Source organism: Henckelia pumila, chromosome 3 (assembly GCF_033568475.1).
Source record: "Henckelia pumila isolate YLH828 chromosome 3, ASM3356847v2, whole genome shotgun sequence".
NCBI lineage: Eukaryota > Viridiplantae > Streptophyta > Magnoliopsida > Lamiales > Gesneriaceae > Henckelia > Henckelia pumila.
This window is the reverse complement of record NC_133122.1, coordinates 187,954,550-188,026,638: the sequence shown is the minus strand read 5'-3', so window position 1 is coordinate 188,026,638 and position 72,089 is coordinate 187,954,550. Positions and strand designations below refer to the sequence as shown.

At 37.6% G+C, this 72,089-nt stretch overlaps 2 protein-coding genes and 2 long non-coding RNA genes across 7 annotated transcripts; 1 reads left to right on the top strand and 3 right to left on the bottom strand.

The window, feature by feature from the left end:
• Positions 1-6,807: 6,807 nt before the first annotated feature.
• Positions 6,808-8,946, bottom strand: LOC140893081 (uncharacterized). 3 transcript variants are annotated; one of them, XR_012153005.1, is made up of 5 exons: positions 8,568-8,946; positions 8,310-8,474; positions 8,120-8,211; positions 7,462-7,599; positions 6,808-6,982 (listed from the first exon to the last, which is right to left on the bottom strand). It is a non-coding gene; the product is annotated as an uncharacterized lncRNA (long non-coding RNA). The 3 variants fall into 3 exon arrangements; XR_012153004.1 differs by having other exon boundaries at positions 6,896-7,599; XR_012153006.1 differs by having other exon boundaries at positions 6,896-7,599; positions 8,310-8,465.
• Positions 8,947-41,389: 32,443 nt separating this feature from the next.
• Positions 41,390-48,162, top strand: LOC140892111 (uncharacterized). Its single transcript, XM_073300859.1, has 5 exons — positions 41,390-42,484; positions 43,976-44,440; positions 44,531-45,568; positions 46,304-46,463; positions 47,094-48,162. Exons 1-5 carry the CDS (start codon positions 41,423-41,425, stop codon positions 48,038-48,040), a joined length of 3,672 nt encoding a protein of 1,223 aa, XP_073156960.1. The 5' UTR covers positions 41,390-41,422; the 3' UTR covers positions 48,041-48,162.
• Positions 45,023-46,778, bottom strand: LOC140892113 (uncharacterized). Of its 2 annotated transcripts, none has more exons than XR_012152741.1 (3): positions 46,704-46,778; positions 46,229-46,336; positions 45,023-45,155 (listed from the first exon to the last, which is right to left on the bottom strand). It is a non-coding gene; the product is annotated as an uncharacterized lncRNA (long non-coding RNA). The 2 variants fall into 2 exon arrangements; XR_012152740.1 differs by having other exon boundaries at positions 46,229-46,341; positions 46,704-46,774.
• A 117-nt stretch (positions 48,163-48,279) lies between the features above and the next one.
• On the bottom strand, positions 48,280-52,884 carry LOC140892112 (calcium-transporting ATPase 2, plasma membrane-type-like). Its single transcript, XM_073300861.1, has 7 exons — positions 52,454-52,884; positions 52,020-52,074; positions 49,984-51,932; positions 49,681-49,839; positions 49,405-49,576; positions 49,008-49,309; positions 48,280-48,916 (listed from the first exon to the last, which is right to left on the bottom strand). Exons 1-7 carry the CDS (start codon positions 52,625-52,627, stop codon positions 48,671-48,673), a joined length of 3,057 nt encoding a protein of 1,018 aa, XP_073156962.1. The 5' UTR covers positions 52,628-52,884; the 3' UTR covers positions 48,280-48,670.
• Positions 52,885-72,089: the final 19,205 nt, after the last annotated feature.

Genomic DNA, 72,089 nt, shown 5'->3' with positions numbered 1-72,089 from the left:
TTTTTGTAAAGAAGAAGGATGGGTCGATGCGGCTGTGCATTGACTATCGACAGCTGAATCGAGTCACTGTGAAGAACAAGTATCCGTTGCCTCGTATTGATGACTTGTTTGATCAGCTGCAGGGCACGTTAGTTTACTCCAAGATTGACTTGAGATCTGGGTATCATCAGTTGAGAGTCTGTGATCAGGACGTAGCCAAGACTGCATTCCGTACTCGCTATGGGCATTACGAGTTCCTAGTGATGCCATTTGGTTTGACTAATGCGCCGGCTATATTCATGGATCTGATGAACCATGTCTTCAGGGAGTATTTGGACAAGTTTGTCATGGTCTTCATTGACGACATCATGGTGTATTCGCGTAATACGAAAGATCATGTTTCTCACTTGCAGTTGGTACTGCAGACTCTTCGAGATGAGCAGTTATATGCCAAGCTGAGCAAGTGTGAGTTCTGGATGGATCGAGTGATCTTTCTTGGCCATATCATATCCAGGGAAGGGATTTCTGTGATCCAAGCAAGATTGAGGTGGTACTTAATTGGTCGCGTCCAACGACGGTTGCTGAGATCCGTAGTTTTCTGGGTCTAGCAGGTTATTATCGTCGCTTCATTCTGAACTTCTCTCAGCTAGCTCGACCTTTGATGCAGCTTACCCGCAAGAGTGTGGATTTCGAGTGGTCCTCCGAGTGTGAGGAGAATTTCTGTGAGCTTCGACGACGGTTGACTTCTGCGCCAGTGTTGGCATTACCGTCAGGATCTGGAGGGTATGTGGTATACACTGATGCTTCTCTTCAGGGGTTAGGTTGTGTCCTGACTCAGAATGGGCATGTGATCGCATACGCTTCTAGACAGCTGAAGCTTCACGAGGACAACTATCCAGTCCATGATTTGGAATTGGCAGCCATTGTGTTCGCTTTGAAGATCTGGCATCATTATCTGTATGGCGAGAAATTTAAGATCTTCACCGACCATAAGAGTCTCAAGTATTTGTTCACTCAGGCGGAGTTGAACATGAGGCAGAGACGTTGGATGGACTTGCTTAAGGACTATGATTATGAGATTAAGTACCATCCGGGAGCTACTAATCTCACCGCTGATGCATTGAGTCACAAGGTGCGACTATCCGCACTTCAGACTTGTTCGATGTCTAGTGCGATCAGTGACTGTTGTACTTCGGGATATACCTTCAAACATAAGAAAGGTATGCAGAGTATCCAGATGTTTGCGATACTATCTGAGCCAGCTTTGTATTCACGGATTCGAGATGATCAGATGTCTGATTCAAAGACCCAGCGTTTGGCTCGTCTAGCTAACGAGGGTAGCTCATCTGGATTTCACTATCAATCAGATGGCTTTCTGTGTTTGTCTGGTAGACTTGTGATTCCGCAGGATCAAGAGTTGCGAGAGGAGATTTTGTCTCAGGCACATCGCACTAAGTTGAGTATTCATCCTGGGAGCAACAAGATATACAAGGATCTACGTACTCGTTTCTGGTGGAAGGGAATGAAACGCAGTGTTTATCAGTTTGTTTCGAGATGTTTGGTGTGTCAACAGGTCAAGGCAGAGAACCGACGACCTGGAGGAATGCTTCACAGTCTGCCTATTCCTGAATGGAAATGGGATTTTATCACAATGGACTTTGTGACCCATTTGCCGGTATCCCCGAGGAACTGTGATGCTATCTGGGTTGTGGTAGACCGACTCACCAAGTCAGCGCATTTCATTGCCTATAGCCGAGAGTACTCTATGGATCGCATGGCACAGATATACATTTAGGATATCGTTCAACTTCATGGAGTGCCTGTGAGCATTGTCAGCGATCGAGACCCCAGGTTCACTTCTAGATTTTGGGGGAGTGTTCAGCGTGCGATGGGTACTACTCTCAGTTTGAGTACCGCCTATCATCCGGAGACTGATGGTCAGTCGGAACGCACTATCCGTACTTTGGAGGATATGCTTAGAGCGTGCTTCATGAATTTTGGTTCAGCCTGGCAGGATCATTTGCCATTGATCGAGTTCGCGTACAACAACAACTGTCATACTAGTATTGGGATGGCACCTTTTGAGGCGTTGTACGAGCGACGTTGTACGGGCGACGTTGTCGTACTCCACTCTTCTGGGAAGAAGTGGGGGAGAGACAGGCTAAGGGACCGGAGTTTATCCAGCAGGAGATAGACAATGTTGATCAGATCAAGAAACGGATTAAGACTGCACAGGATCGTCAGGCCAGCTATGCTAATATCAAGCGTAGGCCTTTGCAGTTCGATGTCGGGGAGAAAGTGTTTCTGAGAGTGTCACCTTTCCGTAAGATTCTCAGATTTGGTCTTAAGGGCAAGTTGTCTCCCATGTTTATCGGTCCGTTTGAGATCTTGGAGAGCATCGGCGATTTGGCTTATCGACTAGCTTTGCCACCGCATCTATCCAGTATTCACGACGTGTTCCATGTATCTCTGTTGCGACAGTATGTGGCGGATAAATCTCATATTCTGCAGCGGTCTGAGGTTCAGGTGAACAAGGATTTGACCTATGTTGAGAAACCTATTCGTATCCTAGATTATAAGGATAAGATTTTGCGGAACAAAGTCATTCCTTTGGTTTTAGTTCAGTGGCAGCGCCGAGACACTGAGGAAGCTACTTGGGAGCTTGAGGACAGGATGCGTGAAGACCATCCTGAGTTGTTTTGATTTCTTTCTTAAGATGTATTCAGCTGCAAAATTTTGTAAACGTTTGATTTGAATAAAGAATGTTTCTGATTTCTGTTTTACATTCAGTACTTAAGATCTGTTTTCGAGGACGAAACATCTTAAGTGGGGGAGAATGTAGTAGCCCGTACCCAAAATCAGTGATTTAGCGTTAATCAAATCATTAATCCTTTTAAGTAAGAGTAAACGTGATTAAGAGAACTCTTAATGGATTATCGGAGTCCGGAATTGGATTCAGAACACTTGAAAATGGTTTGAAGGTTGTCGAGTTCGGAGGCTCTGAAGTTAAGGATCGGACGGTCCGAAGTCAGGGTTCGGACGTTCCGAAGAGTGGTTCGGACGCTCCGATCTTTCTGCCGACAGTCGTCATGGATGACGTTATCATGCTGATGTAAGCAATGACGTAATATTGGGATCGGACGATCAGAAGTCGAGATCGGACGCTCCGATCGTGTTCGGACGCTCCGAAGTACAGTTCGGACGAACCGAACTCCGTTTATAAATAGAAGGGCCGAGATTCAAATTTAGACGCACCAATCACCTCTTCTCTCTCAATTCCTTAGCCTTCCAGCTCAGATCTAGGGAATTCTAGGCATCCCGTGGGGAATCCGAAAGTGGCATAGCGATCCAGGCGTCGTAGCGGAGCTGTGGCCTAGTTTTGAGGAACTCGATAGCAAAGGGCTAACGACGGATGAAGGTATAGCTTTTGCTTCCTAAAAATATTTAGGAGTATGCTTTAGCTTAGTTAAGGCTTTTAGAGCGCTATAATGATAATAGTATCATTTGGCAGTGTAGAGCAGACTATAGGCGTGGACCTAGAATTGGTAGAGCTTGCACTAATTTGAGGTACGAAAGTACTGTTCGAGATATCCTGACTGAGTATGCATGTATTATGTGACTGCATGGTTTATATGTCATTGATTTATGCTGCATTCATTTGCATACTGAGCTATCTCCTTCGAGATGTCTGTTAGTAGGGTTTTTCCCTATCCTGTTAGTGGTTGGACTTCCATCGATTTGGGTCCGGAATATCCACTTGTATTATGGTATGGGAGCCACCTCCTGAAGCAACGGCACATCGTGCTATATACCAGGGCCCGGTCTGTCTCTGTTATCTGATCCTTGACCTCGAGTTTATAGGGAGTTCACTTTGCATGCATGTATACTCATACTCTCGTGCTGAGCGTTTTATGCTCACGTCTCGTACTCTGTGTTTCTGGACACCCTATTCCATGGGGCAGGTTTGCGATTGGACGAGGTTGGTGGATCCAAGAGGGGCTAGGCAGTGGTTGGCCAGCTGGAGCTTCGTCTAGGTTTTATTTCTGTTGTTTTGGGTTGATACAGCTATTCGATTTGGTTGTATAATATTTGGATAAATTACAGATTCCTTTCCTTGGGATTGTAGTTATTTATGGTTTCCTCAAGTTTATTCTGATATCTATTTTATTAAGTTAATTGCATGCCTAAGTTCTGTTTAGTAGGTGATCCGGGTAAGGGTCACTACACCAAGTATTTGATGTAAATATATAACAATAAATCATCCAAATTATACCTACAAATAAAGATCAATTAGTAAAACAAAATAAAATAGAAAAAAAAATATACAAAATATAAACAATCTTACTTGACCAACAATGAAACATTTTCACCTTGACATAAAAGGATTTAGCTTGCCATGAACATAAGACTCAAGAGTAAGGATAAAAGAAATTTCATACTTAAACTTGGAGAAATATGCACACTCAAAATCTTATTCTTACACAAACAATATTTATTTTACAAGTGAGAAATTTATCTACACTTTTGCACACCTCAAAGCTTATACAACACATCTATTTATAGGCCAAATGAGAGCAAGAGTCCAAGGCTCATTAAATGTAGAATAGTAAAGTTGGTGGGTGCTTGTCTCCTTGAATGTCAATACCATGACCCAACTTTAATTGGCATGTTTTATGCCTTAAACCAACGATTCAGCCTTTCCATACAACATAACACACATAGGAAATTTTGTGTAGATGTGTTTGGACATATAATTCACCTATTTTGGGTAACAAGTGAAATAGTTATGATATTTGAACTACAAGCTGGTCATAGTAAAAGTAAATCTGTCTCATTTTTGATTTTTGATAATTTGATCATCTTAATTAGGTTTTTAAAATTTCTTGTCTTCTAAAAAGTTGAAGATTCCTCTTTTGTGATTCTACAGGATTTGAGATTACTCCAATATGACCTCTGTAGCTTGAGTAATTTTATTTTTATCAAACCTGCGCAAACCGTAAAATACAATATTTTTAGTAAAACATTTAAATATAAACACAACACTTAAAATAATACAACTTCATAATTTTAATGAAACTTTAAATTTTAAAACACAACTTTTAACATATAAATAATTACGAATTTTAAGTTTCATCATCCATCGATCGGAGAATGGTATAATGAAATCTCATACAACCTAACACTCAGAACATTTGACAATCAGTGCCAAAATCTAGAAAATAAATCTAATGTCTCTATCTCGACAATAGATTTCAATAATTCCTAATCTCTTAACATTACTCATGTCTTAAAATCTATCTAATCATATCTGTATCGCATCTAATACAGCGTATTCTTGAATCTGTCGAAATCTACCACAATCTAAATCAGAAAATCATGACGATTTGAATAGTTTCGAACTAAAATCTTCAAAAAGTTGATATTATTTTAGCTCTTAAGTAACTAAATTGTTATATAAACCACTTGGTTCTTTCTTTTCTGTTTCTTTTACTGGAAATTTAGTATTGGTATTTTTTAATTCTGTCGTATCTGCTTTCATTTTCTTTCACCAATACTACTTTCCAAATAATTCATACATTTTTCGAACAACTTAATGGATATGAAATCTGTTTGTAGTATGCCTTTTCAGAATCTGATATTTCATTTCTAGAATATCTGACATAAGCAAACGATTATTCACCTCAAAACCTATTTACTCTGATCTGTTGTCTTATCTGATATCTTAATCTAGCGTTCTCAATCAAATTTCTAACTACTTGATCTAATATCGATGTTGCTTTAATCTTTCCAAACCAATCTCACATAGCTTGGATTGCAACATTTCTGATTGTTTGAGTATCTATCTAGAAACTCAAGCACATAAAGTATAGATCTGTAATCACACGATCAAGCAGTCATCTAATTCCTTCTTTCTATTTCCCCCAATGAATGGCAAACCATACAATCAACCCATAGATCTTGCTGGTACTCTATATCAAAATTTCTATCAGTTACGAGCCAAAAACTTCAAAATACACTGAATATATACATTAAATGATCAACAATTCTCGAATCTCGACTCAAAGGAACTTTCTCAAATCAAGGTCATCCAAAATTACATATTCTGAATGACAAAATATTCTAAGTGATACCAACTCACTTGCATCATAAAACTCAAAAATAATTAATCAAATCAGACTCTAGCAAAGAAATAAGAGTCAATCAAGATCGATCAAGGTCAAATAACAAAAACCTCATAATCGATATCAAGAGATTCAAGAATCATGATTTCTATGATGTAATAGCTTCATTAAATTGAAGAGAATGCCCTTTTATATAATGACCACACCCTCTGCATCTGCCATCATCTAGGCTCAGCTCTGGGTGGGTCTCACTCATGGTCTTCTCCCCACCTGGAAAGAGGAGTTTTTGCCCTTCCCAAGATTCGAACTTGGACCACCAGGCATATATCCAAGTTCAACTCAATCCTGGTACTACCCAAAGCTGAGCCTAGATGATGGCAGATGCAGAGGGCGTGGTCATTACACCTCCTCACCTGAAACAACATTATTTAGAAACATTACGATGGAAAATTAATAATTGAAACACATACCTGTAACTTGGATGGTGGTTGACTTATGAGTTCTTCGATCAGCTGACTTATAGGATATTTTGACTGTTCGATTTGTTTGGATTTCATAGGTTGTACTGGTTCAGTTCGAGTACAAGCTTTCTTATTATGACTGTAGCGACCCGCTCCTGTGATCGTCTACTAATCAAGAGCTTACACATGCATTTAATTTAATTAAATCATAATCAGAAATAAACAGCGGAATCCATAATCTAGTTACAATCCCAAGGAAAGAAATCTGTAACCTAATTAAAATTTACAACCAAATCGAAATAATCTTCGGTTCTAAATTTATTATGGTACATTCCAAAGACAAATAGAAATAAACAACTCCACTGCAATCACATGCAGTCTATGCCCTGTCGTAACCGCCAGTATCATCAGTCCTCAAACCTGCCCCATGGAATAGGGTGTCCCCAAAAATAATACGAGATGTGAGCATAAAACGCTCAGCACGAGAGTATGAGTATACAAATATTATATATGTGCATGAATGCAAATGATATAGGTACCAAGACACAAGGTCAAGAATCAATATAACTGCTCAAAGACCGGGCCCAAGGTATATAGCACGCTGCACCGTCGCACCAGGAGGTGTCTCATATACCCGACAGTGGATTTACAAGCTACTCGACACTAGGCTATGTGTCCATCCATAAGCGTCATTTGACACTAGCCTCGCGTGTCTAACCAACCACTACACGTACGTAGGGTGAGCGCCCTACTATAGGATATCTCAACAGATACAGGATCGATATGCTCATGAATGCGACATACCATAATGTCATGCATATACAGATAAAACATATAAGATATGCAACCACATAATACATGCATACTCAATCTGGATATCTCGAACAGTACTTTCGTACCTTAAACCAAAATCGTTATCGATTTCACCAACCGCGCTAGTTTCTCCGCATAAACTCCCAGATCACCCTAGACTTCAAATATGTGAAATAAACTTGGGAACACACTTTTCATCTTAAATAAACCCTCTGGTCAGCCCCCTTAATGGTGAAGATTCACATGCAAAAATACAATAAATCACACTTAGCCATGCATGATACCAAGGACTAAATCTTGAGCAAAACCAAGCCATGTTCTAACTTTTGCTTTAAATCATCTTAGTCCGCTTAATCATGCAAAAACCAGTAAGGTGTCCATCATCAAGACCTCATTATTTGTGTGTTTAAACACACCAATCCATGAGATTTGATGTCAATAAGTCCTAGGATTCACAATTGTCCAATACAAGTTGGAAACACATCATGGCTCACGACTTAAGCCCATGGCCGAACCCATGGCTCCTCTAGGGGAGGGTGGCCGAACCCTTAGTGGGTTAAATCAAGTGTGTTTCACTTGTTTTTAATCATATTACATGATGGTGTGAGCTTGATCCCAATATTGATAGTTTTAAGTTAAGCAAACACCTTCAAATCATGAGTTTACCAAGTGAACTTTGATAAATCTTTAACCTCCTTTCTTTATGTATGCTCATACATGCTTAGAGGTAAAATATGCCCTTACCAAGGCAACACACTGCTCTTGAATATATGGTGACAGCCGTGCACTCCTAGAGTCCAAAGGAGACCATATCCAAGCTCAACTCAACTTGTATTCTAGCTTGCATCAAAACCAACTTTAGTGAGTTAGCTTGTCTAGATATCCAAGCATATTTAAGTCAAGATCATAAGCATAACTTAGCTTAGTTTCTTACCTTGACAAAGCTCCAACTTTCTGGTTTTGAAGGTGATGATGAAGTTGATGTTAAAAGAAATGATTAAGATCTATTCTAGCTTGCTCTTAGCTAGTCTTGTTGCATCAACTTACCCAAAATACTTCAAGTTATGCTTCAAGCTACTCTTGTTCAAGCCTTTGATCCCTTAAACAAGGCTACAAAATCAGCATGACCAAGTCTCTGGTCGTCCATGATAAGCTCAAGAAACCACAAGAAAAGGAAGAAGATACAACTTACCCAAGCTAGCCAAGCTCTCCTTGCTCTAGAGCTCTCTTTAGTGGCTTGTTTGAGTTGCTTCCTTCAAGAACCAGACTTAGCCCTTTCATAACCTTAAAGTACTCTAAAAGAGGATTGGATTGAAGTGATCAAAATAATTGTATGAGCTTGGGAAGCATAAGGCCGAAAGCTTCTCCTAAACTTGCTCCAAGTGATACCTTGTGGTATATTTGATGCTTTTCTTGATTCTTTGATCCCCAAACCTTATAGCCGACCCTTCCTCCTTACAAACACATTTATGACAGATAGAAATGAATTGAAAAAGGTTGGTTTGGTCGTGGTAATCAGTAGGAGCTGATGGGTCTTCTCAAGAACTCAAGAAGGTGAGAGAAAATGAATTTGGAAAATGATTAAATGCAAACATGGAGATGGCTGATCCCTTATCTCCCTTCTCTCCACTTAATGTGTTGAAAATACTAAAAATAATATGGCACATGCTCCTAGGACAATCAGATTCGGTAGATACTAGACAAGACAAACCCACATGCTAGTCTTTAATTCATTGCATGTGTTTATCTTCCATTCCTTGAATCTCTCGTGTAGGCTTATAGAATTTCACTTGCATTTTATCTTACATGTATTCTCATGCATTAATGTTAATAATTTGTAATTAGTGTATCTGTGTTTTTAAATATTCCTTAATCATTATAAATAAATGATTAAGATCTAGGGTCATTACAATGACTCTTAATATCACTTATGCTACAAGTTACTGTTCGTTATTGCCTCCTCATTTCATGAACATTTCTTATTATCTTTACTTTCCTTTTCCTTTTTTTCTTCATTGTTTTAACATCTTCATCTCTTTCTGGTAGCGCTTAGTCGTGTCGCGCCCAAATTACTCGACTTAATCAGATAAACAAATAATACAGTAGTGTGAGTAGAGATCGTTCCCACGAGGAAAGTGAAATTTAAGTGAGTTCTTAAAAATACTGAAAATAAATAAAAGGGGTTTTTTGGATTTCAAAAACTACTATGCAAGAATTAAAATAAGAAAGATCAAATAAATAACGAGACTTGGTATCGGTCGACTATACCCTTGAAATTATTCATTCGATCATCGATTCCCTAAAAATAATTAATTCACATTGAATATTCATCATTGGAAATTTAATTTCTGTTTTACCTTAATTTTAGTTAACTAGACACCAGCATTCTAAGTTAACCTTTACCCCATAAATTAACCCAATACCAGCGATTAGATTTAAATTCACGGTAGCATTAAAATGAGTGAAACTGATGAATCTAGACAACACATGCACCAGCGGATGTATTTAGCCTAGCCAATTGTTGTTCCTACGATTTAACAAATTCAACAGCAAAAAATATTAAACGCAGTTGCTTCACAAATTAGATGACTCAAACAATTACGGATTTGAATTCTAATTTAGCAGTAGATTGTACGAAAGAATTATCAGGTGATCAATCTAATAATCAAACACACAAGCATGAAATAAACCAGAACAACTCTTGATACTCGATAAAAATCAAACGTTGAAAATCAAAATCTCACAAAGTGAATAAAATCAAGGGTTTTCCTTAACCAAGTACAAAAACTAGAAAGATTAAAATCTAAGAATAGAGAAGATAGAACCTAGCTGCCAGATGTTTTCTTGCGTATTCAGCCGTCCAGAAAATTGACAATCCTCTCAAAAAACGAGATCAAAAACCCTTAAATATGACTAGAGTCCTAAAGAAATAAGTTTCCTAACTTAAAAGGATTTCTCGGAAAAGTCAGTGCGCTCGATCCTGTGAGTTGGTAGGATCGAGCGCCAAGAAAATGGTGAACCTACTGCCTGCGTCTCTCATGGGCGCGCTCGATTGTACAAGTTGGTTGGATCGAGCGCGCAAAAATATCCAACTTAGTGTTTGCAAATTCTTTCTCGCGCTCGATCCTTTGAGTTGGTAGGATCGAGCACGACTTTTTTCCAGCGAGCAGCGATTTTGAAATATTCATATCCGGAGATCTAGCCATCGGATTGAGCTGAAATTTGGACAGATGCTTCAAAACATCTTGAATTTATTCTGAACGGTAAAGATCGGATTTGGAATTTTTTAAATTAAATATGATTTTCTGATCATTGCTGCTTCGTAATTCTTCTCTTATCTTGGCTCTTTCTTCCATCTTTAGTTTCATTTCTTATCTTTTCCTATATCAAATCACATACAATGATTAAGAACTATAACATGAATATAATCAATCAAAATGCACCTAATCATCATAATTTAATCCAAGTAAACATAGAAAAATATCGACATATCAAACTCCCTCATACTTAAACCTTGCTCGCCCTCGAGCAACACAAAACATAAACACAAATGAATAATGAAATCACAGCCTCAAAGAAGTTTTCACATACAAAACAAAATTATGAATACTCTTGATTTTCCATAATATACCATCAGTCAAGCGTGAACGTGTGTGTGTGTCATGTTATTCCAGCTACATGCAACTTCAAAAGAGTTAGTTTTAAGACTGTTCGCCGACCTATGACAAATCAGTGTGAGTATCCCCATCAAGAGCCCATTCCTCCCAACAATCTTCAAACAAAAACACAACTCTCTTGAGATAAAATTACGCACCTCCGGATTTTGCACCCGGTATTGCTTTAGCCCCAATAATTACCCGCTAACTTAGCTATAACTAAGACAGGATTAGAATTCCAATCCCCTCGTCTATATCCCGGATGGAGCTTCAACCCCATTTAATCCGCATACTTAGCCTTGAATTTAATCTTTTAGGATTAGGATTTCAATCCTTTCTAGGTCCGGATGGAGTTGTAAAAAAAAAAAATTTCTAGGTGCGCCCAAGATTGTTTATGTCAAGTCAAAAAGATCATCATGGTTCAAAAAAACACTATCAGACTCCACAAACACCTATTGTCGTGCACTGTTCAAACATGTGTCTTTAAAATTATTCACTATTCAACCTACGGTTTCTCATATCCAATCAAGAGCAAATTTTCATCAAAAATAATTTTACAAAACTTCATCATCATAGGCTAGTGAATTTCAAAAATACGGCTAAATGCTCTAACTGACTGGCTAAGTCCTCTCTCCCATACTTAGAATCTTACATTGTCCCCAATGTAAGTAAAAATGCAAAATAAAAACATAAACTAAAGAAAAACAAATACAAGATATGGAAGAAAATACTCTCATTGGGTTGCCTCCCAAGCAGCGCTTGATTTTCAGTCTTCAGCTTGACCCTCAGAAGCACTCCTCAAAGAGCGGTTGACGCCCAAAATAAGTGTCATATGACACCACAAATGGGCCTTTGTTCCATGTGCCCTCAATCTTGGCTAGATGTATACAGTTCAATCTCGTCACCTCAACAACACTCCAAAGTAGCTGGTAAACATGGGAAGAGAACATCTATGTTGGCTCTCGCCAATATCTTTTGAAACTGGTATTGATGGAAGGTCAGGTTCTTGGGAATGTGTGTATGATAATACTATCGATGAGCTCATATCGATAGACTCTTGAACTCCGTCATCCTCAAAATCAAGTGGTAACTTATTTCCATCATTCGAAAGTTCTTCCAGAACATCTTCCGACTGAGGTCCAATAAGAAGAGAAGACTCAAGCAACTCTAAATCTTCAACATGAATTGATTCGCACTCCCAATCCTGGTTCTCTGAGTCATCATCATCAAACCAAATTGGGTTGGTCACTGCTTGAGTATCTTGCTTCACTTCATGTTATCGGTATTCATGGACGATTGATCTCTTGATATTCTCTATGTGCTCCACAAGGTGACATCTAGAATTTTTTAGATCTTTTACAGTTTTCTCAGTCGATGCCACAAACTTGCTCATTATATCCTCCAGCGGATGTAAGATCAATTGCGAACAACTTCCCTCCTCCTTTTGAAGCTCAAATGTTTGGTCTGTAAAATCCGGGTATTGAGATTGCAAATACCGGTAATAGTCAAACTCTTCCATATCATCCAACAGGTGTCTCATGGTATCCTCATCTCGGTAAAATATTGAAATACCGGTTGTGAAAGCTCCATCAACTACCCATCTTCTTGTCACTGCATCCAAACCATAAAGAAAAATTGTAAGGAGAGAATAGTTAGAAAACTCATGATACCGAAAGATGTTTTCCAAATCTTTGAATCTCTTCCATGCTGGGTAGAATGACTCTCCATGTTGTTTGGTAAAACTTGTGAATACTTGTCGATTTAACATCTCGAAGTATTACACCGCAAGAATCCCCCTTCGCCTATGCAAAATTCTTTCTATCTCTGGGTCGTATGGACATTCTTCTTCTTCCGAAGATTCACCTGCACGCACGAACAAACCAGAGTAGCACTAGGAGGAATAATAAAAATAAAACAAAAACAAAAACAAAAACACAAATAAATTAAACGCATTTCCCCGGCAACGGCGCCAAAATTTGGCAGCGCTTAGTCGTGTCGCGCCCAAATTACTCGACTCAATCAGATAAACAAATAATGCAGTAGTGTGAGTAGGGATCGTTCCCACGAGGAAAGTGAAATTTGAGTTCTTAAAAATATTGAAAATAAATAAAAGGGGGTTTTTGGATTTCAAAAACTACTATGCAAGAATTAAAATAAGAAAGATCAAATAAATAACGAGACTTGGTATCGGTCGACTACACCCTTAAAATTATTCATTCGATCATCGATTCCCTAAAAATAATTAATTCACATTGAATATTCATCATTGGAAATTTAATTCCCGTTTTACCTTAATTTTAGTTAACTAGACACCAGTGTTCTAAGTTAATCCTTACCCCATAAATTAACCCAATACCAGCAATTAGATTTAAATCCACGGTAGCATTCAATAGAGTGAAACTGATGAATCTAGACAACACTTGCACCAGTGGATGTATTTAGCCTAGTCAATTGTTGTTCCTACGATTTAACAAATTCAACATCAGAAAATATTAACTTCACAAATTAGATGATTCAAACAATTACGGATTTGAATTCTAATTTATCGGTAGATTGTACGAAATAATTATCAGGTGATCAATCTAATAAACTAACACACAAGCATGAAATAAACCAGAACAACTCTTGATACTCGATAAAAATCAAACGTTGAAAATCAAAATCTCACAAAGTGAATAAAATCAAGGGTTTCGTCTTCCTTAACCAAGTACAAAAACTAGAAAGATTAAAATCTAATAACAGAGAAGATAGAACCTAGCCGCCAGATGTTTTCTTGCATGTTCAGCCGTCCAAAAGATTGATAATACTCTCAAAAAACGAGATCAAAAACCCTTAAATATGACTAGAGTCCTAAAGAAATAAGTTTCATAACTTAAAAGGATTTCTCGGAAAAGTCAGTGCGCTCGATCCTGTGAGTTGGTAGGATCGAGCGCCAAGAAAATGGTGAACCTACTGTCTGTGTCTCTCATGGGCGCGCTCGATCGCACGAGTTGGTAGGATCGAGCACGCAAAAATATTGTAACGACCCACTTCCTTCCACCGCATCCCTCCCCAGCCTATAGTATGGGCTCGGACCGCATGGTTCGACGGGCATCGCACTCATGACCTCCCCACTCCTGGCAGTGGGTTTTTGCCCTCCCCACGAATCGAACCTTGTACCTCCAGGCTTAAGTACAAAGTTTTATGATTCCTGGTACCATTGAGCTAGCTAAGTTGTAACATCCCAAAATTTATTACCGAATTAATTGGAAATTAAAATAATTATTGAGTTGAAAAAATAATTATTACTGCCAAATGAGTTATAGAGTGTATTTACAAAATACACGTGCCAATTAGTCAATGAGTTTGACTATTTCTGAATATCTGATAATATTGGCATTTTGAGATAATTATCGAGATATTGGAATTAAAATAAATATTTATGTCAGATAATTTAATTTGGAGAAAATAATCCGTTTGGGTCACTGGTCAAATCCTAAGATTGACTCAATTTATTTATTAGAGAATTTACTGGTCTAGTTGATAGGTAAAAGTTTGCTATTCCAGATAATTGTAAAATGTGTTAAATTACATATTGGAGTAAAATAACACAAGATCATTGAAATGGATCATTCCGGGTCATTTTAGGACCAATTTTTATAATATTAAGTGGTACACTCTCTCTCACGCACTAAACCCCTAAAACATACACTAAACCCTAACCCCCATTCACGCCTCTCCCGTCGTCGGCCGCCAGCCGCCGCCCTTCGCCGTTGATTGACCCTCCCATCTTGTAGCTCTCGTCGAGGCGGTCACAACGATACCAAGAATCATGAGTTTTGATGTCCGATTTGGCGAGAACGAAGTCGAGAATCGTGAGGCACTATTCATCATCTTCCTCACGCGAATCTTCGAATTTCAGGTCGATTCTTGTTGTTTTTGTGTTATTAAAAGGTTCTAGGATGTGTGTAGATCATTTCCCGATCTTATTACAGCTTTTTCGGTTGAAAAATCGGGTAGATCGAAGCTTTGAACGCCGTCGTCGCCGCCACTGTACATCGCCGATTTCGGCCGCCTCGTTGGTCCTCTCCGATCGTGGCTTAGTCCATTAGAATTGTCTTGTCAAGCTCTACAAGCCTGCCAAATTTCAGAATTTTCCGACGACCGCCGCCGCGCCATCTTCTCCGGCGAGCCACTGATCTCCGACGTGTTAACCATTTTTGACCAGTTCAACATGGTGGATCCGAATATCCAAGTTTCGAGCCAATATTCGAAATCGTTAAGCGGTGAGAGCGCAATAAAGTTCGGTAATTTTTTGTCAAAGTTTGACCAAATTTGACCAAGGTTTACTTTTGACCATTGTATGATTTTTCACAGATCGGAAGCCGTTTGAGGATAATTAGAGGCAGAAATTAGCAGTTTAGGGATTTGAGCTTCCAAAATTGGATAATTATGAGATTCCCAAGTCCTGATATGTGCTACCGCAACCGTATACGTTTCTCGTGCATTTTAAACGCAAAGGCATGTTATACCCTTCCTTGCTCACACCGTTTAGATCAGTATATTCACAGTTTTGATTATTAACTTGTTTTGTTGCATTTGTATGTGGATATAATAGCTCAAATTTTAACTCATGCATTATTCATGTTTTTATGTATTGTGGATGATTTTTCTGTCATAGCTAGGTCTTAGTTGTTGTTCAATGGTTGATGGTTGGATTAGGTCCCTTTAGGGGTTGGTTCAAGATGTCTTGAACTAGTGTCGGCTAGGTGAACAGTTGGATGGTTATAAGAGTGGTTTATCTAGCGGGCAGCTCAGGAAGGGCTCGGGCGAGTGGGTTGTCCAGGTCGGGTAAAGTGTATTAGGGTCATATGTTATGGTTTGGTTTCGGATTATTTTATTTTGGGCCGGATAATTTATTTAGAAGTCCAAGTTTTTGGTTTATTCATTGGGCCAAGTTTGTTATTGGGCCTAAGATGTTTATTGGATTTAATTATTTATTGGGTCTAAGATGTTTATTGTGCTTAATCTATTTATTGGGCTTGAGTTGTTTATTTGAGCTAAAATGTTATTTAGGCTTGAATGAATTGATTTAGTTATTGAGTTAGGCTTATTAGACTTAAGATAGTTATTGGGGACTTAATTTATTAATTGGGCTAAATTCGTTAATGGGCCTAAGTTGTTTAATTTATTTGGTTGAGCTAAATTCTAAGTCGGTCTAAGTACAATTGTGCCAATCTAAGTCTGATTGGGTCATTTTAAGTGTGATTGAGCTAGTCTAAGTATTTTTGGGCCAGTATAAAAGTTAATGAGCCAGTCTAAGTTTATGGGCTTTATTTAAGGGGTAGCAACTCGAACTAGCCAGTGGCAAACAAAATAGTCCGTAAATATATATTTAATAGATGTATATGTACATTTTGTTATAAGTATGATTTTTATTATGAAAATGAATTAAATATATATTTACGGGTAAAATTTTAAGGAAAATGATATTTTTTTTAAGTTCATGATTCATGCATGTATTTTATGATGAGATAACGGGCATGTAAAGAAAATATTTTTGGAAAGTTGATGTGATTTGTGACACTTATGTTTATGGGCCTACGGATCCCCTAAAGGTTTGGGTGAAGTGGCACTTATGTTTATGAGTCTTCGGAACCCCAGAGTTTTGGTGACGAGGCATAGGAGGCGTAGGGAAACCCCACAGGTTCGGTGACCCTCGCCGCCACGTACGCTGGTTATAGATTGATCAATCGAATTAGGTCACACTTCACTGATATGACCCACAGAAAATAATTTGTATGTTTATGACATGTAAATGCTTATGTTATGTATTATGTTACGTATTATGTTATGATTTAGATTACGAAGTAGTTTATGCATACGATTTTACGATCATGCATGCATTAGAATCCTCAGGTTATTTTTATACACGTTATGTGCTTGCATACGGTTTTATTTAGTAGTACTCGTTATTAAAGGTAGAGAATGATGGGCCTTTAGGCTTACTAGATCTAAATGGTGTGCAGGTGAGTTTTATGTTATTCAGGAGGTTGTGGTTCCGACTGGTGGTGAAGACCTCTATGCATCCGTGGCGAGCTAGCACACCCGTGACCTTCGCTAGCTCATGTTTCAGTTTATTTAGTTTATGATGAGATATTTTATGTATTGAGCTATTTTCCTCACATGTTTACTATTTCTCATTAGTTTGCTTACTTTTGAGATTATAGTCGTTTGCATGGTTTTTAACATGTTCGAGTTTTTAAAATTTTAAGATGCATTCGATTTTTATTATGCATTAAATTTATGAAAATTCTATTTTAAGTATAGATGCATATATGTATGGACATATATGTAAATAAATAAAAAATTACGAGTTAGGGTCGTTTCATTTGGTATCAGAGCAAGGTCCTTGGAGGGCTGGTTAGCCTGCTATGTGGAGCTCAGAAGTCGCACTACCAGTCTTTGAGTTTTAAATGCTTTTAATTATGTTTTACGAATGAGACCCATGAGTTAGTTTTCACTGAAATTCATGTTATAAGGATTTTAAATTAAAATACATAGCTACGCACTACGGTTGCGTGAGGGATTATTGGGAATTGCAGTATGTCTCCGAGTCGCGTAGTTTCCGATGCGGGTAATCAGGATCCACCTTCGCCTCTACCTTCACCTGCAGCTCTACCACTCGCAGCTTTTGAGAGGGTCAGCATGGACATGCTAGCTGATATCACGAGTTTACTTGAGCATCAGGCTGGATAGCTTAGGATTTCGCGTGGACTTGTGATCTACTTGTGGCTGAGGAGTGGATTCTAGCCTTGGAGACGATCTTTGCCTACATGGGGACCCAGGATGCCGATTGGGTCAGATGCACAATCTACATGTTGATGGATGATGCAGCTCTCTGGTGGGAAGGCGCAGTGACTGGTCTTGATCTGGCTAGGATGATTTGAAGGGATTCTGTAGTTACCCTGCATGGAATCACCTACAAACTGACAACTAATAGCATGCATTAAACGTAATAAAGCAAAATGCTTAACAGAGTAAAATGTGCGGAAACATAATCCATAATTTACATATCAGCTTAGTAATAAATCCAGGCTTAATACTGTAGTGATACAACCATATCGAAAAACTTAAAATAAACATTATACAGCTATATCAAATCCTGTTGTATACAAAACTCCTCAAGGCTCCTGCTCCCTAGTCCTGCCTTGAACTACCAGCTCCGTCCATCCTGCGACCTGCCCCATGAAATAGGGTGTCCAAGATAACAATTAGGACGTGAGCGCTAACTCCCAGTACATAAACATGAGTAAACATATGTATATAATGCATGCAACATGATGACTGGTAAATGGTCATCTGAAAAGTCATGCTCAGTACCGGCGCCACATGAGTGCTGCCACCGCATGGATCAACCTCTGGGTGCAACCACACTCATCTAGTACACCAAAGTAGTCAGACATACATGTCCCCGCCGTCGCAGTACTCTCAGTGACAGACTATCGAGTATAGAGCTGAGCGGCTCTATAATCAGGTATAACAAGGTATAGGCTCAATGTGTATATGCACATGACATATGAATATGGAAAACGGTAAATCATATATCATGCCATATAATAATGTCAAATAAATGCAACATATAAACATGTATACTCGCTGGCAATCTCAGTCAATGTGTACATACCTCTAGGCTAGTTCAAGTATAGTAGATCCTAGGTTCCAAGCCTATATTCAAAAATTCACCGTATCACTACACAAGTTCTATAAGCCTTAACTAAGCTAATAAGTACACCCAAAACTTAAATAGATTCCCGGACCATACCTTCGTCCGTAGATAGCCCTTTGGAGTTGCTAGTCCCGGATGACTATAACCACACCTTGGTTATTCCAGAACCTCTATTATAACCGATAGGGCCCTCAAGTGTATAACTCACATTATATAACTGATCGAAGAAGGAAACTCGGAATTCGTATTTGAAATTGAACTCCGGAGACCCCTATTTATAGCCAAAATTTCCGGACACGAACGTTGCGTCCGTTCGGGTTTGTTGCGTCCGTTCCTGCATGTTTGACACTTGTCAAAACTCGTAGCTTAGTCATCAAGCCACCTCATGCCTGCTTGTATCTCAAGGAACGTTGCGTCCGTTGAGGAACGTTGCGTCCGTTCTGCCCCTCCATCGTTGCGTCTGATGGCCAACGAAAGCTCCGTTCGTCAAATCATCTTTTTAGTTGATTAAGCCCCGAAATTGGTTAATTACTAACTCTTAATCATGTTTAACATATTATTATCTTAAAATGGGTTCTGGGTTACTACATTCTCCCCACCTTTAGACATTTCGTCCGCAAAATAAAATCTAAAGACAAATCAAGATAACAATATGAAACATCAAACCATGTTTTATTACAACAGCTGTAATTACATCTTTACATGGTAATAAAAAATACAAGGCAAACAATTCAGGATATTCTGCTCGCATATGGCTCTCGATTTCCCAAGTTGCCTCCTCTACGCCTCGGCGCTGCCACTGTACCATCACAAGTGGTATAGTCTTGTTCCGAAGAACTTTCTCCTTCCTATCTAGGATACGGAATGGTCGTTCAACATACGATAGATCTGGCTTTAGCTGAACATCAGTAGACTAAATCACATGTGATTCATCAGCTATATACTTTCGAAGTAACGACACATGAAAACATTATGTATACTGGAAAGAGATGGCGGTAATGCCAAACGATAAGCAACATCTCCAATCTTCTCCAGTATCTTGAAAGGCCCAAAAAAACGAGGTGATAACTTTCCTTTCACACTGAATCTCATCACCTTCCTGAAAGGTGATACTCGTAGAAACACATATTCACCTGGCTCAAACTGAAGTGGCCTGCGGTGAATATTAGCATAACTGGCTTGCCGATCTTGAGCAATTTTGATCCTTTGTTTGATCAAATCTACCTTGTCTATAATCTACTGCACCAACTCAGGACCTTCGACTTGTCGTTCCCCGACTTCATCCTAGAATAACGGCGTACAACACCGTCGACCGTACAATGCCTCGAAAGGTGTCATATCAATACTACGATGATAACTGTTATTGTAGGCAAATTCGATCAAAGGTAACTGATCCTGCCAAGATTAGCCAAAGTCCATGACAGAAGAACGTAGCATATCTTCCAATGTGCTAATCGTCCGCTCTGACTGCCCATCAGTCTCCGGATGATATGCAGTGCTTAAACTCAGAGTGGTACCCAACTCCTGCTGAAAACTACCCCAAAAACGTGAGGTAAATTGCAGGTCTCTATCACTAACTATGCTCACTGGAATCCCATGTAATCGCACTATCTCCTGGATGTATAAGCGTGCCATGCGATCATAAGAATACTCCCGGTTTTAAGGAATGAAATGTGCTGATTTCGTCAAATGGTCAACAACGACCTAGATAGCATCACATTGACGTGAAGTCATAGGCAAGTGGGTGACAAAATCCATAGTCACATGCTCCCACTTCCATTCGGGAATCTCAAGATTCTGCAGTAATCCACCTGGTCGTCGGTGTTCAGCCTTGACCTGTTGACATTTCGAAACAAATTGATATACATTCCGCTTCATCCCTTTCCACCAGAATCTGGTTCGCAAGTCCTTATACATTTTCATACTTCCAGGATGAATAGATAATTTACTTCTGTGAGCTTGAGAAGGAATATCGTTCCCGAGTTCCGCAACATCAGGTACAACCACTCGATTCGATAAGCACAATAAACCATCTACCTGATAATGGAATCCAGATGTATTAACTCCATTGGCTATACGTGCCAAACGCTGAGTCTTAACATCAGATATCTGAGCATCTCTGATCCGAGAAGACAATGCTGGCTCAGATAGAATAGTATACAATCGAATCCCATTTCTCCCTTTCCTGTGCTTGAGCGTAAAACTCAATGAATAGCACTCTTGAATCATATGAGATACTTCACTAGTCTGAAGTGCAGAAAATCTCACCTGCCGACTCAAGGCATCAGCAGTAAGATTAGCAGAACCTGGATGATATTTGATTTCACAATCATAATCCTTCCAAAGATCCATCCAGCGTCTCTGTCGCATATTCAACTCCGCCTGAGTGAATAAATACTTCAAACTCTTGTGATCCGTGAATATCTCAAATTTCTCGCCATAAAGATAATGCCTCCAGATCTTGAGTGCAAATACAATGGCGGCTAACTCGAGATCATGTACTGGATAATTATTCTCATGCGTCTTCAACTGTCGAGAAGCATAGGCAATAACATGTCCATGCTGTGTCAGAACACATCCCAACCCCTGACCAGAGGCATCAGTATAGACAACATAACCTCCTGATCCAGAAGGTAGAGCTAGCACAGGTGCAGTAGTAAGACATCTACGCAACTCGTGAAATGACTCCTCACAATCCGAGGACCATATGAAGGTAACATCTTTCCGAGTAAGCTGAGTCAAACGCCTGGCCAACTGTGCAAAATTCTCAATAAACCAACGGTAATAACCCGCTAGACCCAAGAAACTTCGAATCTCAGCAACCGTCGTCGGACGAGACCAGTTCAACACTGCCTCTATCTTACTAGGATCAACAGATATACCTTCACTAGAAATCACATGACCGAGAAACACTACCCGATCAAGCCAGAATTCACACTTGCTCAATTTCGCATACAGCTTCTTCTCTCGTAACGTCTGCAACACAATTCTCGGATGTTGTGCATGCTCATCCTTATCATGAGAATAGACAAGAATATCATCAATGAAGACGATGAAAAATCTATCCAGATATTCTCGAAATACCTGATTCATCAGATTCATAAAGACTGCCGGTGCATTCGTCAAACCGAATGGCATAACCAGAAATTCATAATGCCCGTATCTGGTCCTAAAAGCAGTCGTAGAAATATCTGAGTCTCGTACCCGCATCTGGTGGTATCCAGATCTCAGATCTATTTTAGAGTAAACAGAAGTACCCTGTAATTGATCGAAAAGATCATCAATTCGTGGCAAAGGATACTTATTCTTGATGGTGACACGATTCAGCTGCCTGTAATCAATACATAACCGCATCGATCCATCCTTCTTCTTGACAAATAACACAGGTGCTCCCCACGGAGAAACACTCGGACGAATATATCCCTTATCAAGCAGATCCTGCAACTGCTGTTTCAATTCCCTCATCTCTGACAGTGCCAGACGATAAGGTGCTCAGGATATAGGCGTAGTTCCTGGTACTAGATCAATACCAAATTCAACCTCTCGAACCGGAGGAAAACCAGGAATCTCATCAGGGAATACATCAGGAAACTCGCTGACAACCGATAGCTGATCAATACTCGTACTACTTATGGACATATCAACTGCATAGATGAGGTAGCCCTCCCCACCTGACTCCAAGACATGACATGCCTTCAGAGCCGATACAAGTGGCATTGGAGGTCGCGCACCCTCACCATAAAAGTACCAGCTATCACCCTCATCCGGATGAAACTGTATCAGACATTGATAACAATCCACAGTAGCATGATACAAAGTCAGCATATCTATTCCCAAAATACAATCAAAATCTGTCATCGCTAATATCATCAAATTAGCCGATAACACATGACCCTCAAACTCTAGAAGGCAACCCATCACTAGACGCTTAGTTACTACCTCCTGCTCCAGTGGAGTAGATACAACTAAATCCATATCTAATGATACATAAGGTAATCTATGTCTCTTAACAAAACGACTAGAAATAAAGGAATGCGATGCTCCAGTATCAATTAAGACAAGTGCAGGAATACCACATAACAAAAAGGTACCTGCCAACATGCGATCGCTTCCCTCAGTAGCCTGCTCCTGAGACAGAGCAAATACCTGTCCTTGAGTCTGTGGACGGTAACTAGAAGAACTCTGTGGTGCTGGCTGCTGACGTTGAAAAGTATAAGCCTGAGATCCAACATGTGATCTCGATCCACTAGCAGAACCCATACGCTGAGGACAATCTCTCCGCAGATGTCCCTGCTCACCACAAATATAACAAGCACCAGTAGCCTTCCGACATGAAGCTGCAGGATGCCCTAAATTATTTGAATTATACTCTGTGAATTATACTCAAATTTGAATTTTGAAACATACAAACATGGATAGGATTGAGGCATTGTTTGGATTATTTGGGCCTAAATTTTCTTGAATCTTTTGTCCTTAGATGCCCTTTGAGCTTTCACATATATATGAGCACATGAGGTGCATATTTCTGAATTTTGTGCAAAATCATCGTTTACTGTTGATGATTTCTCTTTTCTGCACTGATTAATATTTGTATGAGTTGATTGTGAATTGAGACATGTCTAGAACTTGTTCAAACACCCTTCGAGGTGAAATACGGGTAAACTGTGACTTAGGAGTGATGTAGGCAATTTTTATGAATTCGTTTGAGCTTTTCAAGCCACCCACTTTATTAATTATCCCTAGTACCTTGTTTGAGCCTGATTGAAAAACGAATGGCATGCGTGCAAACGTGTGGTAAACCCCCATTCGGCATTATTTCAAGGTCCTACAACTACTACCCACAGCCTAAACACTGTTTCCTACCTTTAAGGGAGTGAGTTGAATGTTAAAATTATTTTATGCTCCTACGTTGAATGGTTAATATGGAATGGTGTGATGATAGCTTGAAAGAAAAGAAAAAAATAGTAGTGAAAAGGGGATGGAAAAAAATGATGAAAAAAGTGGTGAAAAAGAAGGAAAATTTAATGGTGAAAAGCATTAGGAAAAAAAATGGAGATCAATGAAGTGAAAAGCGGTGTGAAAACTGAATTAAAAGGAGTGAACTCTAAAGATAGACATAATTTACTCCCTCTTTGAATTCTTTTCCTTTATTGTAGCTATAAGTCAAGCCTACATTATAAGCCAATTAAGACTTATTGATCGAGTCACAGTCGCCCAATATACCAGTGGAGAGGGGTTGCGAGAATTTTGCCTATGAACTGTCGATTGACACTATTGATGAGTACGAATTTTTTATCAAAACAAGCACACACTAGATTTCTTTGTGTTTAACCGATTGTGAGTGTGTTAATTTGATTTCTATTCATTGTAATCCTATGAAACCATGAAAAGTCCTCATGATCTATGAATGTGTGAATTGTATTTGGAGGCGAGTGTTTTGAACTTGAGTTGCGGGGTTTATAAGTTTGTGAGGTGAAATTAGTCTGGTTTTAAAATTTTCAAAACAATGTGAGTTGGATGGATGGATGTGAAAATTTTGAAAGATGAACTGAGGCCAGTGCTCCATAGTATTTCTTGATTCTTGTTTGCATATTTTGTTTTGTATAACTTGCTCGAGGGCGAGCAAGGTTCAAGTGTGGGGAATTTGATAGTATTATTTTGTTTGCATTTTTAGTGTCATTTTGTTAAGTGTTTTGCATGCATTTTGTGTCATTGTTCATGTTTTATTCTAGTTTTATTTTATGTCATGCATCGAGCTTCTTAACTTAGTTTTGATTTATTGTGTAGGAATTACCATGTTTTGATTAAAGAAATCAAAGTGCGTCCATGCGTCCAAAGAAAGCAGCAGAGAAGATTTTTCATCACAGAAGCATGCGCTCGATCCTGGAATTTTCCCAGATCGAGCGCGGTCATGAGATTTTCAAGACAGTAGGCTGCCTCAAATCGCCCGCTCGATCGCACATTCTTCCCGGATCGAGCGCGCGGGTCTGTTGCGGGAAGAAATTTGTAATTTTGGAAACTCTTTTAATTAAGGCTCTAGACTTTTATTAGACTTTTAATTCCGTTTAGGAGAGATTATCATATTATTCTACACGCTTAGAACGTGAAGAACTCTCTCTGGACGGCTAGGTTTTCATCTATCTTTTCTTAATTTTATTTTCTCTCATGAATTTTTGTAGAGAATTCATGAGTATTGTTGGCTAAACTTTTATACTTGGTAGAGGGAGACGAAACCTTGATATATTTTATTCATGAGATTCGATTTGTAGTGTTTAATTCTTGTTAAGTATCAATATTTGATCTGGTTTATTTCATGTTTGTATGCGAGATTTTAGGATTGGTCATCTTAGGATTTTGTTTTGCAAGCTATAGCTAAATTAGAATTCAAATCCGTAATTGTTTGAATGAACTAATTTGCGAAGCAACTACGTTTGATATTTTCTGCTGTTGAATTTATAAAATTTTAGGATCAATTATTGACTAGGCTAAATACAACCGCTGGTGTTTGTGTTGTCAAGGTTCGTCAGTTTTACTAGTTTGAATGCTACCGTGGATTTAAATCTAGATTGTTGTTATCTGGGTTAATTTATTGGTAAGGGTTAATCTAGAATGCTGTTTTCTAATTAACTAAAATTTCAGGTAAAACAGGAATTTGATTTTCAATGACGAATATTTAATAGGATTAATTATTCTTAGGGAATCGATGATTGAATGAATGAATATCAAGGGTGTAGTCAACTGATACCAAGTCTCGTCTCTTATTGATTTCTTTTGTTTAATTTTCAATCTTGCTTGATAGTTATAGAATTTATTATAAATTAGTTTGAAATTTTTAGTAGTTAATCTCAACTTCAAAACCCCCTTTTATTTTAAAGAACACTTTTAAATTTTCCTTTCCTCGTGGGAACGATCCCTACTCACACTATTGCATGTTTTTATTTATCTGATTGAGTCGGGTAATTTGGGCGTGACACGATTAAGCGCTAACAGCACGCTTATACATCCAGAAGATAGTGCGATTACATGGGATTCCTGTGAGCATAGTTAGTGATAGAGATCCGCGATTTACCTCACGTTTTTGGGGTAGTTTTCAGCAGGCGTTGGGTACCACTCTGAGTTTAAGCACTGTATATCATTCGGAGACTGACGGGCAGTCAGAGCGGACGATTCGTACATTGGAAGATATTCTACGTTCTTCTGTCATGGACTTTGGCTTATCTTGTGTGAGACCTCGGTTCTAAACAACTAATCTCGGATTAGACAACAATTAAGCAAACAAGATCCAAGACTAAAAGCAAGATTTTTTTTTTTTTTAAAAGGGGGTGCGCCCGGGCGGCTAAAAACTGCAGCCCGGGCGCCTCCAAAAACAGCAACCTGCTGTTGGGTTCGAAGGGGTGTGCGCCCGGGTGGCTAAAAACAGCAGCCCGAGCGCCCCCTGTTGCCGAACTTGGGAACAGCAGAAAAACAAGGAGGCTCGGCTCCAAAACTTCCAAAACAAAATCATGCATAACAACGCAACTCAAAACGTTAATACACATGCATACTCCAATACAAAGTAGTTCTAAAGTTATACAATCTCAAACTAATAGAACATGCATCAATCTAAGTTCCATAACCGATACAAAACGAGTTCGAATAAAACCTACGTTCGATTACATATTCGACTTCTAAAATAACAAGGCCTCACTCTATCAACTCTTCCGCCTAGTCACGCAATCTCTGACTCGGTCCTGCCCCACCTGTTGCCAAGCACACATAAAAAGACAAGAGAACAGCCGGATAATCCGGTGAGAATATGATTCCCAGTAAAAGAGACAAACATGCATATCATAAAAACATCTCAAACGAAATGCATCAACTTTCAGATATTCAATTAACAACCATGCAATTCCATAAGCATATATAAACTCAATTCAGATGCATAAATGCAATGCATGTCTTTAAATCTGGGATTATCAAGTCGGATAATCAAAAGAGTTGCTGTTTTTGCTTTTGGGATCCCGAGGACGAGATCACGTAAACAACCCACCGACTCTCCCGATCGAGGTGGTGCTACGTATCTCCATCCTCTAGACTTTGGTGCGACTATAAGGATTATGCTAGCACTAGGTGAAATGGCTACACCCAGGCCACTCGCTATATAATCCCCAAAACGTCTATCATAAAAGGGTCGTCCTGCCCACTGCTCAAATCAAGGATTCTTAGCTCAATATGAATGCAATGCAAAACATAACTCAAATAACTCAAATAATCAAATAACATGCAAGTATGTGATTTTTTCGGAACACTCGAATCAAGTCGGATTCGAGTCACACGTTCCATTCCAGTCTAAGTCATCTTATACCTCTATCCAACAACGTCGATGCTCCAAACCGGCTACAATCTCCAAGTTGCACCAAGCTGCAATCTCGCAACTCCACTGGCCTCAAATAAATGATAGAACGAAGCTCTCTCAGCCGTGATCGCTAATCTGTCTTCAGAAATAAATTCCAACGGACTGATCGAGCTCGGGGAGAAATATAAAAGCTTGAAAAGCTTTGGAGTCGCCTTCAATGGAGGGAGACGGCTTGGAGGGTAAGGATTAGTGAAGGAGAAAAGTCAAAGGAGCTATAAATATCTAAAAAATCCAATATTTGCATTTTAGTCCCTCAAAATTCCGAAATTTGCAAAAAGGACCCTGATCAAAATCAAGTCGGCTCTTGAACTCTGGAATCTCCAATTATCTCAAATAAAGTTGATTAAGATCAAATCGGGGCGTTACATCTTGGCAGGATCAGTTACCTTTGATCGAATTTGCCTACAATAACAGTTATCATCGTAGTATTGATATGGCACCTTTCGAGGCATTGTACGGTCGACGGTGTCGTACGCCGTTATTCTGGGATGAAGTCGGGGAACGACAATTCGAAGGTCCTGAGTTGGTGCAGCAAATTATAGACAAGGTAGATTTGATCAAACAAAGGATCAAAATTGCTCAAGATCGGCAAGCCAGTTATGCTAATATTCACCGCAGGCCACTTCAGTTTGAGCCTGGTGAATATGTGTTTCTACGAGTATAACCTTTTAGGAAGGTGATGAGATTCAGTGTGAAAGGCAAGTTATCACCTTGTTTTATTGGGCCTTTCCAGATACTGGAGAAGATTAGAGATGTTGCTTATCGTTTGGCGTTACCGCCATCTCTTTCCAGTATACATAATGTTTTTCATGTGTCGTTACTTCGACAGTATATAGCTGATGAATCACATCTGATTCAGTCTACTGATGTTCAGCTAAAGCCAGATATGTCGTATGTTGAACGACCATTCCGTATCCTAGACAGGAAGGAGAAAGTTCTTTGGAACAAGACTATACCACTTGTGATGGTACAGTGGCAGCGCCGAGGCATAGAGGAGGCAACTTGGGAAACCGAGAGCCATATGCGAGCAAAATATCCTGAGTTGTTTGCCTTGTACTTTTGATTACCATGTAAAGATGTAATTACAGTTGTTGTAATAAAACATGGTTTGATGTTTCATATTGTTATCTTGATTTGTCTTTAGATTTTATTTCGCGGACGAAATGTCTAAAGGTGGGGAGAATGTAGTAACCCAGAACCCATTTTAAGATAATAATATGTTAAACATGATTAAGAGTTAGTAATTAACCAATTTCGGGGCTTAATCAACTAAAAAGATGATTTGACGACATAGCTTCCGTTGGCCATCGGACGCAACGATGGAGGGGCAGAACGGACGCAACGTTCCTCAACGAACACAACGTTACTTGAGATACAGGCAGGCATGAGGTGGCTTGATGACTAAGCTACGAGTTTTGACAAGTGTCAAACATGCAGGAATAGATGCAACGAACCCGAACGGATGCAACGTTCGTGTCCGGAAATTTTGGCTATAAATAGGGGTCTCCGGAGTTCAATTTATAATACGAATTCCGAGTTTCCTTATTCGATCAGTTATATAGTGTGAGTTATACACTTGAGGGCCCTATCGGTTATAATAGAGGTTCTGGAATAACCAAGGTGTGGTTATAGTCATTCGGGACTAGAAACTCCAAAGGGCTATCTATGGACGAAGGTATGGTCCGGGAATCTATTTAAGTTTTGGGAGTGCTTATTAGCTTAGTTAAGGCTTATAGAACTTGTGTAGTGATACGGTGAACTTTTGAATATAGGCTTGGAACCTAGGATCTACTATACTTGAACTAGCCTAGAGGTACGTACACATTAACTGAGATTGCCAGCGAGTATACATGTTTATATGTTGCATTTATTTGGCATTATTATATGGCATGATATATGATTTATCGTTTTCCATATTCATATGTCATGTGCATATACACGTTGAGCCTATACCTTGTTATACCTGATTATAGAGCCGCTCAGCTCTATACTCGATAGTCTGTCATTGAGAGTACCGTGACGGCGGGGACATTTATGTCTGACTACTCTGGTGTACTAGACAAGTGTGGTTGCACCCAGAGGTTGATCCGTGCGGTGGCAACACTCATGTGGCGCCGGTACTGAGCATGACTTTTCAGATGACCATTTACCAGTCATCATGTTGCATGCATTATATACATATGTTTACTCATGTTTATGTACTGGGCGTTAGCGCTCATATTCTAGTTATTATCTTGGACACCCTATTCCACGGGGCAGGTCGCAGAATGGACGGAGCTGGTAGTTCAAGGCAGGACTAGGGAGCAGGAGCCTTGAGGAGTTTTGTATACAGCAGGATTTGATATAGCTGTATAATGTTTATTTTAAGTTTTTCGATATGGTTGTATCACTACAGTATTAAGCCTGGATTTATTACTAAGCTGATATGTAAATTATGGATTATGTTTCCGCACGTTTTACTCTGTTAAGCATTTTGCTTTATTACGTTTAATGCATGTTATTAGTTGTCAGTTAGTAGGTGATTCCATGCAGGGTCATTACAATTATCTTAGAGATTTGATTGATTGCTATTGAGGAATTCAGATTTCATTTTTCTTAGGAATCATTGAGCCAAATGATTCGGGTGAAGGGTACTATTGAGAGATGAATTAGTTTGTTGTAGATATGAAATTTGGGAATTTGGTGATAGTCCTAATTGAGTAATTAAGTATTGATTGACGTTTAGTTGATTTTGTGAGGGATTGGGAAGGTGCTTTTGGGATAGAGGAAAATCAGTTACGTGAGTCATTTTATCGATTTTTTCCCAAAATATTGGAATCCTTCTTGTAGTTCATGCATTCCTTGATTCGCATGGCATTGTTCATTGAAGATTCAGTCAATTTGGCTTCGAATGATATTTTGGTTATGAATTTCGGAAATTCATATTTCTTGAGAACTTGAATTCTAAATCTGGACATGGATATTGATTTGGGTGAGTATTGTTATTCTATTCCATTGAGATCTCGATTTTATTTTGTTGACATCGGATTACACCTTGGGATTTTATTTCATTTTAGTTGAGTGTGTGCGGATTTCCTCGTGTGTAAGTCACGCTGACAACCTTGATTTTGATTTGTATTGATGATGGACATGATGTCATACCTGTTGACAGGTGATCATCTGATTTGATATTGATTGATTGGCTCGTATCCCTTGTTCATGGAGCCTTGAATTGATTCGCTCACCCCTTGTATTAGACTGCAAATGAGTTGTTTCCTTTTTTACAGATTTGTCTTTCAGATTATTGTATTTTGATATTGTTCTGAACCATGTCTCTTCGATTTAATTGAGCTGAGTTATACTGAACGTCGTCTTGACATTTTTTTTGGCTCATAACTAATAGTGATTGATAGCACCATTAGAATTTAGTATTTGGCGGATACCAGTTAGAATCATGAGACTATTGATATCAAGGATTGTAGTATTTTGAGTTAGAATTTTTAAGCAGATTCGTAGTCGATTCGAATAGATATGTCTTGATCTGATTTGATCATCAGAAGAGTTTATATGCAGCATTGGGGAAAGTTATTGATCAATACTGATTTTCATCCCCAGAAAAATGTACAGTAGAGCGGGTTATTCAGATTATCGAGGATTTGTTGAGACTCTGTTTGATTAATTTCAGGACTCTTGGGAGTCAAGACTACCTTTAGTGGAGTTCACTTATAAAATCAGTTATCAGAAGTTTATAGGTATGGTTCTATATGAAAATCTTTAAGGGAGAAGGTGTGGATCTCCCATGCATTGATACGTTGTTGACAAGAAGATTCCCTTAGGGTTCGAGTTAGTTCAGCAGACTGTAGACGTCGTGGTTTTGATTCGAGATAGGTTGAGAACCGCACAAACTCGTTAGAAGAGTTATGCTGACCGACGACTACGAGACCTTGAGTTCGCTGTTGGAGACCATGTGTTTGTGAGGATTGCGCCCATGAAGGGCATGATTCGTTTCAGTAGGAGGAGGCAACCTGGGAGGCTAAGGCCGATATGCAGACGTGTTATCCAGAGCTTATCGGTACGTATTTCAATTTCGAGGACGAAATTCCATTTGAGGGGAGAGTTGTAACATCCCAAAATTTATTATCGAATTAATTGGCAATTAAAATAATTATTGAGTTGGAAAAATAATTATTACTGCCAAATGAGTTATAAAGTGTATTTACAAAATACACGTGTCAATTAGTCAATGAGTTTGACTATTTTTGAATATTTGATAATATTGGCATTTTGAGATAATTATCGAGATATTGGAATAAAAATAAATATTTATGCCAGATAATTTAATTTGGAGAAAATAATCTGTTTGGCTCACTGGTCAAAGCCTAAGATTGACTCAATTTATTTATTGGGGAATTTACTAGTCTAGTTGACAGGTCAAAGTTTGCTATTCCAGATAATTGTAAAATGTGTTAAATTACATATTGGAGTAAAATAACACAAGAGCATTGAAATGGATCAGCCCGGGTCATTTTAGGACCAATTTTTATAATATTAAGTGGTACACTCTCTCTCATGCACTAAACCCCTAAAACACACACTAAACCCTAACCCCCATTCACGCCTCTCCCGTCGCCGGCCGCCAGCCGCCGCCCTTTGCTGTTGATTGACCCTCCCATCTTGTAGCTCTCGTCGAGGCGGTCACAACCATACCAAGAATCATGAGTTTTGGTGTCCGATTTGGCGAGAACGAAGTCGAGAATCGCGAGGCACAATTCATCATCTTCCTCACGCGAATCGTCGGATTTCAGGTCGATTCTTGTTGTTTTTGTGTTGTTAAAAGGTTCTAGGATGTGTTTAGATCATTTCCCGATCTTATTACAGCTTTTTCGGTTGAAAAATCGGGTAGATCGAAGCTTTGAACGTCGTCGTCGCCGCCACTGTAAATCGCCGATTCCGGCCGCCTCGGTGGTCCTCTCCGGTCGTGGCTTAGTCCATTAGAATCATCTCGTCAAGCTCTACAAGCCTGCCAAATTTCAGAATTTTTGGAGCTGTTTTGAGATTTTCTGACGACCGCCGCCGCGCCACCGCCGTTGCCGCCATCTTCTCCGGCGAGCCACTGACCTCCGACATGTTAACCATTTTTGACCGGTTCAACGTGGTGGATCCGAATATCCAAGTTTCGAGCCAAGATTCGAAATCGTTAAGCGGTGAGAGCGCAATAAAGTTCGATAATTTTTGGTCAAAGTTTGACCAGAGTTGACCAGGGTTGACTTTTGACCATTGTATGATTTTTCGCAGATCGGAAGCCGGTTGAGGATAATTAGAGGCAGAAATCAGCAGTTTAGGGATTTGAGCTTCCAGAATTGGATAATTATGAGATTCCCGAGTCCTGATATGTGAAACCGCAACCGTATAAGTTTCTCGTGCGTTTTAAACGCAAAGGCATGTTATACCCTTCCTTGCTCACACCGTTTTGATCAGTATATTCAATGTTTTGATTATTAAATTGTGTTGTTGCATTTGTATGTTGATATAATAGCTCAAATTTTAACTCATGCATTATTCACGTTTTTATGTATTGTGGATGATTTTTCTGTCATGGCTAGGTCTTAGTTGTTGTTCAATGGTTGATGGTTGGATTAGGTCCCTTTAGGGGTTGGTTCAAGATGTCTTGAACTAGTGTCGGCTAGGTGAACAGTTGGATGGTTGTAAGAGTGGTTTATCTAGCGGGCAGCTCAGGAAGGGCTCGGGCGAGTGGGTTGTCCGGGTCGGGTAAAGTGTATTAGGGTCATATGTTATGGTTTGGTTCCGAATTATTTTATTTTGGGCCGGGTAATTTATTTAGGAGTCCAAGTTTTTGGTTTATTCATTGGGCCAAGTTTGTTATTGAGCCTAAGATGTTTATTGGACTTAATTATTTATTGGGTCTAAGATGTTTATTGTGCTTAATCTATTTATTGGGCTTGAGTTGTTTATTTGAGCTAAAATATTATTTAGGCTTGAATGAATTGATTTAGTTATTGAGTTAGGCTTATCAGACTTAAGATAGTTATTGGGAACTTAATTTATTAATTGGGCTAAATTCGTTAATGGGCCTAAGTTATTTAATTTATTTGGTTGAGCTAAATTCTAAGTCGGTCTAAGTACTATTGTGCCAATCTAAGTCTGATTGGGTCATTTTAAGTGTTATTGAGCTAGTCTAAGTATTTTTGGGCCAGTATAAATGTTAATGAGTCAGTCTAAGTTTATGGGCTTTAGTTAAGGGGCAGCAACTCGAACTAGCCAGTGGCAAACAAAATAGTCCGTAAATATATATTTAATAGATGTATATGTACATTTTGTTATAAGTATGATTTTTATTATGAAAATAAATTAAATATATATTTACGGGCAAAATTTTAAGGAAAATGATATTTTTTTAAGTTCATGATTCATGCATGTATTTTATGATGAGATAACAGGCATGTAAATAAAATATTTTTGGAAAGTTGATGTGATTTGTGACACTTATGTTTATGGGCCTACGGATCCCCCAAAGGTTTGGGTGAAGTGGCACTTATGTTTATGAGCCTTCGGAACCCCAGAGGTTTGGTGACGAGGCATAGGAGGCGTAGGGAAACCCCACAGGTTTGGTGACCCTCGCCGCCACGTACGCTGGTTATAGATTGATCAATCGAATTAGGTCACACTTCACTGATATGACCCACAAAAAATGATTTTTATGTTTATGACATGCCAATGCTTATGTTATGTATTATGTTATGTATTATGTTATGATTTAGATTACGACGCAGTTTATGCATACGATTTTACGATCATGCATGCATTAGAATCCTCAGGTTATTTTTATATACGTTATGTGCTTGCATGCGGTTTTATTTAGTAGTACTCGTTATTAAAGGTAGAGAATGATGGGCCTTTAGGCTTACTAGATCTAAATGGTGTGCAGGTGAGTTTTATGTTATTCAGGAGGTTGTGGTCCCGACTGGTGGTGAAGACCTCTGTGCATCTGTGGCGAGCTAGCACACCTGTGACCTTCGCTAGCTCATGTTTCAGTTGATTTAGTTTATGATGAGATATTTTATGTATTGAGCTATTTTCCGCACATGTTTAATATTTCTCATTAGTTTGCTTACTTTTGAGATTATAGTCGTTTGCATGGTTTTTAACCTGTTCGAGTTTTTAAAATTTTAAGATGCATTCGATTTTTATTATGCATTAAATTTATGAAAATTCTATTTTAAGTATAGATGCATATATGTATGGGCATATATGTAAATAAAAAAAAAATTACGAGTTAGGGTCGTTCCAAATATCCAACTTACTGTTTGCAAATTATTTCTCGCGCTCGATCCTGTGAGTTGGTAGGATCGAGCACGACTTTTTTTCAGCGAGCAGCGATTTTGAAATATTCATATCCGGAGATCTAGCCGTCGGATTGAGATGAAATTTGAACAGCTGCTTCAAAACATCTTGAACTTTATTGGTAGAGATTGGATTTGGACTTCTCTAGAATTAAATATTATTTTCTGATCATTGTTGCTTCGTAATTCTTCTCTTATCTCGGCTCTTTCTTCCATCTTTAGTTCCATTTCTTATCTTTTCCTATATCAAATCACATACAATGATTAGGAACTATAACATGAATATAATCAATCAAAATGCACCTAATCATCATAATTTAATCCAAGTAAACATAAAAAAATATCGACATATCAAACTCCCACATACTTAAACATTGCTCGTCCTCGAGCAACACAAAACATAAACACAAATGAATAATGAAATCACAGCCTCAAAGAAGTTTTCACATACAAAACAAAATTATGAATACTCTCGATTTTCCATAATACGCCATCAGTCAAGCATGAACGTGTGTGTGTCATGTTATTCCAGCTACATGCAACTTCAAAAGAGTCAGTTTTAAGACTGTTCGCCGACCTATGACAAATCAGTGTGAGTATCCCCATCAAGAGCCCTTTCCTCCCAACAATCTTCAAACAAAAACACAACTCTCTTGAGATAAAATTACGCTCCTCCGGATTTTGCACCCGGTATTGCTTTAGCCTCAATAACTACCCGCTAACTTAGCTATAACTAAGAAAGGATTAGAATTTCAATCCCCTCGTCTATAGCCTGGATGGAGCTTCAACCCCATTTAATCCGCATACTTAGCCTTGAATTTAATCTTTTAGGATTAGGATTTCAATCCTTTCTAGGCCCCAATGGAGTTGTAAAAAAAAATTATCTAGGTGCGCCCAAGATCGTTTAGGTCAAGTCAAAAAGATCATCAGAGTTCAACAAAACACTATCAGGCTCGACAAAAATCTATTGTCGTGCAATGGTCCAACAGACACAAACATAATCTAATACATCACTACAGTTCACTGGTCAAACATGTGTGTTTAAAATTATTCACTACTCAACCTACGGTTTCTCATATCCAATCAAGAGCAAATTTTCATCAAAAATAATTTTACAAAACTTCATCATCATAGGCTAGTGAATTTAAAAAATACGGCTAAATGATCTAACTGACTGCTAAGTCCTCTCTCCCATACTTAGAATCTTACATTGTCCCCAATGTAAGTAAAATTGCAAAATAAAAACAAAAACTAAATAAAAACAAATAAAAGATATGGAAGAAAATACTCCCCTTGGGTTACCTCCCAAACAACGCTTGATTTTCAGTCTTCAGCTTGACCCTCAGAAGCACTCCTCAAAGAGCGGTTGACGCCCAAAATAAGTGTCATATGACACCACAAATGGGTCTTTGTTCCATGTGCCCTCAAGCTTGGCTATATGTATACAGTTTAATCTCGTCACCTCAACAACACTCCAAAGTAGCTGGTAAACATGGAAAGAGAACATCTCTGTTGGCTCTCGCCAACATCTTTTGAAACTGGTATTGATGGAAGGCCAGATTCTTGGGGATGTGTGTATGATAATACTATCGATGAGCTCATATCGATAGACTCTTGAACTCCGTCATCCTCAAAATCAAGTGGTAACATATTTCCATCATACGAAATTTCTTCCAGAACATCTTCCGAATGAGGTCCAATAAGAAGAGAAGACTCAAGCAACTCTAAATCTTCAGCATGAATTGATTCGCACTCCCAATCCTGGTTCTCTGAGTCATCATAATCAAACCAAATTGGGTTGGTCACTGCTTGAGTATCTTGCTTCACTTCATGTTATCGGTATTCATGGACAATTGATCTATTGATATTATCTATGTGCTCCACAAGGTGACATCTACAATTTTTTAGATCTTCTACAGTTTCCTCAGTCGATGCCACAAACTTGCTCATTATATCCTCCAGCGGATGTAAGATCAATTGCGAACAACTTTCCTCCTCCTTTTGAAGCTCAAATGTTTGGTCTGTAAAATCCGGGTATTGAGATTGCAAATACCGGTAATAGTCAAACTCTGCCATATCATCCAACAGGTGTCTCATGGTATCCTCATCTTGGAAAAATATTGAAATACCGGTTGTGAAAGCTCCATCAACTACCCATCTTCTTGTCACTGCATCCAAACCATCAAGAAAAATGTAAGGAGAGAATAGTTAGAAAACTCATGATACCGGAAGATGGTTTCCAAATCTTTGAATCTCTTCCATGCTGCGTAGAATGACTCTCCGTGTTGTTGGGTAAAACTTGTGAATACTTGTCGATTTAACATCTCGAAGTATTACACCGCAAGAATCCCCCTTCGCCTATGCAAAATTCTTTCTATCTCTGGGTCGTATGGACATTTTTCTTCTTCCGAAGATTCACCTGCACGCACGAACAAACCAGAGTAGCACTAGGAGGAATAATAAAAATAAAAATAAACAAAAACAAAAACACAAATAAATTAAACGCCTTTCCCCGACAACGGTGCCAAAATTTGGTAGCGCTTAGTCGTGTCGCACCCAAATTACCCGACTCAATCAGATAAACAAATAATGCAGTAGTGTGAGTAGGGATCGTTCCCACGAGGAAAGTGAAATTTAAGTGAGTTCTTAAAAATACTGAAAATAAATAAAAGGGGGTTTTTGGATTTCAAAAACTACTATGCAAGAATTAAAATAAGAAAGATCAAATAAATAACGAGACTTGGTATCGGTCGACTACACCCTTGAAATTATTCATTCGATCATCGATTCCCTAAAAATAATTAATTCACATTGAATATTCATCATTGGAAATTTAATTTCTGTTTCACCTTACCAGCGTTCTAAGTTAACCCTTACCCCATAAATTAACCCAATACCAGCGATTAGATTTAAATCCACGGTAACATTCAAATGAGTGAAACTGATGAATCTAGACAATACATGCATCAGCGGATGTATTTAGCCTAGTCAATTATTGTTCCTACGATTTAACAAATTCAACAGCAGAAAATATTAAATGCAGTTGCTTCACAAATTAGATGATTCAAACAATTATGGATTGGAATTATAATTTAGCGGTAGATTGTACGAAATAATTATCAGGTGATCAATCTAATAATCAAACACACAAGCATGAAATAAATCAGAACAACTTTTGATACTCGATAAAAATCAAACGTTGAAAATCAAAATCTCACAAAGTGAATAAAATCAAGGGTTTCGTCTTCCTTAACCAAGTACAAAAACTAGAAAGATTAAAATCTAATAACAGAGAAGATAGAACCTAGCCGCCAGATGTTTTTTGCGTGTTCAGCCATCCAAAAGATTGATAATCCTCTCAAAAAACGAGATCAAAAACCCTTAAATATGACTAGAGTCCTAAAGAAATAAGTTTCCTAACTTAAAAGGATTTCTCGAAAAAGTCGGTGCGCTCAATCCTGTGAGTTGGTAGGATCGAGCGCCAAGAAAATGGTGAACCTACTGCCCGCGTCTCTCATGGGCGCGCTCGATCGCACGAGTTGGTAGGATCGAGTGCACAAAAATATCCAACTTACTGTTTGTAAATTCTTTCTCACGCTCAATCCTGTGAGTTGGTAGGATCGAGCACGACTTTTTTTCAGTGAGCAGCGATTTTGAAATATTCATATACGGAGATCTAGCCGTCGGATTGAGCTGAAATTTGGACTGCTGCTTCAAAACATCTTGAACTCTATTCGGTAGAGATTGGATTTGGACTTCTCTAAAATTAAATATTATTTTCTGATCATTGCTGCTTTATAATTCTTCTCTTATCTTGGCTCTTTCTTCCATCTTTAGTTCCATTTATTCTCTTTTTTTATATCAAATCACATATAATGATTAAAAACTATAACATGAATATAATCAATCAAAATGCACCTAATCATCATAATTTAATCCAAGTAAACATAAGAAAATATCGACATATCACTTTCCATTCTTCTTTCTCGTTTGGGCTTTCCAACAGGTCTCTCAAAGTTTGGTGAAAGTGCATGGATAACTCCTTTTTTGTTGTCATTTGCTTCTACCGTTTAGTGGCATCACTGTATGAGCATACACATTTTTGTATGTGGCTAAACTATAGCATTTATGCACATAATCGAAATAATCCCATCGTTGAGCTAAAATGACAGATAAAGCATGGTTACATGAAATTCCACTTAGATCCCATTTCCTACAACCACATGTCCATTCTTTTAGGTCTACACTGTACTTACTCCCATCAAAGCATGAAACTTGGTAATGAAAGTTATCTTCTTTAATTGGTATGCAATCCCCAGTCTTTGTCAAATTCTTCTCTGTTAGTTTTTTTATTCGAGGGCAAAACAATCTATTTTTCTTCAACCCTATCCCTAGTAACCTGCATTTTTGTCATAAAGTACTCAACAAGTCATTCAAGCATCGACAATATGACCTCCCTCGCATCCAAAATATTGTTGTTAAAAGATTCACAACAATTATTCAATAAAAAGTCACATATAGAGTTGGTTGTGAAGTGTGATCTACTCCAACGCATTGGTGGCTTGTCATTGAACCAATCAGCAGAGTTTGAATCAATATCTCTCATTTCTGCCATCTTTTTTGTTGAATTCATTCACTGTTGTAGCTGTAGCACTTTTCCATAATGCATTTTTAAATGATTCACCTCTAAAACTAGCCGTTTTAAAATTCTCATGCAAGTGCCTGAGACAAAACCTATGGTAAGTTCCTAGAAATACTTCATTGAATGCTTGGATCAACCTTTTTTGCTTGTCAGACATGAATGTCCATTCATAATCTCTTTCAAGATTCAAATTTAATTTCAACAAACTCAAAAACCAGCCCCATGTCTCACATGACTCACTATTCACAATGGCAATAACAATTGGGAAGTTACTATTATTTGGATATATTCCTACAGCTGATAGTAGTACCCCACCATACGGTCACTTCAAATGTCACCCATCAAACCTAATAAAACGCCTACATCCTGACAAAAATCCTACTTTCAATGCATACAAACACATATAAAGCCTGTCCAACTTATTTTCGCTAGTCTCATCATTACTTCCAATCACAAAGTGCTCCGAGGGTTCGATCTCTTCACCTCATTCGCAAAATCCCATATCAGTGCATACTGCTCATAAGCTTGTCCTTCAACTAGTTTAGTTAATTTTGCTTTTGCCCTGTAAATTTTAGACTTTGAAACGATGCATCTAATATATTCTATAATATCAGTTCTAAAGCCTTTCACATTTCTTTTTGGGTCTGATTTGATTTTGCTCATATACTTTTTAGACAACCAAGTTGATTTCAGATTTTTCACAAACAAATTCATCAAACATGTGTGTTCAGACACGTACTTCCTGATTTGAAAAGTGCATTCCCCACTAAGCTTCAATGCATGAAGCTTCCACTCACACTCCTCAGCTGCACACTTTGCATATATTCTGATCTTGTCATTTTTGGTAATGTTGATGCTTCTTCTATGTTTTATAACATGTGAGTGTATTGCCTATTTCAATTCCTTCTTGTTGCTAAACATCATTCCCAACTCAAAATGTGGATCATACTGTTGTAGACAATTAAAAGAAGGAAACCCCTTTGCATAATTTTCTATATCTGATCCATCTTCACTTTTCTTAAATTCATCATCACTGTCAATTAAATTCTCCTCGGATGAATCTTCGGCCATATATATTTTCAAGGCACCTTCTAAGCCATTATTTTTTCTGCATCACTCACTATCAAAATCCACATTAGCAGTGAACAAATTATCGTCACATTTGTCATCGACCTCAATGAAAAATTCATTGTACTCATCATCTGTGCTCTCATCACTTCCATCTTCATTTCCTAAACTATTGTTATCCTCTATTGCATAGTCACTTTCTTCACTCGAGTCTTCGTGCCTTCGAGCTACATTAGGTGCATATGGACAGAAAGTTAGTATACGACACCATTTGAAATTAATAAAACCTTAAACAATAACAAAAATAACTTTCACAGTAAACATGAAGAATATATATACACATAAATCAATAAATTTGTTTCATTGTCTTAGGACAAACGCAATATTTAAAATGGGCAAGCCCACAAAGATTTCAATTATTAAAGGAATATATACAATACACATGGACCACAAGAAAATGCATACTAAAAACAAAACAAGAAAACGAAACTCAAACAAAAATAAATGCATTTTTCAAAGCAACGGGCCAGGAACTCATATATACCATTTTCTGGTAGAGGAAGTTTCATTTCATCTGAGAGACGAATCTTCATTTCAAAGCAACGAATTTCGATTCACAAAGTTCGGCTACTGAAATTTTCTTTAGTTTATTCAAGCAAGAGGACTTCTGATTTGCATCGATTTCTTTGGGTTCAGAAATTTGCGATTTGGAGGGGAAAAAATGGCTAGGGTTTAATCTTGATGTTGTCGTGACTTTTTTTTTTCTTTTTGAGAAAATGATTGTTTTTTTTTCTTTTGATAAGTTTTTCATTTTTTTTTTTGGAATGTTTGTGGATTTAAGTGTTGTGGATCTAGTTTGTATTTTTTCTATTGCCATATTTTCATATATGGAGTTTTAGAAATCCACATGTGCCACCAAAAATCAAAATTCTCAATTCAATTTACAAATCAGCATTTTGGCCGTGAGTAGTTACTTTTCGATGGAAGAATTTAATTTGGGGGGAAAGGACTGAAATTAAAAAATATTGTAAGTTACTGGACCAAAAACATAAATTGATTCATAACAACTAACAAGACTGAAAATAAAAATAAAATTCAAGTTACAAGAGCAAAATCTTAATTTTCTTGGAAAACAAACTATTAAACCCCGCCAAAATGAGATTCAAATATTCTAAGACGAATCAAAATGAGTTGTTATTTTGTGCATAGAGGATTTAGATTCACATAGTTTTCCATCCATGGAGAAAAGGCTCCGGTCCTCGCTGCAAACCTCCGCCGAGGAGTTCCTATCCTCCGCCGCCAATTTGCCCTACAAATCCTCCAGAACCGCCATCAAAACCCTAATTAACGCCCTTGCTCCCTCATCTAGCTTAACGTCCTCTCTACCTGTATCCCTACGCAGTTCAATTTCACAGTCCATTTCCAAATTCAAAAACCTAGCTGACTCAACTTCCAATGCATTGCCCAAAACTCCTCCTGCTAAGCGCCTCCGGAGGTCCTCTAGAAATAAGCAAGTCGAGGAGGCATTTCAAACCAACGATTGCGAAAATGATAGACAGTCTATTGCTGAGAAGCTTCAGGTTTACGCACACATTTTGCGCCTCTGTGTTTTCCATCCTGAAAATGTGTTTTCCGCTTCTGATTTGTTGCCTGCTGCTCAAGAGTTGCATGATAACTTAATTTTTTTCGAGTCTGACTCGGCTTTACTTTCTGAAATTGCCAATTTATGTGAAGATTGGTGGAAGGGGGATTTATCAGGGAAGGAAACCTTGATATCTCAATCGCTGCCTGTTATTTTGTCACGATCATTGACTTTGAAAAAGAAAGCCGACGTCCACAGAGTGTACACACTTCGGGATGCTTTTGTGTTGTTTGATTTTGAAGATGCCAGCATTGATGACTTGAAGCATTTGTTAATTCGCTGTGTGATATCACCTTTTCATCTGAAAACAGAGGACGGCCGGAAATTTATAGCTTTTTTGTTCGGACTAAGTGTGCAGCTTTCCAAGGAGATGTTTGCAATGATTAAGTCTCAGATTCCTTATGGGCGCAAATCAATGGAGGAGGCGTATGGTGAAATTATTTTTAGAGCGTGGAAGGCAGTGGAGGGGTCATGCAAGGAAGAGATTGAGAGCGGGTTCTTGCAGGGTTTGATTGAAGATGCTATATGTGCCAGCTCGGGGGCACTAGCTGCATCTGTTAGGCGGATATTAAGAGTTTTTATTAGTAACCGAACAGTAGATGGGGTGGAAAAACTGATTTTTCATCTGACAGAGCCAGTGATTTTTCGTTCACTTCAGGTATTATTTCTAGCTGGGAGTCTTGATTGAGTTGAGAGGTATAAGATAATATTAAGTTTTAATATTAATTATGTTTCTAATCAAAAAAAAAAAAAAAAAAGAGGTATAAGATACTATTCATCCAGATCATGCATTTCTGTTTTTAGTTTGGTTGGTGTTTGTTCATAAATTTTTGTTACTTAGATAGTCCTCAACTATGAAATGCACGAATCTGACTTGTTGCATATGTTAGTAGAGCCTCTTGAGAAGAGAAGGGATTTATGTAGATCCTCCATCGGTGATAACTTTGTTATCCAACTATATAGAAACTAAAAGGTGATTTAGAAATAAAGAACACACAATGGGGAGGTTTCTTTGCAATTGATGCCCCTTTTTGCCATCCCAAAAGCATAGTTTGCAGCCACCTAACCTGCTTTAAATCAGAAGGTCAACCAGTAGCTCTGAACCTTTAATATTCTGTTATTCTCTGATGTCTGAGGCCAACTAATTAAGCATTTGGCAGGTGTTGTTTTTACTTGTTTAACCGTTTGAAATGGTTCTCGAACATCTTGGAATAGTGGCATGTCCCAGCACTTCAATATTAGATGCTGAACGCCCATTTGTCTTCCCAAATTTAGCTTGAACTTTGGCTTGTTTATCTTAAAGTGTTACCCTTCTGCATGCATGTGGTACCCCATTAACAAAGGAAACAGAATATAGAACAATAGTAATCTGGCAACACAGTGTCTTTAAGTACTGCTTAATTTTTTACTCATTTTTTACGAGTTGAACCAACCACCACGTATGTTTTATTATGTTATCAACTCCCTTTCAGAAGCTCCTTGCTCTTTGCCCCTTTAATTCCTTGCTATTGTGAAAGATAAAAATGGAGCTAGATATTGATGATGAATAAAATAATAGATTCAGTAGGAAAATTTTATCCACCACAATTCCTGTTCAATTTTCAGTATATATCCTACCTTCCATTTGATATAACTAATTTTAGAACTTCGGATACAAAAAGCCATAAATGAAAAGGAAAAATAATGAAATTAAATATAAAATCACTTACTTGTTTTGTTCTGTATGGTCACATTATTTGTATCTTTAAGGTGGAATAATAAACCTAAATTTTATATTTTTTTAGCTTGTTTCTCTTAAGTAGCAAGTATGTGGTTCCGGCACTATGCAAAGTGGAATTTTGATCACTCGCAAAAGGTGGAAATTATACACACCTACATTTTCTGAACTTAAAATTGAGAGTTGAAACATGCTTGTTTTGGTTTTCCTAATGGTTCAAGAATTTAATAATTACCGTGATACTCCATGAATTGGAAGAGAGTTTTCGACTGCCTTCATTTTTGCCAACTACTCAGTATTCAATTTAATTCACCACCTAGAGCTTATCTTCGCTTCTGCAATACTTTGGATAATCAAATTATAGATTATGTATAATGACTAATGTAGTATTTGCATTATATCTTCAAAAACTTATCATTCCTTATTATGCAGGTATCAAACTCTAATGTTCGTCAAAATGCATTGCACTTACTTGTGGACCTGTTTCCACTCGAGGATCCTAATGCAACTAAAGAGGTTAAAGATACACTACTTGAAAAGCAATTCTTTCTGTTGGAGAAACTGCTCATGGATGAATGCCCCGATGTCAGGGTTGTATCAGTAGAAGGCAGTTGCCGTATTCTTTGTCTGTTTTGGGAAATCATTCCTTCATCAAACATTACAAAGATAATCACAATAATTTTTGACCATATGACACATGATGCTTGCACAGAGGTCAGACTCTCCACTGTGAATGGTGTTATGTATATGCTTGGGAATCCTCAATCTCACGAGGTTCTTAAAGTGCTTTTACCTAGAATGGGACAATTGATTTTAGATTCTACATTAGCTGTACGTTGTGCTGTCATTGATCTCTTACTTCTCTTGAAAGACATACGGAATTTTCATTTCCACAAGGTAAATATCAGACCTAGAAATTCAACCCCGTAATATATACCCCTATCTATGATATTCTCTTTCCATGACCTACATTGTTTGCCCCTCCAGGTACTTTCATTAGATATATTGTTCTCGACACTTGCTAATGACCAACCGCTGATAGCAAGGAAAATCACCAAACTTCTTGTTCCATCGTACTTCCCATCTAAGGTCACCGAAGAAGAAGCATGCAAACGTTGTATCACTCTAATTAAAAGGTCACCTAAAGCAGGGGCAAGATTTTGCGAGTTTGTGGCATCATCAGGAACATCTCTCAGATCTCTAATGAAACTTTTTAAAGTTTTGATCGGTGTAACTCTGTCATCCGTAGAGCTGAAAGAAGAGCAGATTGTGGGTTTACTTCTTGCAGCATCCCACCTATGCTGCAACCTTGCACAGGATGGTTCTTTCCTGGCAGCTCTCAAGGAAGCGTTACCCAGTGAAAAGCTGAAGAGCCTGTTTACTGTTGCTTCTACTGCACGAGCTCAATCTTTTGTTTGCAACATGGTCTCAGTCACCTCTCCAGGTGCTGTAGGTGACCTTTTTGAGGAGTCCCTTGGTTTGATCACAAAATGCAGTGATTTATCAGGTAATGTTGAGAAGCAAGTTGAAGTGAGGTCTGCCCACAAGATGATCTGGTCTTGTGGTTGGTTCGATGACATGTTCGAGGCTCTAGTTGGATTTCTGCAAAAAGCTGCTTATGGATGTCATGTTACCTTGGGTATAGATTTAGGTAAAAAAGGTAATCATGCAGCAAAACAAAGAAAAAATAGATCTGCCCTTAAAACATCATTACAATCCAGTAGCAGAGGCAAAAAGTCATCCAACAATTCTAAAAAGATTTTTTTTGAGGATTATGCTATTGCTACTGGAGTGTCATGGCAAATAAAGGACTTAATGCAGTCTGAAAATTCAAGAGAAGCTATATTAGGATCTCGAAATTTAGAAGAAACATTCATTGCACTGAAAGTCATTTCTGAGGCTAGTATTCTGAATTCCCTGAAAATTGATCGTATGGACACATCTCCTGTTGCTGCTTATACGACTCTTACTCTGCTTATGTCTCTTCATAACATCAGAATAAGCAGGAACAGGGATCCTACACAGGCAAGTGATATTTACATATGCTGTGATTTTAACAGAATTCCATTGGACTTGGTCTTCTATTTGTTCATATAATCTCTCACTAGTTTTATGCAACAACTGCTAATCATGATACATTCCTGACATTCTCTTAGATGTTTGAAACTTGAAATCAAACACTAATGATTGCTGGGTGTATGATTGAAGGATAATAAGAGGAATTAAGTTTAAACAAAATGAAGGAATATTTGTGAGATATTATATGTGCACTAAACACAAAACATGTTTTTATAGCCATATTCATTTTTAAGTACAAAATGTCACAATTTTGTCATTAGGCATGGCATTGATCTATCTCCCTTTGTTAAATTTTTGCCTGAACCTTCTTCTATCATGATGATAGATATTATATGCACGAAACATGTTTTTATAGCCATATTCATTTTAAGTACTAAATGACACAATTTTGTCATTAGGCATGGCATTGTTCTATCTCCCTTTATTAAATTTTTGCCTGAACCTTCTTCTATCATGATGATCTTAATCTTAAGGTTCAAAAAGCAGACTTTAATGCAATTCACATAGTGGCCAAAAATCATAAACTGTGTGCTCATATGATCACCCCAAACATCAGCAAAGCCTTTTATGGCAATCATCATATAGCAATTAAACTGGAATTATGACCTGTGTTATAAAAATACGTGCAACATTTTGACGTTGAAATCCAATTTCTGGACCTGCCTCTTGTTCTATTTCCAGGCAACTGTCACAAACTTGACAATGGACCATTTGCTGCACTGTGCAAATAAGCTATTCAGAGCAAATGATCATGAAAAGCCAGAAACTCCACTTTCTGTATCAGTGAAACCCAGCAAGAGAACGCCTGGCTGTGAAACAAACACGACAGAATCCCAAACTGGTACGTTTGGTTTCCTGGTCTTTTCAATATTTTAAGGCAGATTGTGCAAGTTATGGAACAGTTTGTTGACTTCTTGCATCAATTTATGTAAACTTATATCCTCCTCGGTTAACATGACTTTTTAATCTTCAAAGCTATTAAATTTGCGAATGATTTGAATTTTACTGCCAAGAAAGTATGTCATCTCCATGCTTAACTGTTGCAACCACAATTTTATATATATAATAAGAAATGACTTACGCTGGAAATTGAAAGAAAACACCCAGAGATGAACTCTGTCCCTAGCCAAAGCTAGTCCCTAGCACACGCTAGTTAACACTCAACAAAGAAATGAACTGAATGATCCTACCTCTCCCACTCTACCGTCTTATAACCTCCAATATATCTAGATTCTTCTAGGACTTGTAATCCTTGGGCTTGAATTGTAATCCTTGGGCTTGATTGGTTAGGCCCAATAACATAAAACATCTAGCTGTATTTGGGCCCATAACATTAACACTCTAGGTCTACTTCTGATATATTGTAGTTATGATTTCATTTTCACCTGTATTTATATGATTCTAGCTTGTTTTCCTTTTTCTGATTTCAGAAGCATGCATTGAATCTGTCAACTTCAATTCTTCTGTACAGGTGCTGGTTTAAGTAAACACACGAGGATATTGAATGCGGAGAAAATGCTACTAGCGGTTTTGAAGTTTATAGTTGATGCAAATGCCATGAATCTTGTTCCTGACTGTCAAGGAAGATGCTTGAATTTTGCACTGGAAAATTTGAAATTCATCATCTCAAACTTGAGGCTATGTTTCATCCCTCAGACGCAGTTCTTAGAAGAAGACCTAAAGGAAAATTTTCATTGTATAAAAACCTCATTTACATATGCAGCGAAGTTACTTAATTTAGTGCTTAAAACTTGTGAATGTTCATCACCACAACCAGGAGCATATCATCTTGTCAATGAAATGTTTAACCTCATTGTTTCGATCGAAGAGCATTTCGGATATGGATACGCCGCTCGTTTTTCTGTCATTGTGAAGCCATGGATTCCTGATCTGATTTTGGCTTTTGGATCCTTCCACTTGCTGAACCAGACTCAAGAAGAGGGTGTTGTTTCTGTTTTATCCAGGAATGACACATTACCTCTTTCATCATGGAAAAACATTCTTGCAGTCGTCGAGGTTCAGGAACTTGTAATCTTAGAGGAGGAGACTGAGTTTATTCCAAATTCACGGTTTTCTGCATTCAAGAAACTTGTGGAAACGATGACTCAGATATTGAAAACAAATAATAATGTGCTAGATGCCACTGGAGCAATTTTATTAGCTGATTCACTACAGGCACTGCAGGGCAAGGATTACAACATCTTCTTGGGTCTTTTACATTTTGTCTGTGTGAAGTTAGTCAAGTCAGAAGACAGTGAACTGAAAGAACTCAAGTTAATGTTGGCATCCCTTGAACAGATACACTCTAAACTGGAGACTGAAATGGAGGAGCTAGGTGATGGTGATCATGACAGACAAACGTTGCTCAAAGCTATAGCATTGCTTGAGCCGGTTTTCATGTCTTCGGTGTTTGATTAACAAAGGAGATGCTCAGTGGATGACACATAAACTCGTGTACCCGCTTCCAATACACCATCATGTTGTGGAGGTTTGCAATTTAATGACCTAGTATTCTTTCATGTTGCCACTGCATGTGGTTTTATGCAAACTTAGTAATTGTTTTATTTTATATAAACGGATGCATAAATGTTGTGTAGCCTCTGATACATTTACTGATTATACTACAGTTTCACATGTCCTATTTTGCAAGACAAGCATAAGTGTTGTTTGCATACTGAATGAAAACATGTATTGTGACTGCAAAAATGAATTGTTTACATTTATACTCACATAAAATAAGAGAAATCAGTTGAGTAACGAAAAGACCTACACCATTTGGCAGTTAACAAGCCAAAAATGCAAAGAAATTAACTGTCTCACAGACTATTGTAGTAAGAATGACCAATTTCCTACTCCCCTTTACCTACACTAACTACTTCCGAGAAATGATTATCTACAGGCTTTACTTGATTCCTCTGGGAACTCTATAAAACCCGCAAAAAGGGTATTGAACCTCTCGACTTTCGTTACCATATAAGATTTTATACAGTCCCAGCCGTTAATCCCGAGCTATAGGGGGCCGTTCAAGAATTTTGCATCATTCATATATCAGCTCTCTAAAGGAATTCTCTTCAAGGCTACAGCAATTGGCATGCCCAAGAATCCAATGAATATGCTGAAAAACCATTGCATAAAGGTAAGTGGAGTTGTGTTTGCAAACGTGCCAAGGTACTCAATGATTATGATCTGGAATAGCACTGTAGATCCAAGAACTGATGCAAAAACATAGTTATCCAGAATTCCTTCGAGCACATCAATTTTCTCCATTTCTCTGGAGTTCACCTCATTGAAGAGCTGCAACAAACCAGAAGTGTTCAAGGAATATATAGTGTGATAAAGAATCTGTGGACATGTTTAAAGAAATTTGTTAGACATAAACAGATACCTGACAGAAAACGAATGAGTTGAAAATAATCGTGTTGAGGATCAAATCAGAATCAGGGCAACTATGAAGCATGAACATTGTCTTTCCACAAGCTTGAAGAAACCATATGACCAAAAACTGATATAAAGATTGTCCTAGGATGTTCCTCCACATAACAGCGTTAATGAAGTTTCCCTTCCTTCCAACAGGAGACCTTTTCATCAGTTCATCGCTAGGAGGCTCGGTTGCGAGTGCGAGTGCACCTAATGTGTCCATAATCATATTTACCCACAGAAGTTGAACAGCAGTCAGAGGAGCAGTACCTGAAAATGCCATTTCGAAGCATGAGAAAAAAATTATCTTTCCCCAAGTGCACAAAGGATGGAAATTTTTTATTTGCTTAAAAGAGCTTAGTTACCAGTCAAGCAGGCAGAGGAGAAGTTTACGACCAATGCAACAATATTAACAGTCAGCTGGAACTGCACAAACTTCTGTATGTTAACGTAAACTGAGCGTCCCCATTTAGCTACTGTCACAATTGTGGAGAAATTATCATCCAAAATTATGACATCTGCACTCTCTTTTGCTACCTGATTTCATCACATTATAATAATTAATCTCATATAATAATAATAATAATAAACTTCATTGGAGAAAAGACACAATTTTATCTATTTCATTTTTATAAAATCACCTCAGTTCCTGCAATTCCCATCGCAAGTCCAATATCTGCTTCATGTAGTGCAGGAGCATCATTTGTCCCATCACCAGTCACTGCCACAACCTCATTAAATGTTGTTCTCAAGTGCTTAACCAATGTGTGCTTGTCTAGTGGCGAAGACCGAGCCATAACCTGAGATGCATGCACATGACCATAAGCCAAAAGCTATGTGTGTATCTGTCTGTCATGTTTAATGGGACCTTATTTGGAATGCACATTTCCTATTTTCTTAGTTAGGAAAAACTAGTAATTTTCACAAGTAAATGCGTTAGTTACCTGAATCTTGGGAATCAATTCAAGCAATTCCTCCATACTTTTTTCGCGAAATACAGGACCTTCAATGGCTATACCATCATCAGTCAATATCCCACACTCTCTCGCAATAGCCTTTGCAGTGTTGATGTTATCTCCTGTAACCATCCGAACAGTCACGCCAGCTGAACGACAAAGTGCAACGGATTCCCGAACACCGGGACGTACAGGATCTTTGATTCCCACAATCCCTATACAAGTATAACCAGATGCTGGTATAGCATCATTCGGGGAGAACCCGCTTTCAAGTTCTACGTAGGCAAGACATAGTGTCCTCAGAGCCTCACTAGCAAACTGATCAATGGTTTCTTTAAGACGACGAATGGATGCTTCATCGAGGGGGACAACTTCACCATTTGAATCAAGCACCTTTTCACATGCAGCAAGAATAATCTCTGAAGCACCTTTAGTATGAGCTCTAAGGCCTTGTCCTGGAAGCTCCAACACAACACCCATCCTCTTCTTTGTGGAGTTAAATGGTTCGACTTTCACTAACTTATACGCTTGTCTTTCTTCCCGAAAATTGCCTCCAAGAGATAGTCCAAACTCCAAGATAGCTGTCTCAGTGGGAGTCCCCAAAATCTCTTGTTTTCCTTTCTTGTTAACCACCACTTCTCCACCAGTATTGCTGAAAATCGACTGCAACAGGGTTTTAACTACAGCGTCGGGGAGCTCAGAACGTAGAGCAGATGCAGTTCTTGGTTCGCTCAGGTTCTTGACCTCCATACAAATGCATGATTTCACCACTGTCATGTGATTAGTCGTCAATGTCCCGGTTTTGTCACTGCATATGGTTGTGGCCGACCCCATGGTTTCACAGGCGGCCAAGTTTCGTACAAGAGCTTTATCGTTCATCATTTTTTTCATGGCAAAAGCAAGGCTCAAAGTCACAGCTAGAGGGAGCCCCTCAGGAACTGCAACAACGACAATGGTAACTGCAATGGCAAAGTATTCTAATAACTCCAAAGCATTGTCTCCAGACCAGCGAAACATCGTTCCCTCGTACCATTTACGGCCAACCATTTTTTGGACTAAAACAGCGAAAGTCACCACAGCAAAAATGAGGCCTATCTTTCCAATAATAGTCGCCACCCCATTTAGTTTAACTTGCAATGGTGTTTCCTCATCCCCTCCTTCACTTAGTGTCGCCATTAACTTCCCCCACTGAGTTCTCATGCCAACAGTGGTAACAAGCATTTTGCATGAGCCATCTTGGACCTTGGTTCCAGAGAGTAGAAATGGATTCTCGGAACTAACCATAACTGGCTCACTTTCTCCAGTCAGACTAGATTCGTCGATCAAAACAGAGAATCCTGAGAGAAAAAGGCCATCTGCAGGGACTTGATCGCCAATTGCAAGGTGAACAATATCACCTGGAAGAAGCTCATAGATCGACATCTTCTGTCTGTACCCATTTCTTGTAACTTGGATAGTAATTTTCTTCTTTTCCTTGTCCAAATCCTTGAATTGCAAAGACTGACGATAATCACTTGTAGCTGTTACAAAGACGACCAACAAAATACTAGCAACGATCCCGAGTCCATCATGAGCTCCCTTAGGCCATCCCTCGGTGGCAATGCCGACTATCAAAGAAATAAATGCGCATGCGCCAAGAATCATGAGGGTCATATCTTGAAGGGCTTCCCAAACAAACACCCAAAAGCTCCGAATTTCGCTTTCTTGGAACTTATTGATGCCATAAATCTCTTCTCTTCGACTAAGAGATTCAGCATCAGTAGAAAGCCCATCAGTGGAGCTTGTGGCGAGCTTTTCTGCAAGCCCAGACGCCCCCCCATGAAACTTTAGCCTTTTAACATCGTGACCTTCGACAATGGACCCTAGTTCATCAGCACAAATCTGAAAACCAGCAGCCTCAACTTCCTTAGGTACAGTGTAATCACCCGGCTGCACACCTGTGTATGATTTAGCAACATTGGTTCAGATTTAAGAATTTATGGAACAAAGAAACCTCGGTTTCAACAATTTATCAGGAAAGTCACCTTGTATGAATTGGAAGGCAGCCTTTGAGACAAGTACTGCAATTCTCAACTTCTCCTGACATATATATATATATATAACGAGATATATCTACAATCAGCCACATTTGCAAAATCTATGTATGAATTATGGTCACATAAAAATAATGGAAACAAGCTGAAAAAAAAATTGATACAACAGGAAGAGCAAAAGAACTTTGGAGAGAAGAGGAACAGATTGACTGCGACTTATCCCATATACATTTGAGAGTCTCGTACATTTTAAAGATCAGTCAATATTCAAGATTGCGACAGTAATTCGTGATGAATGCAGAGTTCTTGATTCAAAATCCTTCCTTCCTTCCTTCCCATAAAAACATATCTAAGAAAAATATAAAAGGTAAAATAAATGCTGAAAATCAACAGCACATCACAAGAAGAAGAAGAAGAAGAGAAACCTGATTAGTTTTGCGCATGGCAGCAGCCTCGTGGCGCTTGGATAAATTAGCAGTGAATCTGAACCGTCGCTTGGGGTTCTTAACCAGCCCACAGAGATCCCTCCAGCGCTGCAACGCCTCCGCCGACGCATGCTTCGGCTTTACGTCCCATTTCTCACTCAATAAACTCTCCATCTCCTCAATGAGCTGCTATCTCTTACCTTATTATTATTATTCCAAAATATTACTCTTGGATGCTCAGAGCTTCTATCTTTTTATAAATATTCGAATGTATTAAAGATTGTGGCCCCATCAAAGGACGAAGCTCCGCGTCATTGGGTTCGAAAAGAAACGGGCACATCCAAGAAATTTCCCAAGTATTTTCCAGAAAGAAACTTCCCACAATAGCTCTGCTCGGAGTCCGTAAAAACGAAAAGAAAAAAGAAATTAGTAAAACGATGATCCGATTTCTTGGCAGGAGAAATTAGAAATCTGTGGTATATTTGCTTGCAGTAACTGTGCTCCTATTTTCTTGGAAGGTTGAACGAAAAGTGCGAGTCAAGATGAGAATTTCATGTTGACTTTGAGTTTGTTGCAATAATAATTTTTAAATATATTATGTCTTTAAACTGCATTGGACTTTGGAGTGTCTTGCAAACAAAAAATTATATTTACTAATGGTTGTGTTACTTGTGTAGCGCGTTTTTTTTATTTATTTATTTGTTTTTTTTTCTTTTTTGGTTAGCGCGTTACTTTGTTTGTCTTTGCCTTCACACGTCCCGCACACGGTGAAACCGGGTTAAAATATGAGCAATTTGGTGATAAATTCTTAAATCCAAACTTGATTTTTTCATAATTCCCGACTCATAAGATTTTTTGCAATAGATCCCTAGGACCAACAAACTTGAATAATTAAATGTTTAATTCTTGTACTTGATTTTTGCTTATTTATGCTTAAAATCTAAAGACTTTATGCTAAAATCTAAAGACTTTATGCTTAATTATGGTACAAAGAATTATCTGCAAAAATGGTATCAGAGCTTTAGGTTAATTATTCAAACGTAATATTAGTTGAGGAGAAGATTTTTTACAAAAGATGACTTCAAACGAAGGTTTTAATCAAAAGGATTTTATTTATATGAAATCCTATAAACAAGTTAATCTATTCACAATAGATTCCTTACAACAGGTTGTAATTAATAATGATCTCGATTTTGAAGGGATGAAAAAAGATGATTTCTAACTCTCAATTTTAGAAATTACCCCAGATTCCTCTAAACTCTCCGGAGATCTTAGAGAAGTCCAAAAGACGGTACAATATTACAGCAACCAGCTGTATGAAATACCTCGACAAATTGGAGAAATCCTTAAGAAACAAGAAAAAATTCTTGTGACTTTAAGGGAACTTCAAATGAAAATTCAAAATCTAGAACAAACATCGAGTTTTAGGAAAGGAGAAGATTACCACTCTCGTTTGGTACTGAACCTTTGTTACATCAGAAAGGTAAAACCAAAATGGTACAAAAATATTTAACTGATGAAGAGATGATGATTAATCTTATAAAAGCAGTATCAGAAAAGAATATGATCTGATGACTATTTTAGAAAGATTAAATCTCGAGGATCTACAAGATCTTGCAGATTCATTTGCAAATCTTAAAGTTGTAGACTTAAAGATGAATTCCCCTGAAGGTGAGATACCTACTGGGAATCCTCCGAGATATGTTGTTAAAACAGAAGAACCACCTAGTGAATTCCAGGTTGAAGAAAATTCACATTCAGCAGGAACAAGGACAAGACGGGGTAAAATCCCACTCCATCAAACTCCTTATGGAAAAACTGTTTTAGATCCAATACATCCTTACGGGGTTATGTTAAACCTTGATGTGCTGGATTTCAAAAACAGAGAAGATCTTATAGATGATTGGACACCAGTAAAGAAGGATTCATTAAACTTCTAAAAATAAGTCTAATTGGATCTGTTAAGATCGCTTGGGAGATGAATATGCTAGAAACTAAGGAATCAATCTTAGCAGGAGAATCCCTCAGCGAGATTGGAGGAAGAATGACCACCCTATTTAAAGCACAATTCATAGGGGTAGACTATTTCAAAAATCAAGATACAGAGAAAAAGAGAAGATATACTCAAGCTCTGTATAGCCTCGAGTTACATGATATATGTTTAGTTGATGAATACATTATGTTATTCACTAAATACAGATGGAATTCGGGATTCGAGAAAAATGTAGCTATTCAGCTATTTTTCGCAAAAATTCCAAGCCCCTGGAGAGAAATGCTGATAAAAGAATACGTTCCAGGTAAACTTGATACATTGGCAAGACGCGCCTCTTTTTTGAAAGGAAAATTGGCAGAATGGTGTCACATGGCAGCATTACAAAAGAACTACAAAAGGATAAGGGGTATAAATAAACGTACTCCTTTATGTTGTAGAGAAAATAATCTCCCAACAATCATAGGGAATAGATCACAGAGATTTAAAAGAAAAAAAATTCAAAAATCATCCCTATAGCAAAAGAATGAGAGGTTCTTGGAAACCAAGGACAGTTTGGTCCAAACATAAGGCCAGATCTTATAGATCAGAGAAAAGAAGTGGACCTACAAGAATATCCCCAACAACAAGCTCATCTCAAAGCAGAGGAAGAATGCCATCCAGAAGAACTTTCAGAAGAACTCATACGAGGGCAAATGAAAGTTTTAAAGACTGCAACTGCTGGACATGCGAAGCAAGGGGACATATTTCAACAAATTGTCCAGAAAATGAGAAGAAAGGAGCCAAACTCTTTGAAGCAACACCTGACATGGATGATGCGGTCTTCTTTCAGGATCTTGTCCAAGTATATCAGTTTGAAGATATACCCTCAGACGAAAGCATATACGAGGAAGAAATACTCTGTAGTCAAGAAAAATCTGAGGATGAATCAGAATCAGAATCAGAGTAAAGAGGAAGTATTTCGGCATGAAACACATGAGAGTTTGGCTGGGTTCTTTAGTCAAACTACTATATCTCATAATATGGTCCAAAGAATTATGAGAGAAAATCCTACTTTACAGAAGTATCAAGGATTTTTGGCAGGACAAGTTGAAAGAGTCTTAAGAAACTTAGGTCTTAGACAAAGAAGACATAATTTGATTTATAAGGTATCCATAAGGAAAATGACAATCCCTATGGAGTTAACCAATAATCAAATTAAGATGCAGTTAATTCCCTTTGAAGAAATTAGAGAGAAATTACAGAAATTGAAAGCAGAAGTAGCAAAGACAATGTCTTGAATTCATATTGGAGCAATCCAGATTATGATCAAAGCTACTTTTAAAGAGGGAATAGATTCACCCATAGATATCGTAGTATGCGATAAAAGAATGGGAAATATTCAAGATGCGGTTCTAGGAACTATCTCGGGAAATTTGTGTGCAGGAAAAATTATGGGAGTTATTTATCAAAAAATAGCCTACAATTTAGCTGACAGAGATTTTAGTCGAGCCTTGATGTTGCATCAAAACTTCAAGGAAAAACGATTGATGAAAGAAGGTAATAGACCATATTCTATTACATATCAAATTTCATATGCTCTTTCTAATACTCACCACTCGGAATTATTCATTAGAAATGAGTTTATTGAAATTCCAGAGATTTTTGAGAAGATTGCTCAAGCAATATACCCGAAAAGAATCGAGTTTCCTTTAATCCAAGAAACAGACATTGAGATTCAGGACAAACCAGTTCTATACAGAGAACTTAAAATAGAACCCACGAGGTTATCTTTCCAGGGTGACCGAATGACAAGTAGGAGATGGGACAAATCTCCTATTCAAGAAATTTCACCAGAAGAAAAGGAGTTTTCTATAATAGGAAAACTTAGATATCCAGAAGGATGGAAAGAAGTAAAAACAATATTCGAAATTACAAGTCATCGGAACCAGTTCCCTTGTAACTCGATTTACTATTTGAAACAACAAGAAAAAGGAACTTACCAAGGAGTGATAAATATTGGAGAATTGGAAGTTCAAATATGTGGAATTCCAGGAAAATAAGCGGATCAGCTCATTCTTGGCCTAGAGTTCCTTGAGGACCATAAACCATGGAAACTCTTTGAAAGAGGAATAAGGTTTATGGCAAAAGAAAAAATTTGGAGAATTCAATAAAAAATTCTACGAGATGGCCAACCAAGAAAATTGGGTAAGGGATAATCCCCTAACCAGATTTGAAAACTCTATTCACAAACAGAGAAAGAAACAACTTTTGAAGTTAGTAAATCATGAACATGATTTACTAGAACGCATTAAAGAAGTAGAAAAGAGTAACCATACTCTATCTACTGAGGCTTTAGAAAAATTAAAGCTAAATAGTCTTAATCGGATTACTGGGATACAACACAACTTATTGAAAATGGCGGGGCCATTTAGTAATCCCTTTAAATGACAACCAACCCTTTCTCCATATACATTCCAATTGGGATATTGTATGAACAATATAAGGCTGAATACTTTGCAGCATATATTGATTCAGGAGCATGAATTTGTACAGCAAAAATAGGAGTCTTTCCTATAAATTGTGAAGAATATTTGCCAAAAATTGCTGGACGAGATTTTTCAAAAAGAATTTTAATTCTTTGCAAAGGAATAAAACAAGCAGAAATCCTTATGGGAGGCACAGGTCAGACTCCTTGGTACAAGGTAAAGACACCGCCAATATATTTCCATGATACATGAGCTGATATCTTGTTAGGAAATAACTTTTAACAAATGTTTAAAAAGTATACACAAGATAACGAGTTAAGACGACTTATGTTCACCACCATTTGTGATCATAAGATTATCGTTCAAAGACTCAAGGTTGCCTTTTATCGACAAATGCCGATAATGTTTCGCAGCCAGCGTGGTGATAAATGACAACTTTTTCACCAAAAAATGAAAGATTCCAGGAGATTTGGAGAAACCATGTTAAAAATAACAAGAGAACAAGAACTCCAAATAGAAGATTTGGATCTTCTCAAGGTAACTCTAATACACAGAGATATAGAGTTGGAGAACAAGGTATCCCTTGAAAATGTCAAAAAGAAGCTCAAAGAAAGTTATAACGAGCACCCTCTGGCATGGTGGGATAGAAATCAACTCAAAGCCAGCCTTACTCTAAAAGAAGAAAAAGAGTATGAATTCGTTAGATATAAGCCCATCCCGATCGATGAACATAACAGATCAAAGGGACATGAAAATAATTATCAAGGAACATTTGGGCCTTGGTTTAATTAAAGAATGAGTTTCACCATATAGCAGCCCAGGTTTCCTGGGGAGAAATCATGGTAAAATAAAAAAAGGAAAACCCAGACTAGTTATTAACTATCAAGGTATTAATAAAATCCTGGAGTTTGATGGGTACTTTATACCCAGTAGAGAACATTTAATAAGTTGCGTACAAAATGCTAAAGTGTTTTCAAAGTTTGATTGTAAGTCTGGTTTCTACCAGATTCGAATGGAAGAAGGCAGTAAAAAAATTCACAGTCTTTTCTACTCCACAAGGACACTAAATTTGGGAAGTTATGCCTATGGGATTGGCTAATGCACCCCATATATTTCAAAGAAAGATGGATAATCTGTTCAAAGATTATTTTAACTTTATGTTTGTTTATATTGATGATATTCTTATAGCATCAAAAAACATAGACGAACATGTTAAACATTTAGAGATTTTCTCTAAAATTTGTAAACAAGAAGGACTGGTTTTATCTGAAAAGAAAGCGGTCATAGCAACAAGGAAAATCGAATTCCTTGGCATAGAGATTGATGAATCTGGAATTATTCTACATCCCCATATTGTGGAAAAGGTACAGAATTTTTCAGATAAACTCAAAGACGTAAAACAACTCCAAAGTTTTCTCGGAGTGGTTAATTTTGCAGGGATGTTCATAAACAACCTTGCAATGTACAGGAAGGTGTTCAGTCCTTTGTTAAAAAAGGACGCAATGTTTATATGGACCGATGACCATACTAAAGGGGTAAACCAACTGAAGGAGATATGTAAGAAACTCCCAAAAATGGCTATACCAGTTGATGAGGATGATTTGGTATTATTTACAGATGCCAGCGACGATTGGTGGGCAGCAGTCCTTACTAAGCTCACTCCAAATGGGGAAGTACCATGCAGATACTGTAGCGGCCTTTTTACATAATCTGAGGGAATCAGATGGCATATCAACAAAAAGAAATTTTACGCAATTAAAAAGGATTTTGAAAAATGGCCTTTATTTTTACTTGCTAAAAAATTTACCTTAAAAGTTGATAATACTCAGGTAAAAGCTTTCTTAAGGAATAAGATTGAATCTAAACCAGAGAAAGCTAGATTATTAAGAGACAAGCTTTATGTCAGAATTATATTTTTGATATTGTTATTATTAAATCTCATGAAAATATTCTTGCAGATTTTTTAACAAGGGATGGAAGGTAGTGACGTGGATTCCATCATGAAAATGCAGAGGCATCTCAGGGAACACCTTGGGTTGCTTCAAACCGAGTTCAACCAGTTAGTCATTAATGCTGAAATGGCTGGCAGGTTACAACAAGCTGATCGGATCAAAGTATCTAATCGTATTACATGATGTTTGCAAGCTCAAACTCAATTATGAGCTGCTATTCAAGGGCTAATTGTGAGGGCTATAGAGAAGCCATTGGTTTCTCATAAACAAGAAACGATAAAACCATTGGTTTTACAAGAAGAAATACAGCCACTGGTTGTAGAACAAAATGTTGGGATTCTAATACCCAAGACACAAGTACTAATCTACCATCAGCTTTTGATAAATTGGATGAAGCAACAATTGATGAGAAGAACTCATCAAGTCAACCCTCCGCCTCTGGGGTAAAAGAGGAAGAGATCAATCTTAGGCCCAACACTGACAAGGGAAAATCTAAGATTGATACTAATCCATCTATTATTTCTCCATTCCAGGTTTATCAACAGAGATGGAAGAAACTGAATACAAGGAGCGAAATCAACCCGAACACTTGAAGGGTTTATGTTGCAGGAATATATCCAAGGGTTTGGCTAAAAAACAATGTCAATCCTAAAGATGTAAAACTCTGGTATGAATTTGGGGCTTTGGCCTCAGTTTATACAACGTCACCAAGCTTTCCGGAGATATCACAGTTACCAAAATGGATCCAGGAAGCAATCCAAGAAACATGGGCAAATAATTATCATTTGTCCAGAGGAGATATGCTTGAGTTATATTTTTTCAGTGCAGCTCCAGAACCAACAGTGAAAAGATCACACGAACCCTTTCATTTCATCAAGCTGAGGAGACCTGATATAAATAGTCATAAATTTATCAAGGATCCTAAAACTGAAGAAATACCCTTGGTGTCCACTTTCGGGGAAAATGAGATTTTAACCAGAAGGACATGGGGTATTTGGGTCTGTCTTACTGAGATGGACAAAGTCAAGTTTCCATTCAAATTTATCAAAATTCTGTGAATGGATCGTTCCTATTAAACACAATGACAGGAAAAACTACAGCCTTTGCGGAGAACTCTTCGAAAAGAAGAGAAATCTTTTGTGGAACAAAGAGCTGCCGGGGAGTAAAGAAACTCGCCAAAAATTTTGTAACATGGCTCATATCGGACGATGGTCAGTGAATATCTGCCTAGAATGCCCAAATTAGAATGAGCCAGAATTTGAAAATACCTTTAGACCCCGAACGGATCGGAAGGATTTTTTCGAGATAAGCAAAGGTGGACAAGGACCACTGAAGATGCGTTTTTACAGGGGCCTACTTCAAAAGCAAAAGATGCCCCGACAACAATAAAGCAGGCATGTGAGGAGAATAAATCCAAAAGAAAGTGGCAGGCATGTGATTTCTCCACTAGTAAAAGATGTCATTAATAATGGCATAAAAAATACAAGACAGCTGCCTCCTCCACTAGTAAAAGATGCCATCAATAATGGCATAAATAAATACAAGACAACTGTGAGATTTCCTGAAATTTCTTAGTGAAATGAGTGGAACTACAACTATAAATACAGGCATTTGAGGAAGCTGAAGACATCGATCATTCCCTTCAGTTTTCTTACAAATAAATTGTTGTAATATTTCTCTCTCTATTGTATTAAGTTTTCTTTTATGCATTTCAAGAACAAGGCTACTATGAGTAGCTAAACAAGTTGTCTTCTCCTCTTCAAAGGAGTTGATTTATGTAATAATATTATGTCTGAATAAATTTCCTAAATCTCTCGTTCTTTCATGCTCATATTTTATAATTAAATTTATATACCATACGCCTTAGGGTAGGAAACAAATTAAGGCTGTGTTAGGTGTCATTGAAGGAGCTTGTGCAGAAACCATATATTGCGACTGTGTGGTTGGAGTGTGAGGAGCACTTCATAAAACTCGGCACGTATGACCCGACGACATTTTGGTCAAAGAGGTATTTAAATTTAATTCATCTTACGAAAGCATGTTGGACCCTAATCCAGAGTATATCGGCCGGAAACCTTGCGTAACTGATAGTCTTGCATGGTCGGGACTGGTTCGATATGTATAACAAAGCCACATACAAAGGATTAGTTTTAATTAATTATTAATTCAAAAATGGGGACCACTAGGGAGTGAAAACAAAGAAAATGGTGGGTAGGGAGTTAAGATAAAGAGAAGTTTGGTAGTGGGGAGTTTAAAATAATTTGCCCTTAAAATATTGGATGTCTTATTTTATTTTATGTTAGTATCAGAAAATCTATGTTTGGTGGAGTCTTGAGATCAAACAGTCATCTCGGCCTTCTCGGTTCCCCTGGTTACCCGACTGTTCCGATTCCGGATCGGTTGGACTGGGAACAAGAAAGAACCGATATAGAACCAATTTCGGTTTTAAGGTAATTACCTTGGAATTAATCCGAATCACGGACTAGACTTGTGACGTCCTTCACGACGTCACCAACTTACATGTTCTTAGATAATTAAAAAGTACGGAAAATAAATTTTTATAAACTTGAAAAAAATCAGGCCAATAAAATTATGCGTTCAAAATCATTCACGTACTAACTAAATAAAACTTGTACTATATAAAAACTTGTTTCAAAAACAAAATAATAAAAATATTGTTCTTTAAACATAAACTCTTCTAGACACGGTTCTCCACAGTCTTTGCATGCGACCCTTTGCTTTCTTGGTCACTCCGTGTCTTGTCCCACCTCAAAATCATGAATTGTATGTTCTTCACCTATATCATTCAAGTATAATGAGTTGAAATACTCAACAAGCATACAATGGAAATTTAAGTGTACATAATAAAACTCTTAAAACATGCTTGGAAAATCATGCATAACAACTAAATTCAACTGCTTCATTTGGAGGTGATGTAAAATGTGTAAATGTGGCAGCCATCAGAGCCTTTGGTTCCCGTGATCACGATTATTGTACAACAAACATATAATTGGTGAAACCCATACCAGCCTTGTGCCAATATGCGTACCGTCTCGGCCTTGTGCCGCTTAACTTAATTTCATTCTTTTGGAAAGGCCCTCTCTGGAGCTCATCCCGAGGCACCAATCCCGTATTTGCCACCACAAGTCCACACAAGACATCAAAATATTTACATGCATACATAACATCATTTATAAACTTCATCATAAACTTTGTAAACTTCATCATGCTTTGTCATCATAAACATCATCATCATCATTCTTGTAACGCCCGAAAAATTCATAAATCCAGTCATGAGTATTAATGGGATTTTAAATGAAATTTAAATGATTTATTTTATTTATTTATGATTTAAAAGTTATGTTTAATAAAATGCTTATATGTGATGTATTAATTATTTGTTTCTCATGCTATTTATTTTGCGTGAGATTTTATGTTTCAAAGTTGAGATTTTAGGTGTTAAAATATATGTTTTAATTTTGTGTTAAATAATTTAATGTTATGTAATCTGTTTGATGTTTATTGGTTGTGTAACGTCCCAAAAACTCGGAACATTACTGAACATACTTTTTTTAAAAAAAAATTGAGAAAAAGTTTGCGGAAAATAAAAATCTTCTTCATTTAAAGAAAATATTTAAAAGTGCATCAACAACTTTGCCAATAAGGACCGATAATAAAATGAGTAAAACTTGTTTTTCTTCCTCAAGAATAAACGAAAGTTGTGCACAAATAAAACTGTTCTCAAAACACAGCGCTCATGCATCTCCCGCCGGTCCGACCGTCGGCTCCTCTTCATGTCCGACTCCATACTCATCGATGTAACCATCTAATGCATCATCTTTACTTGCACCATTAAAGTATAGTGAGTCTAAAGACTCAACAAACATTAAATATACTCATAAAAGGGATTGACATGCTATGGTTTTGAAAAATATAATCTACACATCATGCTTAAGACATAAGAAGTAAAATTCTTCGTTTTTCATGACGAGGTACATGAAATTGTGGTAACCACTTTTTATGAGCACATTGGTTCTCATGATCACAGTCGTTGTACAACAAGCATATGAAATATACTGGCCTTGGCCAATATGTGCCTCATCTCGGCCTTGGCCGCTTAAACTTTTAATTTTTGGAAGGGCACCTCCGAAGCTCAAACCGTAGTACCAATCCTGTACTGCTGCTACAAGAACACATACAACATCAAAATATTTTTCATGCATATCGTGTCCTCATTATGTAACATCATCATTAGTCAGACCATAACCTCATCGTCATCATTTCATGCTCTTCAAAAATTTTCGTACCAATAGTCATGCGTAAAAGATGGCATGCGTGTCATACTTCATAAAATATCATGATTTTCAATATAAACATAAGTTTCATGAGGAAAAATTTACATGCATATGCATTATATATCATAATCGATCCACGTGAGTCGTTCTTTTTGTCCATGACGTTAAACTTGAAACTTCTACTATATAATGTCTTAAAAATATTTAAAACACTTTAAAAGATCATAAAAGTACCATTCGAACATTTAAAAGGGGAAAAAATCAAAAAATATATATATAAACTGGCAGCGCAGCCTCCTCGCAGCCGCAGTCAAGCAGCGTTGTAGCGTTTCTGCTGCGAATCTGCAACCCTGCAGCTCAAAATTTTGATCCTTTTTACCTTCAAGTCCACCTGTACACAACCCAATACTTAAAAGATTGATAAAACCCATTGAAACCTATGCTTAAATAAATGAAAAACTTCATAAGATCCATGCCAAAAGACCCAACTTTCAAAGATTTGAATCAAACTTCACATCCAACATCAACTCACACTAAAAATTCTAAATTTTAAACATTTAACCCTTGAATCCCCTTAAACTTTAACCAAGGACATTCGAAACGCATCACGTATCACGATTATGCATCAAACTCATGAAATCTTAGAAAATCATACATCAAATAACATCATACCAATACCTAGGGTTCATACCAAAATAATTATACTCTTGAATGATGGTTTTAAAATGTTTAAAACTTTCCTGATTGATTGAAATTTGGAATTAACCTACCCTTGGGAGCGATCTAGTCTCGAAAATTTGAAGAACTCCGCCCTAGCTTTGATGCAGTGTTGAACGTGAAACACGAGAATAAAAGAAAAAGGAAAAGCGGCGTCTAAATGAGAGAAAAAAAAAATATTTTGACGCCTGCTATATTTGTGACTAATGGGCTTGAAAGTCGCCCATTAGTTGCAAATAAACTTTTAAAATTCTTTCACCCAACTAATAAAATACATTGCATCAACTTTAAACTTCTGATTAAAAATAAAACATTTTCTCAAATTGTTAAAAGTCTAGAATCATTTCGTCGGTCCAGAATCAATTCTAAACCTGAAAATACTAAAATAATTTGTAACACATTAAATAACATAAATACCATAACTTAAACATAACAATTAAATTTCACAATTAACATGCATAAAACATATAAATCATTTTAAATTATCGTGATCGAGCTAGTGGAATTTTGGACCTTACAATTTTACCCTCAAAAGAATTTCGTCCTCGAAATTCGACTTACAAAACAACTCAGGATAGCGAGCTTGCATATCCTGTTCGGTTTCTCACGTAGCTTCCTCAACCAGTTGGTTTTGCCACAGGACTTTCACCATCTTTATCTCTCTGTTTCTCAACATACGAACTTGACTGTCCAAGATTTGATCATGTATCTCTTCGTAGGACAAGCCTTGTGTCCATCCCATTGGCTCATGGTTAGGTGGGCAAACGAACTCAGCCGGTTCGTGAGCTTTATGAGCCTGCTTGATAAATATTTGATTCGTATTCGACCTTATCAAACTCGAGCCGAATTCGAACATGTTAGAACTTTTTTTCGAGCCGAGATCGAGCCAAAATTATTCTGTTCGATAGTTCGCGAATAGTTCGCGAGCCTTAATATTTAATTAATATAATATAATTATATAATAAATATGAAAGGGTGGTGCCCTACTAGACAACTTGTGGCTAAGGGCCTTTATGACTCTATTTGTAAACAATCTTTGTTTAATATAATTTACACTATTTATTGGAATTTACTTTATCTTTTATCATATTGTTATGTTGTGACGTGCTATACGATGTTTAGATAAAGACTTTGAATATACTAAAGTGCATGCAAGATGTGATAGTGGATATGGATGACTATCATGAAACACATCTTGTAATCAATGTATATTCTAAACCAGTTCCTAGTCAATTGAGACGTCCGCAATAAGGATAAGGATCATTCAATATTGAGACTAGCATTTGCGATGCCGAGTACCACGTTTCATTGGTATGGAACATAGAGATGTTAGAAGCATGCAAATGGATATTCATTGCATGAATGATCGAACTACCTTATTTGGACTTTCCAAGTGGTTTTCACTAATTGAGTGGAAAAGTCCGTGGTTTTGGTTGTACATCATTAGTCCTTACTACTTGAAACATCATGGAGACTCTATATGCTAGTACTGTACTTTGACTCGTTTACTGACTCTATGAGGGTCATCAGGTGTCGAGATTGGGTACAGTTACGACACATATAGGAGTCAATGCTTTGTTGTCAAGGATTCACCACACGCTTGCGACTGTGGATATCATATGCGATCTGAGGAGATATTAGTGTGACAAATCTCTGGCCAGAGTACATGATGTGTTTTAGGTTACTTGGTTTCCTAGTTGCACATGCGATGTCACTATTTGATCTTCAAGATGCATTGCATAGTTATCGAATCTCGAACGACTCTCGATATACCAATGGTTGTTGATTAGATCAGGATATATGGATGAAGGGACCGTACTGTACGCTAACCAAAGCCCACTGGTTCTTACAAGCACTATCAGTGATACCTAGGAAATCATGGGGCGATGTTGCTAGGCGCTCTTACCATGATTCGATGGGCAAGTCGAAAATTGTTGTTCCGAGTCATAAAGGAGTTGTGGGCACACGGCTAGCTGTATCCCTGAACTATTGAGGGTTACACAAGTAATAAATTTCTAATCCCCGTTGAGATAATTAAATTTAATGAGTTAAATTTAGTGAATGAGAAGTAGGACTTCTTATTAATGATTAGAGGGAGTGAGATTTCCTAAAATGACATAGGGATGCCATTTTTGGAAACCACTGAATTCGGATTCAGAAAATTTATCTTGACTTTGAAATGTACAGAAAAGGTTTATGTACACATTGGTAAAATTGGTTTGTCAATTTAAGTCACGATGAATTTTATATTAATTTCTGAACATGCGGGCTTTGCTTGCCAGACTTGAACTTATGACTAACGGGCCCTAAGCTGTTAGCAGCCATGTTATAAATAAGTTATTGCATTATAGAAATTTAACAATTCAGCTCATAATTTTTGAAACCCTAGAGAGCAGTCTCCCTAGGGTGGCCGACCCCTCCCCTTCTCTGTGTTCGAAAATTCTAGGCTGCAATTTTCGAAATTGCAGTCTAGTTTAACAGATCAAATCTGTTAATTTTCTTCGTAGAAACTTCTGATAGACTTTCTAGTGCAGTCTATCAGAGGGTTTTAGAATTCTGTTCGTGGACCTGATTCAGGAGTTGATCGAGTCATCAGTTCCTGGGATATACAAGAAGAGCAGATTTATCTGTTGGAGTCCATAACCTCAAGTTGAGACTTGAGAGGTAAAATTTACTATTGTTTTATTTTACTTATTTATTTTAATCGTAAGGATTTGATACCCACGATCTGGAATCGTTCCAGATCAGAAAATAAAAATTTTTAAACCTTCCGCTGCTACGGGTATCAGATCTGACAGATCCGAGAACGTGTTCCAACAGTGGTATCAGAGCCAGGTTGCTCTCAGATCTAACGATTAAAATTTATCGATTGTACAAAGCCTCGGTTTTTCAGAAAACAAAAACGAAAAAAAAAATTTGGGGCTGCGGGCAGCGGACAGCCGATGCCCTGCGCGCGATTGGGCCGCGAGCGGCGGCCCAGCAGCCCAGCGCGCAGCTGGGCCGCGCTCGGCAGCCCAGCAAGTGGGCTGGGCCCCCGATGGTTGGGGGCTGCCTGGGATCGTCCCGGGTAGGGTGTTCATCGGTCGGTTCGGTTTTAATTTGTCTAATTTCGGTTCGGTTTTTCGGTTTTCGGTTTATAAAAAATGTAATCCGAAGTCAAATCGTTCTACTTCGCTTCGGTTCGATTCGGTTTTTGTTCTATAATGGATCGGTTTATACGGTTCCGTTTGGTCGGTTTGATCATTAATAATACATAACACAATAAAGTTATAGTCATATAGTGAAAAAATAAAAATAACAAATAATACAAGGACAAATATCGAACCACATTCTTATAATAATAATTTCAAAAAAACAACACAAATTTTGATACGATTATTTCGATTTTGATACAATTATTAAAATTAATAATATAAATACATTGTAAAATATAATATGTTTTTTTACATGATTTCTTAGTAAAAACTTCAAAAATAAAGTTTAAATAACTTACAAAAACAACAATCAACTAAAAATTACATAAAGAGCAATCAACTAATCAACTATAAATTACATAAACAACAACAATGATTAAATAAACAACAATCAACAAAAAATTATTCAAAATTATTATTCATTCACTAAATATCATCTCATAACATATATAATATAAATAAAAAATATAAATAAAATTATTAATTTAATTCAATTTCGGTTTTTTCGGTCGGTTCGGTTTTGACATATATAATCCAAAAACTGAACCAAATAAACTTCGGTTTTAATATTTATATCCGAATTACAAAATACGGTTTTTGGTTCGGTTCGGTCTTTGATTTTTCCGGTTTGAATTTCCGGTTTTTTCGGTTTTATCCGAAATATGAACACCCCTAGTCCCTGGAAGCCCAAAAAAATTATATTTTTTATTTTTATGAAATTATGAATTTCGGCCCGTTAATGGTTATTGGGCCCAGTTTTTGGCCCGATCGAAAATTGTTTCGATGGGTCCACGAGGCATTGGGTCAAAATTGTTTGAACTCAAAATTTTAAGAAAATTAATTTTTGGAAAATTTATAAATTTAGTCCAATAAATTAAATTTCATGAAAATTGATTATTATGGTACAATTGATAATAAAATATTATTTTACATATAAAATTAGATTTTACACATAAAATATGATTTTATGGATAAACTAGATAAAATATGATTTTATATATAAAATGGGATTTTATGTATAAAATATGATTTTATCTATTTACAATTATTGTCATCCTGAATTGCATGTTATCCAATCATTTAATTGAATTAAATGATTGGATAAAAGGATGATCGATTGCCATGACCAATTTTTTAGGTGTATGTTAGGTTGTTTACATTTGGTTTTTATTATTGTTGTTGGGTTTTATTAATGGGCTTGTATTATGGCCCAATTTGATTTGTCATTTGTAATAAAAGTGGGCTTGGTTTATGGCCCGTTCCCACCCTTAAATATGTATCCCCTACTTGTAATCGAAATTTATTATAAATTTATTAGACTTAGTGGGAGATAAAGATTTGAAGACAATGGTGGGCCCAGCAGACGATAAAGACCGAAGAAATGTAAATTGGAAGCTCAATGTAATAGGATTGCATTGCATACTTGCATATCACCTAGGATTGAACTTAGACTCGTGATTGGCAACCACGGGTCGATTAGACCTAGGCATCGATCATCTTTTATTTAATATTTGATATTATTGTTGTATGCATGTTTAGACTAAATTGCATGAATCCCGCAAGCATACAAATTTATTAAATGATGAGACAAATTTTTAAAATTAAAATCCCTCATTTTAAATATGATTTAAAATTAATATCAAGTTTAATAAAAGAAAAATTAAATATAGTTTATATTTTTCTACCTTCTATCAACTATCAATGCATGATAGATGCTACCCGCGACCGTGGTCCATCTCATATTATTGGGAAGGCCCGTTCGTCGGAAAGTTGTGCATTGAGTAGACAATTGTTGTAAGTTGGGTGGAACTCCCATGGGATCACCTCATATTATTGGGGGTCCACATGGTGACCGTCCATCACAACTTAATATTGATGGGTCAACTTGACATATCACTTTAAACGGTGTCATATTATTGGGCTCTTTATTGGATATGAGGTAAAAACATGGAGGTTGCTCTAGCAGCAATTGAACTCTACCTTTTTAAAATTATAATTGGCTGATTTTATTCGGAACTATAATTTGTAAATTGGGCTCCATGTTCCTACTAAAGAAAATGGTTTTCTCGTTTTCACTAGAGGGTGGTGAAATCGTTAAAATAGTGGGAAGATTAATTCATAAAATTAAACTCGCCTTATTTTATGTCTTATTAAATTAATTAAACAATCACTGATTATTGTCTGTTATCTTTTCAGTATATCGTTATAATGAATTCGCGTAATCCGCTCTTTTCCATTCTCGAACAAAACAAACTGACTGGTGCAAACTATACGGAATGGTTCCGTAAGTTGAAGATTGTTCTATGCTTGGAAAATATTTTCTACATGTTAGAAAAGTATCCTCCGAAGGAAGCCCCGGCTGATGTGAGTCCGGAAGAGTTGGCCAAACTTGATAAATGGTGGGACCATGATATCAAGGCCAAATGCTACATGCAGAATTCGATGTCTGATGAACTTCAGAGGCGATTTGAGGATGCAGTGAATGCTGCTGACATTCACAAGACCCTCAAGGAACTTTTTGGGGCTCAGTCAAGATCTGAGCGGTATGCCACTGTCAAAGAGCTAATGACATGCCGCATGCGAGATGGGACTTCAGTCCGTGAGCATGGGGTACACATAATTTGGCTCATTGAAAAATTGGTGACCCTCGAGTTGATATTGGAGCACGAACTGTGTGTGGACTTACTACTTCTTTCTCTTCCTTCATCGTTTGACGGTTTTGTGGTGAACTTTAATATGAACAAGCTAGAGGCCACCCTTGAAGAGATGGTAAATATGCTTGTCACTTATGAGGCCACATTTAAGAAGGATAAACCGGTTCTCTTGGTGGGCTCCTCTTCTTCTGCTAAGAAGGAGTCAAGTGCAAAGGGTAAGAAACGTTCTGCTTCACCCAAGAAAACTGGGCCCAAGAAGAAGCACAAGACCAAAGCTTCTAACATGGACAAATCTGAAGATGCTTGTCATCACTGCAAGAAACCCAGTCACTGGAAACGTAACTGCAAGGAATATCTCGAGCAATTGCGAACTGCGAAGGGTATGTTTTATATTGAAATAAATGTTTCACTTAATACTACTTCTTGGGTATTGGATACCGGATGTGGATCTCACATTTGCAATGATTTGCAGGTGATTTCAAGAAGTCGTAAGCTGAGGATGGGTGAGACCCAGTTGAGGCTCGGAAATGGTTCCAGAGTTGAAGCAAAAGCTGTGGGAGATGTTTGTTTAATTTTGCAGAACAATTTTAAGTTATTTCTGAGAGATGTCTTATTTGTGCCAGATTTGGTTAAAAACATTATTTCTGTTTCTATGCTTGATAGAGATGATTTTTCTTGTAATATTTTTAATGGGATTTGCAATATTTACAAGAATGAATGTTTAATTGGATGTGGATAACTTGAAAACGATCTATATAACTTAAAATTAAAAGACGTACCAGTTAATTATGTTGATAAATCGGCAACAATAAAAAGGAAAAACGATAGTCAAAACCCAGCAAACCTTTGGCATGCTAGGCTAGGTCATATTTCCTCACGGAGGATGAACAAGCTAGTAGGAGAAGACATGTTTGATATGTCAGATATAAACTCTCTATCTACTTGTGAGTCTTGCCTGAAAGGAAAAATGACTAAAGCACCTTTTAAGGGAAAGTCTGAGCTTAGTCAAAATCTATTGGATCTGATCCACACAGATGTCTGTGGCCCATTTAGTATTGGTACTAAATATAGTCACACTTACTTTATTACCTTTACTGATGATTATTATAGGTAGGGTATTTATATTTAATGAAGTATAAGTCTGAATCATTTGAAAATTTCAAAGAATTCAAGACTGAAGTAGAAAATCAGCTAGGAAAAAGTATTAAAGCACTTTGATCTGATCGAGGCGATGAATACTTGAGTACCGAATTTTTAGACTATCTGAAAGAAAATGGAATTCTTTCTCAGTGGAATCCTCCTGCCACACCTCAGCTTAATGGTGTAGCAGAGCGTCGTAATCGAACTCTGTTGGACATGGTTCGATCTATGATGAGCTTCACTGAGCTCCCACCTTCGTTTTGGGGCTATGCACTTGAAACGGCGGTATTGTTGTTGAACAATGTTCACACTAAAGCAGTGAATAAAACTCCATACGAATTATGGATTGGCAAAACTCCTAAGTATTCGTACTTGAGGATTTGGGGATTTCCTGCTTACGTAAAGCAGACAGTGGGAGATAAGTTGGATAGTCGATCCACCTTATGTTATTTTGTAGGGTATCCGAAGAATTAGATCGGATATTACTTCTATCATCCTACTGAAACAAAAATGTTTGTTTCTAGGAATGCCACCTTCCTAGAGAAGGAGTTTTTACTTAAAATAAAAGGCAAGATGATGGAACTCGAAGAAGTTCGAGAAGAACCCGAGATACAAAATAACAATCCCACACCTCAGGAACCAATAAATGACACGCCACTTCTTAGAAAATCCGAAAGGGCCTGTTGGAAAACTGTGTTCAGATCAATTAAGAATTGATACCCGGTGCAGCAGAAGTTTAAAAATTTTATTTTTATTATATGGAACGATTCCATATATGGGTATCAAAACTTTTACGATTAAATTTGTTCAAGTAAAAATAAAATCACAATTAAATTTTTACCTCGTCAAGCAAAGGCTTGATTGTGGACTCCAAATGAATTTAATCTGCTCTTCTTGTAAATCCCGGGAACCGATGACAGTCACGATCTAACTCCAAAATTAGGTCCACGAATGAAAAACAGAAACCCTCTGATTGACTGCACTAGAAATCAATCAGAAGTTTTACGTAGAGAATAAACAGATATGATCTGTTAATTCGAATTGTAATTTTTCACAAAAATCACTAGTCGAATTTTCTCCAAAAGGGACAGAGGAATTTTCGAAAATCCTCTTGAAAATTATATGTAGTGTTCGAAATTTCTAGACTCAAAATCTCTTTGAATTTCGAACACTGCTTACATATTTATAGATAATTTTTAGACTAGATTAAGTTATAATTATATTAG

Coding starts and splice junctions, on each gene's coding strand:
- LOC140892111 (XM_073300859.1), top strand. CDS start 41,423: ATGGAGAAAAGGCTCCGGTCCTCGCTGCAAACCTCCGCCGAGGAGTTC. Junction 42,485..43,975: donor TGATTTTTCGTTCACTTCAG/GTATTATTTCTA, acceptor CTTATTATGCAG/GTATCAAACTCTAATGTTCG. Junction 46,464..47,093: donor CACGACAGAATCCCAAACTG/GTACGTTTGGTT, acceptor TCTTCTGTACAG/GTGCTGGTTTAAGTAAACAC.
- LOC140892112 (XM_073300861.1), bottom strand. CDS start 52,627: ATGGAGAGTTTATTGAGTGAGAAATGGGACGTAAAGCCGAAGCATGCG. Junction 51,933..52,019: donor TGCCTTCCAATTCATACAAG/GTGACTTTCCTG, acceptor AATCATACACAG/GTGTGCAGCCGGGTGATTAC. Junction 49,577..49,680: donor TGGGAATTGCAGGAACTGAG/GTGATTTTATAA, acceptor TGATGAAATCAG/GTAGCAAAAGAGAGTGCAGA.